Below are 69,499 nucleotides of genomic sequence, written 5' to 3'. Positions count from 1 at the left end.
CTTCAGAGTTTGATCGCTGGATTCCAGAGCGCTTACGAGCCGCCCAATGTCCTCCGCGCTCTGTTCCATCTCGTCTTTGCGTGCCGAAAGGTCCTCCTTGTACGCGCGCTCAAAGGAAGCCACCTCTTTGTGTGTGAGATCGGACAGTGTCCGGACGAGTTCGCTGGTGGCCTGGGAAGTGACCTCCATCAGCTCCTTCAGCGTGTCTCCCCTCCTCTTTCTCTGCCTGCAACGGAGATTCCGCATCCTTTCCGCGGCGGTCAGCGGTCGAGGGCGCAGGTTGGGCGCTGAGCAAACAAATGGGAGAAGGGAGTTTAAAAGAAGAAGAAGAAGAAGAGTTGGTTCTTATATGCCGCTTTTTCCTACCCGAAGGAGGCTCAAAGCGGCTTACAGTCGCCTTCCCATTCCTCTCCCCACAACAGACACCCTGTGGGGTGGGTGAGGCTGAGAGAGCCCTGATATCACTGTCTGGACAGAACAGTTTTATCAGTGCCCTGGCGAGCCCAAGGTCACCCAGCTGGTTGCATGTGGGGGAGCGCAGAATCGAACCTGGCATGCCAAATTAAAAGTCCGCACTCCTAACCACTACACCAAACTGGCTCTCAAGGAACGCTGCTGGTTGCAAAGCATTCTGCACTGTACGGGGCCAATCCGCGGGCAAACTTGAAAAGTTAAGCCCGCTGTCCCAATAGCCTTTTGCAACCTTTCGATCGTGGAGGACCCCTGAAATAATTGCTCAGGCTTTGAGGACCCCGGAAGTGATGTCAGCTGGCCCGGCCTCCCTGCCATTACCCCGGAAATGACATGTCACCGGGAGTGACATCACTACCTGCATTAGCAGAAAAGTTTGAAGAGGATTGAGCCGGTAGAGACAGGACATGGTTTAAATTGGGAGTAAGTGTGCAGGCTCTGCCCCCCCCCCCCCCCAAGCACAGTATCCACAAGAGAACTCACTCGTGCTCGGGAAGGAGAGTCATGGACGTGGCTGGCACCCTGGCTTGTGGTCAAGTCCCTTAAGGCAGGAGGGGAAAGGTCGCAGGCCCCCTCCAGAGCTCCTAAGGACCCTGGCCGGAACACGCACTCAATTCGATGCCATCGTAACCATACTCATAGGAAGAAGCCAACTTGTGCAAACTGAAGGCATCATTTAAATTAGGTAATGTGTGCATTTGCTTACTTTACACAATTTATTCTAGTGGGTAGCCGTGAAGCAGCACAATAAAACAAAACCAGAGTCCAGTAGCACCTTTAAGACCCACAAAGATTTATTGAAGGCATGAGCTTTCGAGTGCAAGCACTCTTTATTCTGAGGAAGAGAGCTTGCACTCAAAAGCTCACGCCTTGAATAAATCTTTGTTGGTCTTAAAGGTACCACTGGACCCTGGTTTTGTTTTATTGTACGATTTATTCTGTTAGCCACAGAAGCAAGGAGGAGCAATACTTGAAGCTGCCCTATAGTAAGTCAGGCCATCGCAGGGGGTCCTCTCTGCTTAGACTAGCAGTGGCTTTCCAGGGTCTTTTGCACAGGTCTTTCGTCTCACCAGCTACTGGAGCTCCTTTAACTGGAGACTGAACCTGGGACCTTCTGCCTGCAAAGCAGGGGCTCTTCCACTGAGTCACAGCCCTTGCCCCACACGGGGAGTTGTCAATACCTGACTGACTCAGATATTCCATCTCCCTTTCGAATCTTAGCTTTGCTGCCAATTGTCCATTTTATTCTTCGATCCGAGCCAAATTTCTTAACTCACTGCTGTGTAAAAGAGAACTGCACTCGGGTGAACGAAAGACTCAGTTTCTTTCGATATCCCAGAACCCTGATATAATTGAACCAGTTGCAAAGTTATATCTTGCCATGAGAAATCGTGAATGTATTATGTCTAAAGCATGATCTTTGCCTCTGTTCTCACTAGCAGTGGATCCTTTTGCACTTTCCCTTCTTATATTGTACTTTTACATGCTATTAAAGGCTTGTTGTTGTTAAGCTTTGCTGCCCAAGGAAATCCACGATTCTCAATTCTGACCATTCGCTTCTCAGCAATCAGAAACGGAAAGGCCTCAATTCAACACCCTCCTTCGACTCCAAAGCACCCAGGGCGTCCCTAAATCAACAAACCGCTCAAAGAAATCTTCTCGGAAGTCCACAGATGCAAAAATGAAGTCAACCCCCTCCCAACCCGAGACACATCCCATGTACCAACCCCAAACTCACCGGAGATGGAGTCGTTGGACGGCAGAGGATCCGTGGGAGTGCCAGGGCCGACGCTTCCGTCCATGGATATATCGGAGTTGGCGGCCGGCGAGGCTGCCTGGTTTTCCAGGTTCGCTTCGCTCTGCTGCGAGCCGGCCGATTCCGGCAACAGTAAACAGTCTCCGTCTGGCTCTTCGAAAGTCCCTTTGTCGCCCTTCCCTACAGACAGGGGTGGCTCGTAGGCATCTTGCGTTTCTCTGTGCTCCCGGCGCCGGCGGTCGACGGGCGGCCTGGCGTTGCTCCCTGAAAGCCGCGGAACGACCAGATTTTGCTTGATGCAAAGAAAGCGATTGAGTTCTTCGTAATACGGCCACACCCGGCGCCCGTGGCCGGCATTGCTGTTCCCGTCCACTATCTCCTTGAAGCCCCGCCGAAGCACCTTGGCGCGTTCGCGACACTGCTCCCAGTCCCTGTTGTACCCGCGGGCCCGCATTTCATCCGCTATCCACTGAAACTGCGCGACCGTGCGGTAATTGGAGGCCAGCGCACTCTGCACGGCGTCATCGCCCCACACCTGGATGAAGGCCCGCGTCTCCTCGTCGGTCCAAACCGGTTGGCGCCTGGATTTGGTGGCAGAGGAGGACCCCTGGGAAGAAGGCGTCAGCGTGCCGTGATTCGGCACTGGCACGGTCTCTGGAAGGGTATCAGACAACAGGGTGTGCTCCGAGGATGACATGGTGAGGTGGGCAGCAGGAAATTTTAACACGGCGGCAGGAAACTTTTCAAGGGCGTGGTGAAAGGAGTGCTAGGGTGGGTGGGGTGGGGAGGGTGGGAACAAAAGAGCTCCTAACGAGAGAGTGCGGAGAGAGAGAGAGGGGGGGGTATGCTCTGAGCACTGCACTCTATGATCACGATGGCAATTCCCCCGCTGAGCCATGCGCATCTCGCACAAACGTTACGAGAGACACGCCGCTCGCGTCTTTGTTCCCCGCAGGTTGGCCTGCAAAGAAAACACGTGTAGCCTCAAGGAAATGACACGGGGCGTCTGCATTCCGACACGCGAAAGAAAAGATCCGTGACAACGGTGCGATACGCGTGTCTGGCGTAACGTGTGAGGCGGCCTTAAGTCCCGCCCCTCCTTAACTTTCACTCTTCTATACTCCTGACCCCAGTTGTTGTTGTTGTTTTTTTAAAGTAGAAACAAGTTTTGCATCATTTGGTCCAATTGCGTAATTGTTTACAGGCACGATTCTAAACACACCTGACTTTCACATGAGCTAATTGACATGCAAATGAGCCACTACTCACCTGTGTAGCTACCGTCTGTTGAAATGTAGGCCGCTCAAGGAGAAAAGGAGAATAAGACAAAGTTAGAGGGGGAGGGGCAAAGGGCGAAATGAACATTCTGGTGGGGAAACATGACTGAACTTTAAGAGGCAAGGACAGCCAGCCCTCCAGGGTACTGAACATCCCCCCCCCCCCCCCGGAATCATGAGGGCTGGATACGTGCTTCAGCAGCAGAAGAAAAAATAATTCTTTGGGATCCTATTCCATGCACTGCTCATCAAAAAGAAAGCCAGCAACCTTGAATAGGGGGATCATTTAGAAGCTGAACTCAGCAGAAAGAGCACTCAAGTATAAGGGCTGGAGCTTGGTACAAGCAGTAGAGAACTTTCGAGTATAATATGAACACAGTAAACAAAAGAATCATAGAAACATAGAGTTGGAAGTGACCTCCTGGGTCATCTAGTCCAACCCCCTGCACTATGCAGGATACTCCCAACCCTATTGCTCAGCCACTGTGACCTGCCACCCCCATGAACCTTCACAGAATCAGCCTCTCCGTCAGATGGCTATGCAGATTCTGTTTAAAACCTCCCAAAGATGGAGAACCCACCACCTCCCGAGGAAGCCTGTTCCACTGAGAAACCGCTCTAACTGTCAGGAACTTCTTCCGGATATTGAGACGGAATTTCCTTTCGATTAATTTCATCCCATTGTTTCTGGTCCGTCCCTCTGGGGCAAGAGAGAACAACTCTGCTCCATCCTCTACATCAGTGGTCCCCAACCTTTTTATCACCGGGGACCAGTCAACGCTTGACAATTTTATTGAGGCCCGGGGGAGGGGGGCTAGTCTTTTGCCGAGGGACGTCGCTGCCGTCACCTGAGTCCCTGCTCCACTTGCTTTCCCACTGGTGCCCCTGACTTCCCGCTGCCCACTGGGGGGCGCTGCCAGCAGCGGAGAGCACCAAAGGTGAGCCGGTGGCAGGGCAGCCCCCGAGGCAGCAACCAGGGAGGAGGACGAGGAGCCGCGGCCCAGTACCAACTGATCCACAGACCGGTCCCGGTCCCTGGACGGGGGGTTGGGGACCACTGCTCTACATGGCAGCCTTTTAAATACTTGAAGATGGCTATCAGATCCCCTCTCAGTCATCTCCTCTCTAGGCTAAACAGACCAAGCTCCCCCAACCTTTCTTCATATTTCTTGGTCTCCAAACCCCTCACCATCTTTGTTGCCCTCCTCTGGATACCCTCCAGTTTGTCTACATCCCTCTTCAACTGGGGTGCCCAAAACTGACCACAGGACTCCAAGTGAGGTCGAACCACAGCAAAGCGGTACCATCACCTCCCATGATCTGGACACGATACTCTGTTTGATACAGTGTTAAGTTTCCTTGGCTAGCAAAGGGTCAGAGAGCACAAAGACTTGTAAAAAGTCTCAAAGGGTCTCCTCCAGGTCATCAGGCAAGGAATTTCTAAGCTAAAGGGCAGCCTACTTCCTTCGTAAGCACCATGGACGTCATGCAACAATGCATGGCCAAGCAGGCTAGTCACCAATTGTCGTGGGTTCCCAGCCTTTGCAGACTTGGCTCCCTTTGTGCACCCAACTCTCTCAAAGCATCTTGTTCTGTCCTGCTCGGGAAAGTAGCCTCTCAGCTGTTACCTCCACTGGTCCACCCCCGTGTCATGCCTCTGCCCTTTTGTTATGTGCTTCGAGATAACTACTTCCCACGCAAGTGGCTTATGAACCGCAGTTGGCTGAGAGAAAATGGACCACCCACAAGAAAGCAGTTGCCATTAGAAACAAAAAAAAAAGAGGACTAAAATGTGGATGCTCCTTTCAAGTGTATTTCCACCATCGCAAAGGTCTAATTCAGGGGTAGTCAAACTGTGGCCCTCCAGATGTCCATGGACTACAATTCCCATGAGCCCCTGCCAGCGTTCGCTGGCAGGGGCTCATGGGAATTGTAGTCCATGGACATCTGGAGGGCCGCAGTTTGACTACCCCTGGTCTAATTCTTAGAAGAACAAGGCTACATGTAGTTAATACTTTCCAGTTCTGCATGGGTGGCATCTCAATGTACTTATCAGTGTTGCCCAGGTTTGGTTCAGGGCTTGTCAAAATGCACTCCCTGTAACCGTGCAAAACTTCAGCCCGCCAAAAATGTTAAGCATTCCCCGCTATGACTGCAGAGTATGGGGTGTTATCAGCTTTTGATTGGTTTGCACATGTCAATTTTGACAATACCTCCCTGAAGCCAAGCTAGCTATTTAGGGGGAAGGAGACGGAATAGATGTGAATTAGAATGTCATCTGTTAAGAGTACAATTTTCTATCAAAGTGGGGAAGGGTAACCCAGGAGACTGCTGTTAAGAAAATCTTTGAGGATGAGAACACCAAGAGGGATTAAGGCCTCTCGTCCATCAGGTTTAGACCTTGGTTTAAATTAGGTACATTCATTCATTCATTCATTCATTCATTCATTCATTCATTCATTCATTCATTCATTCATTCATTCATTCATTCATTCATTCATTCATTCATTCATTCATTCATTCAGGTTATTAGTCAGCCATAGGCCATTTCAAACAAATTAAGAATATACAAAATCAGTTAAAATCAAGACATAAAACTGGTGAGATCATGAGGAGTTTAAAAATTCCTACCTGGTAATAAAAGATTGCACAGATAAAAAGGAACCATAATGATTGGGTTTTAATCCTAATTGCACAATTTGGATCTAATTTTCCTAGCAGCGAGAGCAAACAGTGCAACTCTACTGGTGACATAGGCATCAATATCAGACAGTAGAAAAATCACATATTCAGCTTTTGAGAGGCCTGAAGTGGTAGGGAATATTCTTTCAATAAACTTGCCTCTTGGTAAATTCAAAGACTCAGGAACTGCATGTGGCTCTCTGACCCATGGCCCCCCTCAGAACTGTTTCCCCAATGCAGCACCTGCCTAGTTTCCCGGAAAGCAGGTAAAGCCCCTGTCCTGGTACTGCTTGTGTAGGATGGATGGTTCACACCATGACACAGCTGCTGCTGGATGGGACTGGAGGATGGGTAAGCTGCAGGCCTCATGGCGAAGAAGGGTCCATTCTCTCCAACTAAACTCCACCTTTCTTTGAAGCCTTTCTACTCTTTATTTCAGCTCCCAAGCAACCGCTGGGAAGACAGTAAGTTGGCCACAGCAGCCATCCAAGAAAAGAAAAGATCTCCACAGTGGAGTGTCCTGGTTTGACTCTCCATGACCTGCTTGCTCCTCTCCAGGTGCCTTCGCAATCTCTCCCTCTGCCACCTGACCTGCTATTTCCCACACTGGAGAGAAAATGGAAAGGTTGCGATTCGGCTGCCGAATCGCACAGCTCTAGATTCTGGTACTCAAAAAGGTTATCGTTATATAGTTCATACTGTTATTTTACTGTATGCAGGGGTTTGGTGAGGAAGCATGTAGGGCCCCAAAGCCATATGGCTCTTTTGGCAGATGGTAACTGAACATGGCTCTCTGTGGACCCTGGAGCTGAGTACCACTAGTTTAAATACACTTTGAATCAATATTCCCAGAGAGATGTTTTCTTGGCAAAGGCCACCCTGATTGTTTTTATGATGTTTTCCCTCTTCAGAGCTTTCCCTCCTTCCCAAATAATATGTCACTACCTTTTCTTGGCTGGGATGAGCGGCAGGGAAAGGGAAAGACTGCAATGTGATCTGTCACTGGGTGTCCAGTTATGCAATACGCATTATGAAAACAATCAAAAGAATGCAGGCAAGATGCCAAACTGGCTGCCAATCATAACTTGGGATGAATAAAGGCCAAGGATGTTTGACAGCGAGAAACATGGAAGTTACAAGAAGAGAAATTATTGCAGGCCTAGTTCCTTTAAAAGTCTAGCAGACTTGTCAGTTGATTGTTAGGATCTGCTGTCCCCTTTAAAGTCTGTACCATCTTCCAGGGGGGGGGAGCAAAGACACAAAACAACATATTTACTGCACAGCTTTGTGGATTCCAGCTTGAGCCTCCTTGCCCAAAAGCTATTTCAAAAAGCAGGGCTGATTTCAACTAGTTTAACCATGCTTTTAGCAGCCTGCAGGGCCCCTTTCCTTCCCCGAACTCTCCGACTCTTCTTCCTTAATTATATTCCTTGTTCCCTACGTTCCATGCAAACCGCCCTGAGCCCCAGGATGGGCGGTATATAAATATATAAGAAATAAAATAAAGAAATACATAAGTATGCAGGAATCAGCTTGCAGAATTTGGAAACATTAGGATACGGATGCTGGCCAATCGATCTCACAATACACAGGCTAGCTCAGAGATAGGGGGAAACAACTTTACTTGTGTTCCTTCAACTGAATGACTTGGGTCTGAGCCACAAACGCTACAGACTTGCTTCTATCAGCCGAGGCACTGCTTTGGTCATTCAGTGGTTAAACAGGCACAGCCAAAGTAAACAAGGGTTCGCAGGCTACATTTTCCACTTAAAGACAAAGTCCATATTTATACGATCCAGGGAGAGAGCGGAGGTCAAAACTTTCCACATAGGAGACAGATTTGTGAAAAGCTAAGGAACAGTCAAGACAGGGAACCCAAGGGCCAAATAATTCAGCAAGGAACATTCGGCAGTGGTCAGAGCAGACTTCCTCAACTTTTTTATTGTTGAGAAACCCCTGAAACATTCTTCAAGCTTAGAGAAACCCCAGAAGTGGCACAATCGTGCAGAATAAAATTGGGAAGAATAGCTGTGTATACACCCACCTGGGGCTCCTCCAGGCCCATCACTGGCCATTGGGGTTGACATAACCATATATGACCTGATAAATATTTACACATGTTTATTTTCAAATATATAAAATTAATTAACTCCCATCCATTCTTCCAGAAACCCCAGTTGAGAAAGCCTGTGTCAGAGTGTCAGTCAGTTTGGAGACCCAGGTTCAAATCCCCTCTCATCCATGAAGCTGTACACACACCCTCCACCTGATCTACCTCATAGGGCTGTTCTGAGGACAACAAGGAAGGAGGTAATCATGCATGGTGCTCTTAGCTCCCACTTGAGGGGACTGGACATGCACTGGGTGTGTACTTTGAAAAGATTGCCACCGACTCCCCACAACATAGTGATGCTCTCTAGAAAATCCAAACCATCTCTCCAGGACTGCACTCCAAAATATATATGCCAATGAACTGACTCCTGAAAAGCAGATGGTACACCTACACCCTGAATCAGGGTACATCATGAGCTTCAGAGCACATTCAACAGCATAGCTGCAGAGCATGCTGTCCCTTACTTCACAGTGTTACAAGCTGTATTGGCCTCCTGCCAGTCCACGTGGCTAACTGGGATCATCTAGGAACAATAAAACATTGTGTAGTTCCTGTGGTTAGATTCCTCCTTCCAGAGAAGGGTGGCCCTGGGGGAAAATAAGTCATTTTTCTTCCTCCCTCGGGAACCCTTTCAATGCTCCTAGTTGTTTGCTAGAGCACTGAAGCAGTATTATGAGAGGCTGCCATGTAGAGACTTTTCTTCTGAGTGACCAGCAAATAACAGGAGCCAGTTACAGCAGATACACTATGCTTACTGCAATAGAGGCCAATGCTTATAACTGGTACCAACAGTCCCACATACACTGTAAGGCCTATTATGCACGGAGCGGAAGGTCCGCATTCGGGGTGGAATGGCGGCGGCTAAAATCACCAATTATGCACGCCGCAGGCGGCAACCAGGCGCAGAGTCAACGTATGCCGCCAAAAAAGCTGCATTAGCGAAATGCGGAAGAAAGTGGAGCTTCCCGGGCGACCAGGGCGCAACGAGAAGTGGCTCCGGATTGGCCGCGTGCATAATCGGCTGCTCTGGGTTTTGCCGCCGGTGCGTTCCGTCCCGTGCATTTGCGGTTTGCTTCGCTTCTTCTTCCTCCGCGTTCTCCATACCACCGTTTCAGCGGCCGTGCATAATAGGCCTAAGAGCCTTTTCCTAAAACCACCCAATCATGGGAAAACAGATGTCAGCTCTCTCCAAATTACCTGTTACCTGTATCATTTTCTTGTTTCATGTAAACCTACTCTGAGCCTTCGGGGAGGGCGGTATATAAATACAACACAATACAATAAAGTCCTGAAGATTCGTGTTTACAGAGAAGAGATCCTTACCCAGTGAACTCACATCCTCACCGTTCTCTTCCATGATCTTTCTTGAAGCCCCTTTCCACTTCTTCCCCCCAAACTTGTACCCCCTCTTTCAGAAAAAAGATCAGCCTCTGCAATAAACAACAGAAAACGCCAGTCAAATGCAACATCTCCACTCACCATACAGAAACCATAGCTCACTAAAGCCTGGTAGAAAAATTAATAAGGAAGAACATGTAACTCTGTCCATTGAACATGAATTCTGAACAAGGGCAAAACGCACCTAAGGACCCAACTGGCTTCCTGTGTCGTGAACTTCAATAAGACATTGCCTATTGAAGATCCAAGTGTCAGGGAGTGTTAAACTGATGGGCTAACTTTTCCCTACTTTCAACCCATAAATTCTTTTATGATTAGCAGCACATCCACGAAAAGTGTTAATGTTGATTGTTTACACTTGTTTGTAGGTGGTTGAAGAGACGACTATTAAAAATGGATACCACTACAAAATGGATTACACAGTATACTAAGGGTAAAGAGATTAAAAGGTGATAGATCAAGATGGGGAAAGGGTACAAAAGCACAGGAGGTTGGGAATACAGAAGTTATAAAAGAGGGGAGAAGAAACTGAGGAGGGCAGCAGCATGTTATAAATTTTAATAAGCACTTATCTTCTAACTTCCTGTTTTATAAGTCTGGTTTATACTCTCTGCCCATTGCCATTTACCCCAATCCTCTTGAGAAGTCAGATATTTTATTCGTATCGCCTTCCTTCTTAAAATATAAGGGCTTCACCAGCCAGTTTCAGTTTACTCAGCATCAGCACTGCATGCTTCAACCTGCCAGTTATCAATGTTTTTCTTCTTATTCCCAGTCTTACTCATCTAGTTACAAGACAATCCAGACATGACCCTGTCTTTGCCTGCTTCAGCTGTCTATGTTTACCTAGTGCCTGTACTGTTATTCTAACAAATTCACTGGGGGAGGGGGGAGTGTCTGACGTTAACTTTTAATATTACTGAAATTCTAGTCTCTTCTGTTCCTTTTCAAATGAAGCAAATTCTCTTTTCCAAAACACTGACTCAGTCCCTCCATTTCAAATTAACTTCTCCAGTAAAGCAGAGATTTGAAAATGACAGCGTTACCTTACACTTTTGGCCCCGATCTAGCTGATATTTAAAGTCTGTTATGAATCTAAGGTTTTGTTTTGGACCATTGACTGCCTCTTCGGTCCAAGGCAGGGGTAGTCAAACTGTGGCCCTCCAGATGTCCATGGACTACAATTCCCAGGAGCCCCTGCCAGCATTCGCTTGGACCCCTGGTCCAAGGCTTTAAAACAGCTTCCTTTTATTTTAGGCATGAATAGTTTCACTACTGAAAGGCTTTTTGTTTTTTTAAGCTGCTTTCAGAATGCTCTATGGAGACACTTTATCAAAATAAGTAAAATCAGAGTCCAGTGACACCATTAAGACCAGCAAAGACTTATTCAAGGCGTGAGCTTTCGGGTGCAAGCACCCTTCCTCAGACTATAAACTGACCATCATGGCTACATCATGGAATCTAAATAAGTAAATTAATGAATATGTTTCTCTCGCTATGGACTGCAGGCCCATTGGGTGACTTTCTTCTCTGGCCGGAATTCAGCCAGCAGCCAGCTCTCAACTCCTTCCTCCACATCTACAGTAAACTTTCTCCAGACACGGACGAGAATACGAGCAAGTTCCCATATGAAGGCCGACCATTATTATGCGGGGAACAGCATCGCGACTCTTGCTTTGCAACCAGAGCAAAGGGGGGGGGGAGAGAGAGATCCTTGCGGCGGCTGTTCTGACTCATCCCGCCCCCCTGCAGCCAACTTCCCCCGAGCTATGGGAGGGGGGAAAAAATAACGTGACTCCAAAAGCCGGAAGTTGCTGCTGCAGTACAAAAGCCTGAACCCCCCCCCCTCCCCCCTCCTCTTCCCTCCCCCCTCCCCACTGAACGATTATCTCCCCAGATCCGATTATTAATCTATATAAAACATGCCTCGCGGCTACCTTGCCAGCCCCAGACTCCGGCCAAGGTCGCTTCCCTGCCCTTTAAAAACAACCCCCTCCCTCCTCCTTTCCCTTTCCACATCTCCCCCCTCCCAACAGGGTCAATTTCAAGTCCGAAGAGACAAAGGCGGCTGCCGCTCTCCCCCACCCAGCCCACCCCGCCAGCAGGGCCTCTGGGCGCCCTTCCCGGCGCCCCCTCCCCAGCGATCCCAAGGCGCTCCGCCCTCCGGCCACACCCATCCCTTCCCCTTTCCTACGGATGTACTTGGGGCGTGCTTTGGGCGTCCTTCTCCGGGGTCCCCGCGCTCCCCGGAGCGCCGGGGCTTGCAGGGCCTGGCGCGGGAGCCGACCCCCGAGCACGACCCGCTCCTCGGGCGGCCGCAGGACGAGCTGGAGCCGAGGCCTCCCGCGTCAACAGATCCCCAATATGGTGGCAGAGCAGCCGCCTTCGACCGGATACAGTCGTTGATCCAGGCCGCGGAACAAAGAAAAGGAGCGCACGAGGGATCTGCCGGGCTCGCGGCTCAGAGCCCTCTGGCGGCCACAGCCCGGGAGACGCGGGGCGTGCGGCCAAGGACGGACGCGTCATAATTGGGGCACCGGCCCGGCCGCCCGCCCGCGGGACAGCAGCGCCAAGCGCGCCGCTGGGTCGCCGAAATCGGGCCGGGCGCCAGCTGCTGCGGCCCGGCAGCGTTTCCCTCGAAGCCCGAGCCTGGCCTGGAAGATGGTGCCTGCCTGCCTGGAGTGGGCACAAACAGGAAGACATGTATTGTAGGCAAACTGCCCCGCAAAGTGAGGAAGAGTCTGACCACTAAGCCAGCAAAAATCCGTGTATTGTTCCATGTATTGTTTATATGTTTAATGTAAACCGCCCTGAGCCTCCCGGGAGGGCGGTATAGAAATATAATAAAATAAATAAATAAATAATAAATAAATAAGAGAAGGGCGCGTGTTAATATTGGGCCGGATTCCAGAGTATTCTCCCATCCCGTTGTTATTATTACTCCTATTATTACCAATAGTGCCATGTTAGTAGATTGATGTTTTAATGGGAATTTTAATGGGGTTAGTTGTTGTGACCCGCCTCGAGCCTGTCGGGAGAGGCGGGCAATAAATCTAAAAATAATCATCATCATAATAATATTACTAGTCTACTATTCTGAATAGGAAATATCTCGGCGTATGAAGATTGTAATCCTAGGCAGACTTGCTTGGTGACACGGGAGCGCGGCAGCACCTTGGAGAGGAATACAATTAATTCCCACATTAATGGGGTGCATCTGATGCCAGCACATTAATGCGCTTTCGTGGTGCACCTGATGAAAGTTAGGCTTGATCCGCAGAGGGTTACGCTGGAGTAAATGTCGCTTGTTTCTAAGGTTTCTGGACTCCTGGTTAGTTTTTTTGTGGTGGTTGTTAGGCTTTTAGAACAACTCTCCCCCAAATTTTGGTACTGGCTTGGAGCAGTATGTCAATCAGTCTGAATCTGGTACAATGGAGCTGCACAGCTGTCCTGCCACTGAACAAACTGGAATTTATTCCTGGCTGAACAGGCCTGGGCAGTAAAGACCTTTCGAGATGTAGTGGCTATTCAAATGCTGTGACAAAGGAAACCAGATTCGCCAACTTGGGATCAGGAAATTACTGGAGATTTGGGGGTAGTGTCTGTGAGGGCGGAGTTTGGGGAGGGAGCTCAGTAATGATCTGATGCCATAGGGTCCATGCTCCATAGCTTGTTTGGTGAACTGGTCTGCTTTAGGATGCTTTGGGCTGATCCTACGTTGAGCAGGGTTGGACTAGATGGCCTGTATGGCCCCTTCCAACTCTATGATTCTATGACCTCTGTAGTGTGGGGAGTTTTTAATTCCTGGAGAGTTCCACTCCCCACGTGGAGGGACAGCAACACTACACATGCGGTGGATACCTGCTAAAAGGATTTCCTTGTCCCTCTGGGAAGTTTCTATTTTGTTGTAAATAGTTTTCTCATTGCTTTTTTAGAGGTGACTCATGCCGGGGTACAATAGAAAAACTCCCATAAAACAATAAAACCCCATCCCATAACAAACAACAAAACAAAGATAAGATGATAAAACAAGATTGGTGGTATAATCCATCCTCCCAGCCCTGCAGCCATCCATCCCCCCCCTCAAAGGTGGGGTAAACTGGATATTGCTGTTTTTCCTGGCTCTGACCTCAACCAAAGACCTGGCAGAAGACTTCCATTTTGCAGGCTCTGATAGCTCCGTTAGGGCCCTCAGCTCTCCTGGGAGCTCATTCCACCAGGTCAGGACCAGGACCAAAAAGGCCCAGGCCTGGGTCGAGGCCAGGCGTGTTTCTTTGGGGCCAGGGACCTCCAGTAGATTAACAGTTGCAGAATGAAATGCCCTACAGGGGGCATAAGGAGACAAGCGGACAAGTAGTGTCTGCCAGTTGTAAACATTGGTGGAGAGTGCTCACCTGGGAGTGAATGAGAGCTGGTTGTGGAGCTCATCCACACTGTGTGGTTCTTGACAACACTGGAAGCATGGCAACTGGTGTGGGGGGGGTCTGCTTCCACTGGCCCCATAAGTGCCTATGAGCTGTGCCACAATTTTTGCTGGCATAGTGGTCAGACTCCTCACTTTGAGCGGCAGTTTGCCTACAAACAGTATTCATTAACATTGCTTGTACCCCACCATTGTATAGCTCTGCAATCCATCTCTGTGCTGAAAATGTACAAATCTATGTCTGTGAGGTTCCTTCATTTGCCCAGACTTGGTGCAAAGAGTTAGTTTATTGAGAGCTAGCAAGTTAACTTAACAATACCTTGTTGACACCGAAGCAAAGGTAAACAGGCATGGCATATAATCCCTTGACCCATACAACGTGGGAAGACTTCAGACAGTCACAACAGTCTGACAAGCAGCAGAGCGCAAGGCTACATTCTGGAGGTGGATGGAGATGGATGGGGAGAGACAAAGGAGAGGTGTGGAAGTAAGAGGAATAAACATGGCAATAAAACATGGCCAAATGGCTAATCAGCTAACAGATCACAGAGCTACTATTAATCAGGGCAGATGCACAACACTAACAGAACACAGAGTTATTATTAATAATCACAGAAGCATAGCATTCTGACAATGTCATTGTCTACAAATGTTTGCATTCACACAAAATGGGAAACGTATTCACCAGCCAGGCACCAAGCTTCCCAGGAACTGTCTTGATTCCTCAGATGACATTCAGGGGTACTCAACCAAGGGTCTTTCTCTCCCCACTCTAGGTCTTTGGTGCACCTGAAAATGTTACCAATCTTATCGCCTCTTGAGTGCTTTTTCCTTCCCGCTGCACTTATAGAACTCCATTAGTCATGATTAATGTACCTACTGCACCCAGTCCATTTCCCGTTCTCTAAGATCAGGGTCGTCAAGACTCCAGTTCCATTTTTGTCTTATTCACACCATGTAGCCACATCTTTCTCTTTTTGCCTGGGAAACTAAAGGGTCCACCCAGGGCAATTAAAGGTCAGATAATAACTGTCCTGGGAAACCTCTGAGACCTGGCCCAGTGTTTTACCCACAGCAGACAAGAATGTCACCTGACTTCTAAATTGCTTCATTATTCACAATGATCTCATCAAGCACATTGTTTTAGGAGCTACAACACCCAATATTAGCATAAGGCTACAAACCCAGTTATTTAAGGCACATATCAGAATCCCTCAGGTTGTGTGTTATCTGGGATTCTCTGCACACCTCCACTATGTGTGGGCCTGTCTTTATCTTCCTGGTGTGTGTGTGTTTCCTGGTATCAATACATACATTACATACATAGGCTTCATCACTTTCAAAAACACCGTCTGTTTTCCCATGAACCTTTGTATGTCATGAAGGTAGCTATACTTTTCTATCCTCACTTATACTCCCCTATTGCACCATCTCATGTCTCTTTCATCTTGTGTGAATGCTTAGCTTAATTTGTGTGCAAGTCCACTAGTTTTATTTTTAATTTGTTTTTCAATAAAAATCATTTTCATTTTTTTATTTCAAACTGATCTCTGTGTGAGTCTCTAAGAGAAGAACCGTGATATACACAGATGGAGAATCCTGCTGTTACCCCTCTTGCAAGCTAAATTCTCAAATTTTAATTTGGGTAACATATTGTCTTTTCCAGAGTGTAGACCCAAGATTGGCACAGCTTAGCAAGCCAACTAAACTGCTGCTAACACCTCTGGGCTCACTCACTCCCACACTAGCACAATGGTGGTGCTGATGGCTGGCTGTTGTGGTGTGGTACCAGCATCTGGGACTGGCCTGGTGGTGCTAGGGTCTTATACTGGCCTATTCAGAGGAAACATTGGGGTATCTGCTTCCTCTGCGCTTCCTGCTCAGGTTGTAAATTATCACAAAGCATTTAAAATGCAAAACACCTTCCCATCTTCATGTTTACAGAATTTTTAGAAGGCAAAATTAACCAAGACCAATAATTTGATTAACAGAGCTAGGGAAATTTAAAAGTTATTTGACAGGTATTTTTTCTGTAAAGGAACAAACTGGAGGGCAGAAAATTCAAATGACAACCACCTTTTAAGTAATGTGTGCTCATCCCATTAGAAAATGTCTCTGCCAAGATTTCCTGGAAAGGACTGAGAGCCACCAAGAACAGGCCTAGGGTCATATGCAGTACCATTTCAGTACATTTTTACCCAGTTGTGCTTCAGAGGATAGGGTCTCATGTGTCATCTGTTTGTCTCCCATCGACCGTTTATGCACTGGAGGTTTCATGCTGGGCTGCAGGCTGGAGTTTTAGTCATGGCAGGTTGCTCCACCTCTTCCTGCACTCACACGGGGGAGCATTTGGCCCGGTGTGCCTCATCTGTCCCCGATTTGTGCTCCTGCACAGAAGCTGGGGCAGTGAAGTTCCCAGTGCATAAACGGTGATCCAGCCACCACCTTCTGTGGTTCCCACAATTGGTCTATGAGGGAACTTTCCGACTTTACCTAATGGAAATACTTTATTTGAGGAACAAACCGTTACAGAAAACTGTTAAGGCCATGAGCATTCAAGAACCCGTCACTGTTTCATCATTCCTGCAGTAGTTCAAGATCACAAAGTACTTGCCAATATGTCACATTACTGAATCAGTTTGTCTCCCAAGCAAACATGGCAGCAAAAAAAAAATAATTATTGCCCTATGTTTACCACGATCTGGGCTTTTAAATAAATATCATTCTGTGATGTAAGCTTCTTCTCCATTGGGGCCTGGATGGCATGCAGTCATTCTCACAACTGACGGACTCTTAAATCGAATTTTGTGTTTGCATTTTCCGTGTGAAACCTATGCTGACTATACTGAGAGTTCCCTTCTGATCCCCATTTCATATTAACAGCATTCACACAAGATGCATTTCTAATAAAAAATATAATGCCCTCTATCCTATCTACTTTGATCATCACTAAACAATATTGACGCCAGGTACCTATTACGTGGGCTGACTTTTGAGTGGATTTTTAGCTATGAGTTTTAGTCTTAATAGAGATGGGGAGAACCCAATTTGAATCAGGGCCATATTTCTGTGTAACTTTCTCAATATAAACACCCTTCCTTACTGGGTGTGAATAGTTTTAGGGAGGGGGAACTGGCAGACATGATAGAGGTGTCAGTCCTTTCTCCCCTAACGCCAACTTGGGGCCAGTGCTTCATAATGGCTGGATCTGGGAGACCTGGGCCTAGTCTGCATACAATAGATAATGCACTTTCAATGTGCTTTCGCGGCTGGATTTTCCTGTGCGGAACAGGAAAATCTACTTCTAAAGTGCATTGAAAGTGCATTATCTCTTGTGTGCAGACTAGGCCCTGGATTCAACTATCCACTGTGCCAAGAAAGATTACCGGGTGACCTTGGGCCACTCTCACACCCAGCTTAACCTACATTACAATGTTGTCAGTTTAGAATGAAAGAATAATGCATGTCCCTGAAGTAATAGCAGGATGAAAAAAATACACTACATGGCTGCAGGGATGGGAGATGGAAACCATGTTCCTGATGAAGGGACAGAATTGAAACTCTGATTTGGGCGGGGGTGGTTGCTCTTCGGCACATTACATTATTACCCACAGAGATACACAAACCACTAACACAGTCGGGGACTTCAGGCTACTTGCTATAGGAGAGGCAGCACATCATGGATAGGAATTGTTTGAGGTTCTTGGAGGTGTTCTCCTCACATGTGGTTTTGCTCAACTATTAACCAGCTTTTAGTACTAGAGATTTATCAATGTGTGATGGTCTTTTTAAAAATTTCTGATTACCAATCCACGCGGCACCCTGACACTCCCTGTCTTTCTCCTCTCCTTTCTATGTCTCTCTCATTTTGTTTTTTTTGTCACAATAATAGCTTTAAAACAGAACTACATATTTGCATAACTTGTTTTGAGGGCAAAATGTGTTTTTTCTTTTGTGGATAATTTGAATTTACTATATTTACTTGACAGGAAGGCAATTCTGGATATAAGACTGTCTCTCGCAAAAAGCCATACAATTATATACAGTAATATAAAAAGTCTAACTTGTACATATATTTAAAACTCCCCCTCCATTTCTTGGTGGCTCATATAGAAAGAAGCACCTTTTCTTTCTTTCTTTCTTTCTTTCTTTCTTTCTTTCTTTCTTTCTTTCTTTCTTTCTTTCTTTCTTTCTTTCTTTCTTTTTCTTTCTTTTCTTTCTTTCTTTTCTTTCTTTCTTTCTTTCTTCACATAAGATTACTGCCCTACTCCACCAAGACCATTTATTCATCAGAATTTCCCAGAACCAAATCCTTCTGAATTAGACATTATATAACAGTTTGTTACTCTGGGTTTATATCTATTTCAGTCATTCTTTGTTGCAAATAAATCTGATATTCTACCAAGCCTTCCCAGAAAATGGATCCTATTTCCAGTTAATGAGCCGACAGATATTCACTAAGGATGAAAATCAATGGTTGCTGTTTTCATTCACTTGAAACTTGAAAATTATGCATCTCGTTCATGGAGTTTCCGATGCTTAATAAGGTTTGAACTCACACTGAAACTTCTCCCACACTCATGGCATTCATAAGGTTTCTCCCCTGTGTGGACTCGGTGGTGTATAATAAGATGTGAATTGTTACGGAAGGTTTTCCCACACTCAGCACAGACATAAGGTTTTTCCCCTGTGTGGACTCGCTGGTGGCCGACGAGCACTGAGCTGTAAGAAAAGCTTTTCCCACACTCAGGACACTTGTAAGGTTTTTCTCCTGTGTGGATCCTCTGGTGTGTAACCAAGTGTGAATTTGTATTGAATTTCTTCCCGCAATCGCTGCATTTATATGGTTTTTCTCCTGTATGGATTCTCTGGTGAATAATGAGATCTGCACTCCGACAGAAGTTCTTGCCGCACTCTAGGCACTGATAGGGTTTTTCAGTCATGTGGATTCTCTGATGACTTAGAAGACCCGATTTAACACTGAAGCTTTCAGGACAGTCAGGGCATTTATAAGGCTTCTCCCCTGTATGAATTCTCCGATGCATAATAAGAGTTGAACGCCTGCTGAAGCTTTTCCAGCAATCCTGACATTTATAGGGTTTCTCGCCCGTGTGGATTCTCTGGTGCGTCACAAGAGTCGAACTCCTGCTGAAACTATTTCCGCAGTCCAAGCATTTATAAGGCCGTTCTCCCGTGTGCGCCCTTTGGTGCATTATAAGATTGGAGCTGCGGCTGAAAGTCTTCCCGCAGTCGCTGCATCTGAACGGCGGCTCTGTCGAGTGGGTCCTCTGATGCCTATTGAAATTCAATATCTGGTTGAAGTTTCTCCCACAGTGAGGACAGATGTAGGGCTTCTCTTTTGTATGGCTTTTTTGATGGGCAATGAGGTGGGTGCTCTGAACAAAACTCTTCCCACACTTGGTGCAGCTAAAGGGTCTGTCTCCGGTGTGCAGTTTCTGGTGCCGGACAAGATCAGACCGGCGACAGAATGTCTTCCCGCAATCAGTGCATGCGTTTTTTCTCTTGGATATATGTTCCCCTGACGCTCTAGTTTTGCTTCGTCCCAAACAGCCCTTCAGGCGGGGGGAATACCTCGCCTTGCCTTCCTCCGTGAGGACTTGCGGCTTAATTTCCTGCCCTGTGGTCAACGTTTCATCCATGTCTGGAAGGAGGAGAGAATGCAAACAAAGGACATTATTTTTCCAGCATTATTTTTCCAGCAGGGGAATTATTCTATCAATCAAAACAAATGGTACAATGTTTACTTGATATTGGATTATAATTCAGATAGGTGTATGGGCACTTGGCAGTGAGATTATGTTGGTGTTTTGGGGAGTAAGAGGAAGCGGAGTCGTGGCTCAGTGGTAGAGTATCTGCGTTGCATGCCGAAGGTTCCAGTCTCAATCCCTGCCATTTTCAGTGAAAAGGATTAGCTAGCAAGTGATGTGAAAAACCTCAACTTGAGACCCTGGAGATGATAGGCCAATGGTCTTGATTCAGCCTAAGATAGGGGATCTGTAGACACCACAGCTTTTTCTAACCAAAACTCTGATGCAAATAGTTCACCCACTAGCTTATACAGAAAGGACAGACAAAGAGTCATTGTATGATTGTGCATACAACAGAGTTTAAAAGGAGAAACTAGTGTTAACTGAAAGTCTTTTTTAAAAATACACTGAAACTGTCCTGCTTGATTTCTGTGCTTAGAAAAAGCACATGGTAAAGCTTTTCTTCCTTGAATGAAGAAAGCCAGCATGCCAGCGGAAGAAGCTGGTAGGCTAGAACCCTTCATCTTGCTCTGCTGGCTTTTTCTCCATCTTTGGAAATTTTTAAACAGAGGCTGGATAGCCATCTGACAGAGAGGCTGATTCTGTGAAGGCTTAAGGGGGTGGCAGGTTACAGTGGATGAATGATAGGGTTGTGAGTGTCCTGCATAGTGCAGGGGGTTGGATTAGATGACCCATGAGGTCCCTTCCAACTGAATGATTCTATGATTCTAGGTGCCTGGTCACAAGCCAGCTACCCACACACAGACTGGCTTCTCACCCAGTAAGCCCTCGTCCTGCATGGCTAACCACTGTTTCTAAACAGATTAATTTCAAAGACCCCTGTTCAGACAAGGAATTTTTTAAAAAGCCATTGTAAATATGCCATTCCTTCCATTAGCAACGTATCATTTCGGATCTCAGCAAACATCAGGAAAGGCTGAACCAAATGCCTCTTGCAAATGTGTGAATAAGCTTTTAAATCACTTGGCCACACAATGCTAAAACCTGGCTGCACACACCCTTGGGCTGTTGGCAATGAATGCCATGGTAGCCTATGGAGGTTCGGTATTCAAATGTCAACAGCAGCAGCCCCAGAGCTGCACCAAGGAACCAGAAATTCATTTAGGCAGAATATTATCCATATCTTGGGAGTCCATAGCTAAGCCTTACCTACCTCCCCAGGCTGTTGCAAAGAAAACGGACATCAGCGGGTGCCGCCGTCCTGGGGTACTGGGATGGGTAGAAATGACACAGATTGCCTAAATATTTAGCCACCCACATTCTTACAGGGAGCGTGAATCAGGCAGGTGCATTTATCGATCTAAAGAGCCGACCCCTGCAGCAGACGGCCCATAGCCAAGGAAAACGGAGACCGCAGCTCCTTCCTAACACTCCAAACATCTGGACACACAAAGAGCCACTTCCAGGTCGGTATTGTGGCCTCCGGACAGCTCTGCAAGGTTTCTAGGAGGACGAGGGGGTTTCCCTAATGTTTAAACCAGGGGTAGTCAAACTGCGGCCCTCCAGATGTCCGTGGACTACAATTCCCAGGAGCCCCTGCCAGCGTTCGCTGGCACGGACATCTGGAGGGCCGCAGTTTGACTACCCCTGGTTTAAACCGTCTGAAGAGGCCACCTTTAAAATCCACACTCGTCTACCTGCAAGCCTTGCATGCTCCCCCCCTCATGGGATGCGCCCCCCCCCAACTGCACGGTCGCTTCCTCACCAGTTCTCAGCCCCACACCCAAAGCGCTCCCTCCAGTTAATGGCTGCCGCGGCGGAGGAGAAGGAGGGCGCGAGACCCGCCTGCCTGCCTGCACCGGTTCTCACCTCGGTCGGCCACCGCGCGGCTAGGCAGCCCCGCGCCTCTGCTTCCCGCCCGGCTCTCGGAAGGGCGGCCGGTGGATCCAGCTACCATTTTGCGGCTCTTGCAGACTTTTGAGCGGAGGGCTTCGACAGCTCAGTCGCCGAGCGGCGGGGAAAAGGCCTCGGCCCTCGATCGGTCTCCTCTCCTTGGGGAAAGGACGGAGCCCTCTGCTGGTGGCAGGCGGGCTGTAGAAGCTCCTGCCGCAAAAGTCTGATTTTACAGGAGAAAAAGCGTTGTTCTGACTGACACACTGGCGGACCGGGTCTAAAAATACTGGTTGCCAGGGGACAAAGGGGGAGCAGGAATAAGTAAAATGTTCAAAAAACACCTAAGTGGGGGGAAATCAGAATTCAATTTTTTTTTTTGCAAAATAAATGCATATTTTAGTCATTACAGTGTACGTACATTGTACATATTAATGGCACTATGCAGTAGGGACTAAATGTAAATACAGATTGTTATAATTTAATTTTGTAAACTTTAAGTGAATAGTGGATGTTTTTAAAGAGTGCTTGCACTGAATTTTACACATTAACAGGTAGTTCAAGAGCATATTTCATGCAATCCACTATATTAAGAGCAATTGTTTGAATTCGCTAGAACTAGAGGATCATGTGCGAATCTGTCAGTAATTGCGTCTGCATCCAATTCACCTAACAATTCCACTGCATAGCAATGTTTGATTCTAAGTTCTCCTCAGTGAATTTCTCAGCCTTTATGATCTTTAGCTTTGAAAATGTCCTCTCACATTGGACTTGAGTAACTGGTAGTCTGCAGAGGACTTTATAAAGTCCATAAAGGTTATAAAGTCCATAAAGGCCTGTTGGATGCCAGAAGTTTTAGTACACCTGATGAGCATGTGCTACAAATTTTCACACTTCTTGCAACTGGAATCCATATTCTCACCATCATTAAGCAATAGCTTTAATGCCTCAAAGTTTGACACAAAAGAAAATGAGAGTCCGACTCTCACAGGTATGTGGAACACATACTTGCTCCCCAGCCCCTTGGTCCCTCCCTCCCAGACTGACACACAGAGAGAGACTCCTCCCCCCCCCCCACTTCTGCCTCCCCTCTCTCTCCTCCCCTCTTGCTTCCCTGACCTCCTCCCTGGTTCCTTCCACTGTCTCAGACACACACAAACATGCACACTCAGACTCCTTCCTCTTCCTCCCTCTCCCCTTGTGCAGGAGGGCTCCTGCCTCTTCTGGCTTCATGGGTGCCACCCCGGCCTGCAGAGGCTGCGTGGGGCAGCACCCCGGCCTCTGATGGCGAAGTGGTGGCAGGGCTGATTCAAGCCTCCCTTCTGTCCCCACCCCCCTTTGGATAGGTGCATGGAGGCCTATGAAATGCCTGCTTCTCACTCTGCAAGCCAGCCTAGGCCAAAGCCAGAATCTGCAGCCTACAGATTTAAAGATGCTGCGATGGTTTGAGATAAAGCCACTCAGGGTGAAATGAAAGCCTTTGGTAGATCTATTCTGTAGGCATGCCAACCTCCAGGTAGGACCTGGGGATCTCCTGGAATTATAGTTCATTTCCAGGCTAAAGAGATCAGTGGTAGACTCCATAGCATTATACAGGCATGGGGAACGCTTGCCATACACTGGCCAATCCACCACTGCAGTGCAGCATTGGAAGGCTAGGTCAAACCTCTTGGCAGAGTTTAAATATGCAAAGGGGTTCAGCACCAGGATGCTTAAAAGAAGAAAATAGTTTTACTATAAGGAGGAAAGAGTCCTAACTGTCTAGCTCTCATTCTGTCTGTTCAATGGCTATTCAGGGAGGAAGTGTACTCAAAGGAGCAGGATGTCTCCTGTTGAGCCAATCAGGACACTGGAGATTATTCGAAAATCGCCTGGAAGTCCCTATTCTAACTATGCTAACTACATATCTCCTCTGATGGCCCCTGCAGGATATTCTTTTCATGCCGGTCTTGCATAATCCAACAGGACTTTCAGCAGGTGTAACTTCTCTCCCCTCTTTTGAAAAGCAAAAAAAGAGGACATATTTCCCGACTACTTCAAACAAGTGATCACTATGACAAATCTTATTTTAAATAGATCCCTACTGTGGAACCGTAGAAATAGACTTAGTAAAATTGTTTTATGAGGCCTGGGAAACTGTCAAGGTTGCCTGGATTCCATGTGTGCAATAGTGAACAAACAAAACCTCCTGCAAACCCTGTAGCCTTCAAGCAAAAATGTTGCAATTGAAGGTAAACTAGTGTCCTCAGACTAATCCTAACATGACCTGAACTTGGTTAATTGTGTCTAGAGCAGAGTTTAGAGATTGGTATATAAGATATTTTAGTATATAAGATGTATAGATTTTTAAAATATTTGTAGGAGGCACAATAAAATCTGCTTCATTTGCTTTGGTTTTTAATACTGATTAAGCCGCAGGCATTTTCTAGGAAATTAGTTAGATTTTTAAAAATTGAATTACTTTGCCGCATTCCTTGTGAGCCACAAAGGAAAAGGCTTGTTATAAATATGTCAGTCAATCCATGAATAAATATTTAAATAACAACAACTTTATTTTTGCAGCCTATGTGCTCAGGGCAAAGATAATAGTTATTGTATTTATACCCCACCCTATCCCGATCTGCTTAGGGGAGTTGACAACAGCTTAAAAACAGATACATAAGCATTAAAACACTTAAACATTTTGACATTAAAAGACTGCCTTCTCTTGATACACTGGAGGCATCTAACATTTTAAAAGATGTAACCAAGTCAACACAATGGTTATGCAGACTGGCTGATCCTCCGGCCGATATCTAAATTTTCAATCCACACAGTGGCAGTACAAAGAGCTCCATCACATCTCCCTGGAAAGCACGACGCTCACATTCCTGCGACCGATGAAAAAGTGTAAGGCGGACTGCACCACAGTCGCATTCGGGACCTGGTATTTTGCCTCGTTGAAACAACAGTGCATAAATAACATAGCGTGCTGTGAGACATGAGGCCCGCGGGTGCTCGAACTTGTGACCGGTTCATTCGGCCCCGGCAACCCGGCCTTTTAATCGCAAGAAATGCCGCCGCCGTCGAGCGACCCACGTGCTCGGAAGCCTGCGCTTTCACTCTCGCCCGCTCCTTTCCCATTCGGCGCGGCCGGCGGCAGAGGGCGCTGTGCGGATTTTCATCCGCTTTGCAAGAGGGCGAAAGGGTGCGGGAGGCCGCAGAGCTCTCGGGGGCTTCCGCGCGACGCGTTTCCCTTTCCTTCGGGCGCCGGGCGGAGGGGAGAGGAAGGCTTGCGGGGCGAGGGCCAGATCAGAAGCAAGGCAGAGAGAAAGTGCTGCCGGCGCCCATCAGTTGCTCCCTGCCCTTCGGCCCTTGGATGCAGCGCCTCCAGCGAGGGGAAACTTTAATCCTGGAGAAGATCTCAGCAGAGCTGGAGCATCAGGGGCTGCGCAGGAGCTCCAGAACAGGAAGGGGCGTTGAGAACCAGGGCGCCGCCCCTGAGAAATAAAAGGAACTGCAGACTTCTCCCGGGGCTTCATTGCCGTGCCGCAACAGTGCCATGAGCCTTGGGGGCTGTCAGCGCCGGCCGACAGTGCTTGTTCCGCGGCAGGCCCGTGTGGACAGTCTTAAAGCAGATTACGATTGCCTTCCCTTCCTTTCCCCACAATAGACACCCTGTGAGGTGGGTGGGGTTGAGGGAGCTCTAAGAGAACTGGTGCCTGGCCGAAAGTCACCCAGCTGGCCGCATGTGGAGGAGTTAGGGTTCAAAGCTGGCTCTCCGGATTAGAGAGGCCACTGCTCTTAAACACTACACCAAGCTGGTTGTCTTTGCATTAACACATCACATTGCCTTTGGGGATTATTTAATAGTCACGTTAATTTTATGTTCAAGTTTGATACTTGTAACAAGATAACTGTGCAAATGACACAAAGCAGCCTTATATAGTCGTGTTGGACCTTCCAATCTACATCCCAGGGAACCAAGAAGGGCATCAAGCTCAGAGGAGAGCAATAATAAAACCTCATATTGAATTATTTCTGTATCACTTTTTGGTTGTATGAAGCAGCTCTTGACAGAGTCCATTTAACATTTTCAGCCATTGTCAAGAACCTGGCCTTGATCCGGGTTCCCTCCGGATCAAAGATCACAAGCCTGGAGGCCAAGGTCACAAATGCTGCTTGCCAGGTGCAACAACTTGCACTGTACCTCTTGACAGCCTCTAGATTAGATTTCTGTAACTCTCTCTGTACAGGGCTGCCTTTGAAGCTGCTTCAGAAATTCCGTCTGGTGCAGAATGCCACAGCTTGGGTCCTTACCTGGGACCCCATGGGGAACATGTATTACACTTGTGCTCTCCCAGCTGCACTGGCTCCAGTTTGGAGAAGAAATCAGGTTCAAGGTTTTGATCCTTATATTCAAAGCCCTAGATGATCTGGAGGTCCTCCCTATTAGAAAGCGAAGAACCATCTTGAAGAAATCTGCCCAAGCACTGACCAAGTCCCTCCCTTCAGAAAGATATGAAGAGATGCAAGTTAACCTATTTAATTAATTTTAAGACCTGTTAGATCTATTTAGTGTTGATGTTATAATTTATTGGCTATTGTATTGAGTGTTTTATATTCTGCCTGGCAGAGGTAGCTTTTTTTGCAGCGAAAAAATGGTTCCAATTCAAGACAAGACTTAATTTAAAAAAATTATTGGCTATTCCATTGCATAGATTCAAATCTTAGCAAGGAATCCATATGATGCTGTTTACTAATTTCCTGCTAATTTACTCTGTCCTTATATCTGCACTGTGATGATCTATTTCATTGTTTGAGGAAGTGTGCATGCACACGAAAGTTCACCCCTTGAAAACTTTGTTGGTTTTAAAGGTGCTGCTGGACTCAAATTTTGTTCTGCTACTTCAGACCAACATGGCTAGGTACCTGACTCTATCTTAGCAGGGATTCTTTCAACAGTTTATTTCTCAAATATACTCATCTAGGTGGAAGAGAGTAATTCTATCCACTGCCGGAGCACAAGCTAATCTACATGAAAAGGGAGGTGTTCGAACAAGAAATACTTCCTGTGCTAGCAATTAGCATGGGCATAAAGGCTATACAGCCAATCCTGTTCAGGCGGGTGAGGGAAGTTGCATTTTCCTACAAATCCCAGCATTCCCTCTCTTAAAGAGAAAGGAAAAAATAAGTGCTTTACAGTTAAAAGTAGCATTAATGAGCAACATGGCATTCGGAATTCCCAAAAATGGGCAGTATTATTACAGATCTTAAAGAACAGCAGTAATATCATCTTGGGCTCATCATCTCAGTCACCTTCCATTGTAATATATGACATCCTGTGTTAGCAGTGCCCTTCTGCTCTTTCCATGGGCAAACTGGCCAGTCCCTGGTGACGGTAGAAACAGCCAAGTCACAGCTGGTTTATGGTGATTTTCAAGGTGAGAGACACTCCAAGGCAGTTTGCTGGCTGTCTCAGCATCATGACCCTGATATTCTTTGGAGGTCTCACTTCCAAATACTGACCTGCTTATTTTGGGGGATCTGATGAGATCACACTAGCCTGGGCTATCTGGGACAGTCCCTACAAAAAGAATAAATGGGCACAAATATGACATCACAATATTCACAAAGTAGCAGTGGAACTTGCAGGAGATATGTTCATTTAAGGGTGTGTTTTTACAAAACACCATTCCCAGACTTCAAAGGGAGAATCCAGTATGAACCTCCTGAAATAGGTTTGTGTGGGAGGTTATGTATCTGTAGGAGGAGAAAGTATAATTAAACCATATAAGCTTGAACAAAAGACTTGTTTCCTCTCAATACAGGTATTAATCATTTTCACCCATATTTATTCACCCATTATAGATGCTAATTAGTTCTTATTATTATCACATTCCACTATGTATCTATTTATTAGGTTTTATATCTATCTACTCTATTAACCCTACAACACTTTGGCATAACTGTTTATGAATAACAGCCATTGGTGTACAATAAGGATGATGGCACTTATTAGGGTCACCAACCTCTAGCTGGTGGCAGGAGATCTGGGATTATAATTTATCCACGGGCAAAACACCTGGCAAAAAAGGCAGCTTTGAAAAGTGAACTCAGTGGCAATATATGCCATTTAAGCCCCGCCCCCTCCTAAACCCCATCCTCCTCAGGCTCCACTCCCACTCCACCCACCCCAATTTCCAGGTATTTCTCCACCCAACTACTCTAACCCTCATTCATGAAAATTTATGCTGGAGGAAATTTTTGTTCGTCTTTTTAAGGCGCCTCTTTCACTTTGCTGCAAAGGGCCAACACGGCTACTCCCTTGGGACGATTCCTGAATCTCTATGGGAAATCAATTATGTGGTTTCTACCAAGGACATTCCCCTCCCACCAACCCATTGCTGCAAAAGGCGAGCCCTATGTGCAGACCCTGGAAGCGCAAACAGATAGGCCTGCCTGGAGGAGTCGGAGCATGACACTTCCCTGGAGGTGTCGGAGCTTCCCTGGTGGTCTAGTGGTTAGGATTCGGCGCTCTCACCGCCGCGGCCCGGGTTCGATTCCCGGTCAGGGAATGTGATTTTTAGTTTAGCAGTAGAATAGGCTGCCTAAGGAGGTGGTGAGCTCCCCCTCACTGGCAGTCTTCAAGCAAAGGTTGGATACACACTTTTCTTGGATGCTTTAGGATGCTCTGGGCTGATCCTGCATTGAGCAGGGGGTTGGACTAGATGGCCTGTGTGGCCCCTTCCAACTCTATGATTTTGTGGCACTCGCCACAGCTCCAGAGGGGCCTTCTGTGCGTGGCCCCGGGCAGGCCAGTCAAGCAGCCCACAGGGAGAGGCGCTGTTGAGTTTGCCTGCTGAGGGCCCCGCGCGGTGGATGGGGAGGGCCGGCGAAAGAAAGTGAGCCCGATAGATGCTGGGCGACTGCGGGCACAAGGCCATGCCCGCTTGCAACACGCTCGTAAACCTGGCCACAGGCAGCTGGGAGTTTCTCCGCAGTAAACGTTCCCAGAGAGGCTGAGCCCTCTGCGTGGAACAAATGTCGAGCCCCACTGTGGCGCCTTGCAGACCCCCAAAGTTGTATACCGGGCGGGAGTTTTCTTGTGCTTCCCCGGATACAATGTATCATGTTCCGTGTCATGTTCATAACGTTTCATAATGTGCCATGTAAACCGCCCAGAGCTGTAAAGAATGGACAGTATAAAAATCCAAATAAACAAATAAATAAATCTCCTGGAATGGAAGCAACCCGTTCAAACTTCTAGGCAGATTAAAACCAGAGTCCAGCGGCACCTTTAAGACCAGCAAAGATTTATTCCAAGCGTGAGCTTTCGAGTGCAAGCACTCCCCGTCAGACTATGAACTGACCATCATGACAGTAGGAATATATAAGCAAAAGTTAATCCTGTTGCATCAGTAAACAGTAAATCCTGTTACATGACAGGCGTCCTTGTACCCGAAGAAGCCCTCCAAAGCTCCCCCCCCCATGCAACTTTGGGGGTCTGCAGGGCGCCACGGCGGGACTCGACATCTGAGCGGCTGCTGCCCCACGGGCGACCCACTGGAATCCACCCCCCCCCCCCGGGCGGTAAAGGGAAGCGGCGGCAGCTTGAAGCGCCTTCCCGCCCGTGACTCATTTCCTGGGCTCGAGCGGAGGCCGCGGCGGACCCGGCCCAGGGAGCGCGGAAGGGAAGGGGGCGGCGCTTCTCGGGGCGCCCCCGCCAGCTGATGGGCTGCCGTCCCTCCCACGTGGGCGCGCGCAGGCGACAGCCCTTGAGCCCCGCTTCCGGTGCGCCCGACCCGAGTGGGGACTGGCTCTCTCTCCCCTCGCGCTTGCTGGGCCGGGAGAGGGGCGAGCCGCGCGCCCCCCGAGGCGCCAGGTAAGGAGCTGCGGCTGCCTGGGGCGCGGGGAGGCGTCGCCGGCAAGGGGACCCCTGGTCTTGTCTTTCGCCATTACTGATCGTGGGGACGGCGGCGGGGAGCCGGGGTGGCTCGGGGTCCGGCTGAAACCGCCCCGGGGAAAGGGGGCCCCTCTGGCCCGCGCTCTGCCCCTTCTCGGCACCGAGGGTCGCTGATCAGCGGGCTGAGATCCGGATCGACTGCGGGGCGATTGATGGGAACCTCTGGACTCCTGGCGGGGCTGAGCGGACAACTTTGTCCAAAGCAGGGGGCTTGGGAGATGGGGTGCTTCCCCATGTGCTACTCTTGCAAGGGTGCACCGATTCACTAAGGGAGTGCTGTCAAGTCGCAGCTGACTTGTGGCAACCCCCCCCCCACGGGGGGGGTTCAGGGCAAGAGATGAGCAGAGGCGGTTTGCCTTTGCCTTCCTCTGCAGAGCGACCCTGGACTTCCTTGGCGATCTTCCATTCATGTATAATAAATAAGTAAATAAATAAATAAGTACTAACTGGGGGTAACCCTGCTTAGCTTTCCCAGCTCTGACAAACGCAGGCTAGTTGGGGCGATCCAGGCTGCTGTGAACACACAGAGCTGTTTGAAATAACAAAAATAACTTGGTGAACACCTGAAAAACTGTCAATGCTTTTGATCAAGTGCTTTGAGTTTTGCTTTGCCTCTGGGCTCGGCGTTCCCCCTGCAGCAGAGCTCATCTCACACCTCTCAGGGCTTTTTCTTTTTTTGTATACTTTCGAAAGTCGCTGTGTAGGCGGAGCACAAGTAGTTGACTTCCGGAAGGTCCATGCTTCAATCTTTAGGCCATGGGGGTTGAGAAAGACACCTGCCGCCCTTTGGAATTGGCCTATGAACTAGATGGACCAAAGGACCAGATCGCGTTGCTTCATCTGTCCGTTACATGTAGATGGTATATTGTGTTTAATACAGGTTCCGGGCAAATGCCACCTTACAAACTGTGATCTGTTGGGGGGGGGGGAGCCATTGGCAATACGGCAAGAAAGTAGTCTGAAGCAGCACTCTTATCAGAAGGAGCAGTCCCAGGGGCACCCCCAAAAACATGCATGAAACTGCCTTGCACTACATCAGACTATTGGGCTATCAAGGTCAATGTCACCTTTTCGGTCTGAGAGTGGCATCTCAGGAGCTTAGACTAAGCTCCTTCGTATCACCTTGCGTGTGTGTTAAGTGCTATCAAGTCACTTCCAACTTAATGAATTAATGAATTAAAATGTCCTCCCAAACGGCCACTGGTTAACAGCTTTCCTCAGGTCTCACAAACTGAGGTTCGTGGCTTCCGTGATTGGGTCAGTCCATCTCCTTCTTTTCCTGCTGCCTCTGACTTTTCCTAGAATGATTGTCTTTTCCAGGAAGTCTTGTCTTCTCATGATGTGACTAAAATACGATAGCCAGAGCTTAGTTATTTGATTTTCTAGGGGGACTTCTGGCTTAAAGTCCACTTATTTGTCCTTGTGGCGGTCCATGGTATCCGTAAAACTCTCCTCTATCACCACATTTCAAAGGAATCCTGTCAGCTTTCTTTATTGTCCAACTTTCACACTCAAACATAGTAAGAAGGAATACTTGATCTTGGGTATCAGTGATATATCCTTGCACTCAAAAGATCTTTTAAAAATTTTTAAAAAGATTTTATTAATACTTTTTAAAAATAAAGATAATGACAGTACTGAAGAAGGAAGAAGAAAAAAATATACAGATATATAAAGAAAGACACTTTTTTCCTACAACAAATATAAGTAATGTTACGAACTTATCATTTACTTTGCAATTATTTTTAAAAGCTGTATAGTCTTTAAATCTTTTTTTTAAATCATGAAAACCACAAATTAGTCCATAAGGGGTTTCCAGTGAGTAATAAATGTAGGTATTATCTTTTCTCTAATCAAAGTTCTGTGCATTCCATCAACTTCACCAAACAATCCTCTGTTGTGGGTAACGTTAAACTTTTCCATTCCTGTGTATGTAATAATCTTGCTGCTGTTGTCATGTACAAAAAACAAAGTTCTTTGGGGTTTTTCTAGTTGTTTATCCATTAATCCCAAAAGGAAGACCAGTGGTTTCATTTGTACATTCATCTTTAGATCTTTCTGAATTAATGGATATAGTTGTATCCAAATTTTTTTTAGCTTTCTTGCATGTCCACCATAAATGGTAAAAATGTCCCTTCACGTTGTTCACATTTCAAAACATTTTTATACATTTTAGCTTATTTATCTGATGACATGTACCAATGATACATTGATTTATAAAAATTATCTTTAAGACTGGAGCTTAATGTAAATTTTAGAGCCTTCAACCACATATTTTCCCATTATATCCAAAGAGTTTAGCCCATTTTGTCATAGATTCTTTCACTCATTTTTACTTTGTCTAAAATTTCAGCATGTTTATATCACCCTGTCATTGTTTAAATGGTGCATCAGTTATCAAAGAAGGTATTGTCTACATAAAAAATAATATTATCAGCACATTCATCCTAATCACATATATTCTCCCCAACAAAGACTAAGGACTTTAAAATATAACGTTTCAATTCATTCCACATCTTAACATAATTATTTTGAAATTATGTACAATTCTTATGTTAAAGTAATACCCAAATATTTCACCTTCTTGTCCAACTTAAAATCTGTTTTATTAATCAATTCTGTGTTCTTATGTTTTCATATTTTGCTAATATATCTGTCATCTATTAATTTAAAAATCTACTAATGCACCAAATTATTTCAATTTAGCCTTTAATAACGCAGTTCCCTTTATAAGGTCTTCCAATATTGACACCAGATTGTCTGCAAAGGCTGTTAGTTACTCCTCTAATCCTATCATCACTTTTCTGTTCAAATCTTCAGAACTAAATAAACGAGGGGATAGTGGGCAATCTTGTCTCGTTCCTCCTTGTATTTCACATGGCTTAATTAAATCTCCATTGACAATGACAAAGTGCTGTGAAGTGTATATCCATTTCACCCATTTTATAAAGTTCTCACAAAAATTCATATCTTCTAATAATTTAAAGAGAAACATCCAATTCAAATTATCAAAAGCTTTCTCAACATCTAATAAGATCAGTGCAGCTTGTTTTTCATTCATCTAAGGATCTTTCGTAGTTCCTTCATGGCTGTCCTCCCTTATCTCCATCTCCTGATTTCTTGGATGCAGTTTCCCTTTTAGCTTACGATGGAGCCAAGAAACAAAAATTCTTGAATAATTTTATTTTAATAATTGTTGACCTTAAAGGCCTTTTTTGCCTACTCCTTTTTACTGAAGATGCTGGGGATTAAATCACCTTCAGCGTGCCCAACAGACACTTTACCCGCTTAGCCATGATCAGTTTTTACCATGCTCCGCAAAATTTTTGAGTTTTTCTTCGTGGCCAAGCCAGTAACTTTTCCTTATATTACAGAAGCGGAACAATTTGCTTCAGCATTTCTCCTTGAACAACTGGAATGTTTATGAAAGTTCTGTGCCTTCCCACCACTCAACTCAGCTAATCTGTGTTAGAAGCTCCGACCCCAAAAGCATGACAGTGTAGATTTCAGTATACCGTTGTACAATAGGTAGGACAGCAATGTAACAAAAAAGCAACTAGTGGGAGACAAGGAGACAAAGGATTCCTATTGTAACTCTACAGTGTCAAGAGCTTGTACAGGCATTGCCTTGAAAGATAATCACAAATGTTCAGTGAGGTAGGGGCCGTGAGTCACTGGTAGAACATCTGCAAGGCATGGGGATGGTCCCAGATTCAATCCACACCATCTCCAGTGAAAAGAATCATATAGAGCAGTGGTCCCCAACCTTTCTGAGGCTGGGGACCGGCAGGGCAGCGGGCCGCGCCCGCGTGGACCACGCCCGCGCATCGGGCGCGCCCATGGGCCATGCCCGCGCATCGGGCCGCGGCCGCATGGGCTGCGCCCGCGCAATGCGCGGCCCGGCCCTGATTCCCTCTCCCCGCCCTCCCGCAGTAAGAAGCTTCCCGGGCCGCAAGCTTGCGGCCTGGGAAGTTTTTTACTGCGGGGGGGCGGGGAGAGGGAGCCGCGGCCCGGCGCCATGGCCTTCGCGGCCCGGCACCGGGCCGCGGCCCGCAGGTTGGGGACCACTGATATAGAGGGTGATGTGAAAAAATTTATATTTATTATTTATTATTATTTTTGAATTTATATACTGCTGCTCCCTGAATGATCTCATGGCAGTTTACATAAAAAAACATTAAAAATACAATAAAACCCCAATAAAAACTGAGATCTCGGAAAGCTGCTGTGTAAACTGACCTTAATGGACCACTGATCTGATTCAATAAAAGGCAGCTTCATGCATGCCCCTGTTTTTTTTTGGGGGGGGGTGAACTGAAGAGTTCCGACATGCAAAGGGGGGTTTATGTAGAAGACGACTGATAAAGATTTGTGTTAACTGTTTTGCAGCCCGATGCCTTTTTCACTGGAAAGAATGCCGGATGGTTCCTGAAAAACAGACAAAGATTCCTTCGGGGGAGTAAAGTTTCATGGAAGCGCTGTCACCACCAACAGTCGGGATAAGGAATCTGTATTCCTGCCCTGAGTGTGGGAGGAATTTCAAGCGGAAATCTCACCTCGTTCGGCACAAGCGGCTCCACACGGGAGAGAAGCCCTATCAATGCCCTGACTGCGGGAAAAGGTTCAGACAGAGCACCGACGTGAACACGCACCGGAGAATCCACACAGGAGAAACCCCCTACCAATGCGAGCAGTGTGGGAAAAGCTTCCGGTACCGGCCGAGTCTCCTAAAACATTTGAAATGCCACGAGGAAGAGAAGCTCTCCAGTTGCCTGGAGTGCGGAAAAAGCTTCAGTCCGAGCTTGCTTACTGAGGCTTGCCAGAACAGCTATACGCAGCGGAAACTGTATCGATGTCCCGACTGTCACAAAAATGTGCAAGAGATATCCAATCTTGTCGTGCACCTGACAGGTCCCACGGCAAAGGAAGCCTATATGTGCCCTGACTGCGGAGAAGGCTTCAGCTGCAGCTTCCAACTTATAAAACACAGAAGTCTCCAGAATAGTAAGGAAATCCTATATTTATTTGAGATGTTTTTACGCGGTTTTTCCACCCAGTACATGTCCCCAAGGTGGTGAACATAAAACACATTGAATGATAGAATAATTCCATAAAACACACAGGCAATACTAGACCCAGGGAGGAGGCCCAGCAACCATTATTGGTGTTACACCATCAAAACATGTAAGGGGTGGGGTGGAAATTCTGGTCCGGGTGGCTTTCTCCTACAGGGCTCTGCTGGCCCCATCGATCATTGGGATGGAGTGTGTCAGAGTGGAATGGGGATCAGCGGAGAACTTGGCTATTTGGGATGGTTTACCATCCACCCAGCACTCCCCCAGCGAGCTTGTCGAGACTCCTGGTCACTGAATTATGCTCGGCTTTTAATCGTGGAGGACTTCAATTTCCACACTGATTCACCTGCCTTTGGCTCTTGTTTGGGCCTAGTGTTGACCATGGCAATGCTAGGGTTCTCCCAGTTTGTTGGTGGACCCACCCATCAGGCCAGCCACATACTGGATTTGATCTTTGGTGCCGGAGTAGAGGTGGATCTGATAGTGGTTGATCCCATCCCATGGTCAGACCACTATGCCCTGGAGGCCCAGCTCAGAATACCACCCCCTCCCTGTGTGGGTGGTGGGCGTATTTTAGCTTATGGATCCCACTGGATTCCTGAATGCTCTGCGTTATCTGATGACCCCCAGTGACTCGTGGCTGCAGTCCTGCCTAATGGCCCTCTCCGCCCTCGGAGCCCCCTGGTACAAGGCGGAGCTAAGTGAGAGGAAGAGGGAAGTGAGAGGCCTAGAAGAGCGACTGTGGCAGGAATCTCGCAACGAAGCAGCAAGAACTTCCCGTCACACGCTCAAGAGGGCATATGAGGGTGGCTAAACAAGAGTTTTATGCCTCCTCTATTGGGTCCGCAGAGCCTCTTGTGGCGCAGAGTGGTAAGGCAGCCGTCTGAAAGCTTTGCCCATGAGGCTGGGAGTTTGATCCCAGCAGCCGGCTCAAGGTTGACTCAGCCTTCCATCCTTCCGAGGTCGGTAAAATGAGTACTCAGCTTGCTGGGGGGTAAACGGTCATGACTGGGGAAGGCACTGGCAAACCACCCCGTATTGAGTCTGCCATGAAAACGCTAGAGGGCGTCACCCCAAGGGTCAGACATGACCCAGTCCTTGCACAGGGGATACCTTTACCTTTATTGTGTCCGCGAGCTCTCGCCAGACTGATTACTTAGGGTAGTTCGATCTCTGACCGCCCTCAAGAAAGGGCGCCAAAATAGTAATCAATTGGCTCTTGGCTGCGAGGCATTAGCAAGCTTTTTTGAGGACAAAGTCTTGTCGCTCCTTCAGGACCTTCCCTCCACCTTTAGTACAGAAAGGGAACTTGAGGCCCGTTGGCCATCCCAGGGGAATAAGTTTGATGGCTTCAGGTGGCTCTTGGGAAATGAAGTGGCCTAGTTGCTGGGTCATTAAGAGCGACCACCTGCCCCCTTGACCCCTGTATTGCTTGGCTACTCTAGACGAGTGACAAGTGGATAGGAGGTCCTCTGGGAGAAATTGGTAATCTCACCCTGACTACTGGTGAGTTCCCAGAGGGGATGAAGGAGGCAGTGGTCCATCACGTGCTCAAAAATCTATGGCGGGACCTGCAGGACCCAGCCAGCTACCGCCCAGTTTTGCATCTTGTGTTCCTGGTAATTGAAAGGGCCGCAGTGGATCAGCTCCTGGCGTATCTGGAGGAAGCTTCAGTGCTCGATTAATAACAGTCAGGCTTCCGTCCTGGCCACAGGGTGGAGACCACACGATGGAGACGGTGTTGGTCACCTTAGTGCATGACCTCTGACCCCAGCTGGATCACGGTGGTCGGCCATACTCATGATGCTCAAACTGTCGACCGCATTTGATGTGGCCAACCACGAGTCATTAGCCCACCGCCTCGCTAGGGCCAGGATTCAGGGGACAGCTCTTCAGTGGCTGAGCTCTTTTTCTGGAACCAGGGTGGCTGTGGGGGAGGTTATATTGCACTCCTGTTGATTCCCTTGTGGGGTCCTACAGGAGGGTTCAGCTGCTGACTTCCAGGTGCCAGAGTCGGCGATGGCCGGCCCAGCTGGGGGCTTTCCCTCACCCCTTGGCCCGCGAGGGTCTCTCCCTCCGTCACAGCTACGGCGAGAGCCCTTCACCGGCCAAACACCTGCTCCCGCGATCACCGGCCCGACGGGGGGGGGGTTCCTTTGCCCCTTGGCCTGCGAGGGCCTCTCGCCGCGGCCCGCCAATGGCTCTTGCCGCCTCTGCCACTTCCTTCCCTGCATGCTGTAAAATGACGGCCTCCCCTCCTTGTGTCTTCCTGTTTACGCCCGGCGCCATGGAAACCCTTGGAGCAGTTCCTGAGCCTGAGCGGAGGGCTTTCGTGCAAATTCCCATGCGCGGCAGCAGCAATCCATGACGTCGAGCCACAGCCAAGCCTAGGCAAGGCAACCTGCTGCCCTTCGCACGCTGAGCGTCGGCTCCCACCATGGGCCGCCTGCCGGGGGCTTTCCGTTGCCTCTCGCCCGACCGGGGAGCTGTCACAAGAGCCTGCAGGGGGGGTTCCCTGACCCTCCCAAGGCCCATTTTTTAAATGGGCTTTCCTGCTAGTAAATAGATAAACCCATTTTCACTGGGTGGTGGAGGACACCAGTAGAGGGAGACAGACAAGTCCCTTTGGGGAGGGAGTTCCAAAGTTGCCCCTCCCCTGCTGATCTAAGTATAAGGATTCTCATATATGGGCTGCAAGGAAGAAAGGGCATGTTCTCAAGAAAGATGAAAAATAAACCAAGATAGCGTTGCGTTTAGACTCTGAAGAGGGAGTTCTAGGAATGAGAAATCCGTAACGTTGAAAGGGGATGGGGCACAAAAGGCTTCCAAAGTGGAAGAGTAAGATTAATCAAGGTGACAGCAGATGTTGTAGGATGTTTAGTTTGGGGAATGGGGCTGCCTCTGAGAGCTGGTTAAACTGCGTTGCCTGTTGCTCCTTCCAGGAGGACTTGGATGTAGTGCCAGGAAGGATGGAAGAACTGTGACTGGGGTCACGGTTAGTATGATCACTGTATGGATACCCTCAAAGCACTCTTGTTCTTTGAGAAGCATTTCATCTTGAATTCCCACACTCTCTCAGTTTTTGAAAAAGGATAAAATCCAACTCTAGCAAAGTCTGGGATTTGCTCCTATTAATTTTTATCTTCTTTCCACTTGAACAGGATTTTCGATTCCTGATCCGAATAGTCTTTGCAGTCTGGACCGGAACCAAGAATCTCTACTCTCCGATCCTCACAATGTGGAGGGAAGGAAGAGCCCAGGAAGCATCTGTGAAGGTGAGGCAGTAGCAGGGGCCAGGAAGCCTTGAGGAGACATGGCAGCGGGCAGGGTGTCCCCGGAAGGGCCTCTGTCCTGTATAAATCTTTGCCCTTTCCTCACTTCTCCCCGCTCGATTTTTGTAAGTCTTTTCCGGCCATTTGGAAAAATTCCAACATTGTGGTTGAAGTGTGCGCAACTTCAAGCCCTTTATGTCGTTTCCAAACCATGGTTTGTCTTTTCCTGGGTCAAGGTCTTTGTGCATGAGACCATGTTTGGCTGCATTACAGATATTTATTTTGTCTGTTTTTAAACATGTTTTAAAATAAATCTTTATTTCTCTAATCTACCTTTCCTGTAAGTCTTAGGAGGGGTAACATCAATCCATAATATAGATTAAATTTTTAAATTATCATTTACATTAAAAACAGTTAAAAAAAACTAGCCCGTCCGCCAAGTCCTTAAATATTAGTTACTGAGGAGGGTATCTTTTTTGGGCAGGGGTATGTTCCCTTTACGTTCCAGTGGATTACTTCAGGGGAGGCCAGCTGATTAGATTATGTAACCCGCCATGAGTCGGTGTGCTGAGAGTGGCAGTAATTAATCAAATACAATGATGATGATGTCATAGATGTTATCTTCCTGGCCTCAACTCTAGGCCTGGTGGAATAACACTGCCCCTGTGGGACCGATTTGTCCAATCGACCAAAGTTTTGGGTGAAATTCACTTCTAAGTAACCCTCGCAGTGATCCAGCCGCTCCCACCTTTGAAAACTTGCCTTCCTCTGCCCCTCACGTGTGGCTTGTGCTTGCGTTCCAGCCTGCGATGACCTTGTGGGAAAGGAGTACGGAGAAAAGGATCCCCCTCCAAGGACGGTTTTGCCTGCAAGCACTTATCGGACATTATTGGGAAGATTCCACAGACTTGATAGCCAAAGGCCCAAAGCCTATAAAGGTAGGCCCAAGCGTGGGAAGTGGCAGTGGAGGCATCTTGAGACAGACGACGACGAATCCGCGGATAAGGACGGGGCCAACTTGCCCGCGTGCGAAAGACTGCTCAGCTCGGAGTGGAAACACCTCTGCTGCGTGTGCGGGAAACAGTTCCGCTATGAGTCCCAGCTGATCTCGCATGAACGGATCCACACAGGAGAGAAGCCCTTCGAGTGCAGTGTCTGTAAGAAAAGCTTCCGCGACCGATCAGACCTGTGTAAGCACCAGAAAGTCCACTCCGAAGGCAGGCCCTACAGATGCCTCGAGTGTGGTAGAACCTTCCTTCACCAGTTGGCCTTTGTTAGACATCAGAAGCACCATCCGAGAAAGGCCCGTGAGGACAGCTGCGTGTATGTTGCGGTCCTTCCCTCGTACCACGTGGAGGCAGAAATGAGTATTGGGGGTGAAGTTCAGCCTCCTAAACCTCTTAGCTTTAATTTTAAACAAAAAGTAAGTTTCTAGCCCTTCGGGTTCCATAGGCCATCTGTGGGATCGCCCCATCTCAGCATTTTGAGCTCCTTGGAGGAAGAGTGAGGTTTTAATATGAGGGTTACCTGGGGGAGCTCTTTGAGTGCGTGGCCACGTTGGTCTGAAGCGGCAGGACAGTTAGAGTGCTGGTCGTTCCCATTTCATTGTATCTGAGGAAGTGCACACGAAAGCTCACGCCTTGAATAAAACTTTGTTGGTCTTAAAGGTGCCACTGGACTCAAAGTTTGTTCTGGGGGGGGTGGATCTCTGTCACTCGGGGGTGCCTTTAAAGACTGAGCCAGGGTTTTTGTCGAATGAGATGTGATTCTTCAGTGCCTGACAATGCTTCCTTCTGTATCAAGAGCACAAGCAGAATTAATTAGGCCCACCCCCAGGAGGAGGGCAGGATGCTGTTTGCATTGGCTGCAGAGGAAAGGATGCGCAGTAATGGGTTTAAACTACAAGTACAACGATATAGGCTAGATATCAGGAAAAAGTTTTTCACAGTCAGAGTAGTTCAGCAGTGGAATAGGCTGCCTAAGGAGGTGGTGAGCTCCCCCTCACTGGCAGTCTTCAAGCAAAGGCTGGATACACACTTTTCTTGGATGCTTTAGGATGCTTAGGGCTGATCCTGCGTTGAGCAGGGGGTTGGACTACATGGCCTGTATGGCCCCATCCAACTCTATGATTCTATGATTCAAATGTCTTTATCTGATTTCATTCAGATTGCATGGTTGAACTTGCCTAGTACAATTTTTTATAAACCCACACATTTACAAAGCTCTTCCCATGAGCATTCACCCCCCAGAAAATTTTTATAATGGATAAGACAGGATAAGAGGTCCAGTTGAGAGCAAGTATAATTTAAGTTTTATTTTCACAATTCCTCAGCCTTGGTGAGGCTCAGTAGATTTATGAAACACAGTTTTAAGATGCAAGGATAGCATCCGTAGCCTGTTTCTGCCGTGATGCTAACCACCATTTTACACCTCAGGACCCCCGTTCCCTCTGGACTCTGGAGCTGACTGAAGGAACTCAAGTATACCTGGCTCCCACATAACAGGTGAGATGCTGGGGAGGAGAAGTGACTTGCTGGTCAAGCTCATTAGAGGTGTGGAAGAGGGAGGAAGGGATTCCATTCTGCTCCCTGCCTTTTACACTCTAGCTGTCTGATAGGTGGGGCCCTACATCCATCTTTGAGAGCATGTCTTAATTTGGGGGACTGAACATGAGGCCTGCTACAGCAGCCCGGTCAAATCCAGCATCCAGTTACATGCAGTGCCCAACATACAGTGCCCAATGGAGACCCAGCTTACAGGGCATAGTGGCCAAGGCCTTCCCCGATGCTGACCCCTAGTCCCGGCATTCATAGGTTTACTGCCTCTGCATGTGGAGGTTCCCATTAGTCACCATGGCAAGTAGCCAGTGAAACTGTCTCAATCCCCTTTTAAAGCCATCTATGCTATTGATCTGCCTAATCCCCTTTTAAAGCCGCCTGTTCTAGCAGCCATCACTATATCTTCTGACTGTGAATCCCACAATTTAGCACTGAATCAAGAAATCCTTCATTTGTCCATCCAGAATTTATGGCCTGATTTCTGGTGTTATAGGGAAAGGAGAAAAAGCTCCTTCTATACTCTAATTTTATAAAGCTCTATCAGTCACCTGTTTTCTAAATCAAAAAGTCCCAGATTCTTCAGCCTTTCCTCATAGGAAAGATGTACCGTCCCGTGTACGAACTTGCGTGTCCCCGTTTCTCGTTTTTCCATTTTGCCGTGCCTTTCTTGAGATAACAGCAGCCCCCACATTACACAGTATTTCCAGTGTGTCATACCGTGAATCCATTCAAGGGCACTGCAATATCGGCCAGCTTATTTTCAAACTTTCCTCATAATCTGTAATACGGAGTTTGCCTTTTGCAGCGCTGATGCACCCTGTTGAGGTTTTCATCGCGCTTTCCCTATGATTTTGTGCCGGCTACGCCATTTTATTTCCTGAAGCCACTTTGGTTCTGGTGTATTGCAACAGGGGAATGAAAATTAAAAGCTAAAAGATAGCGCTACCCTCTAACAAGGAGCATTTGGGCAAGACTTTGCTGAGGAGAAGGCTGCCAGGGGGAGGAAAGGAGGAAAAGCTGGATAAAGGCAGGGCGGAATGGTGGATGGAAAGGAGGAAGCAGCAGCAGAAAGGGCGTGACTGGAAGCTTTCAGGGAAGGGAAAGAGAAAATAGTGCGTTGAAGGGAAAACCACAATTCCCTTCCATGAGTCCTTGTAGGTGCCCTGTCTGCAAATGCCTATTTCTAAATAAACAAATCTTCTGTCTGCTTATTTAAAAATATGCTTCCTGATTCTTTGGGAGCATATTTTTATTCAATTTGACCTATTTTAACCCATTGATTAACTAAATGTTGCAACCTTATTGGTTATCATTATGCCCCTTCTTAGCCCCCAATGCTAATTCCTCCCACCCCACCTTGCTATTGTGATTTGAGCTATTTGTGATTCTCTTTGTCCACTGGCAGGTGACCAAGCATTGGGGGCAAAGCGGGATGAAGACCTTCATAAGGAACACACCAGCTTTGCAGAAGAGGCTCGAATTCTATTGGAGAGGCTGCAAGAAATTGTGATTCAAGATCCAAGACCTGGAGTATAAGATGCAAGAGAGATCGCAGAGGCCATAGAAATGTCTCATGGGAGTAAATCTTTGGCGTGTCCCGGAGATTTCCGAGAATTCATCACGTGCCAGCTTTGAAGCCACTCAGTCGCAGAATGACAAACCCATTCCGCATTTTTTAAAGGTCTTAAGCAGTGCTCACGCTTTGTGGTACATCAGACACACCAGCTTTTGAAGAAATCGAGCCAAAGCACAGAATCTGGGGAAATCATTATGGAGTTAAAATATTAACCCCCAAACAGACACCAAAGTGATGAACTTCTTTGTTCCTCTGAAATAGTGCCACAGAAGAAAGCCTATTCTGTTCTTGATAGTGTATTTACTTTTCTCATGTTGTTATCCAGTGTACAAACCTCAATCAGATAATCTACACGAAAGGGCATCCACAGAAGGGAAAGAGCTTACGAATGCTCTGAGTAAAATACAACATTCTCCTTGCCAGTTTCAAATAGATCATCTGGGAGAATATGAAAATGGTATACAAAATTGTGCTCTAGAAATTCTGCTCTCTTAAAGTTGGGGCTCCTGGGTCCCTGCAGTGGGGTAGTGGTTAGGAGCAGTGGACTCTAATCTGGAGAACTGGGTATGGTTCCTCCATATGCAGCCAGCTGAGTGACCTTGAGCTAGTCACAGTTCTCTTAGAGCAGTTCTCACAGAGCTCTCAGCCCCACCTACTTCACAGGGTGTCTTTTGAGGGGAGAGGATGGGAAAAATGTTTGTAAACCACTTTGGGAATCCTTTTGGTAGTGATAAGCAGGGTATAAAAGCCCAGCTCTTCTTCTCTGCCTTTGGGTGACCTTGAGACAATCAAGGATTAAGTTGGAGAAATCACCCCTTTCTTGTCTGTGCGAAGGCTATCATGGGAAATTGCTGTTGGAGAATGGGTTAGGGTGGAATGGGGTGCTGGAAGAGTCATTAAAAACTTAAAATTGGCGAGTTCTTTGATTGGAGTGGGAGTCAAAGGTTTATCTTCACCACGTGCTTGCAATCCAAAGCAGAGCTGCATTCCTTCTAAGTCCATTGCAATGACTGGGCTCTGTTTAGGATTGCATTGTTCCCATGCCAAACAGTGAAGAAGGTCATCTGCCAGTTTGGTGTAGTGGTTAGGAGTGTGGACTTCTAATCTGGCATGCTGGGTTCGATTCTGCACTCCCCCACATGCAGCCAGCTGAGTGACCTTGGGCTCACCCCAGCACTGATAAAGCTATTCTGACCAAGCAGTGATATCAGGGCTCTCTCAGCCTCACCTCCCTCACAGGGTGTCTGTTGTGGGGAGAGGAAAGGGAAGGAGACTGTAAACCGCTTTGAGCCTCCTTTGTGTAGAGAAAAGCGGTATATAAGAACCGACTCCTTCTTCTTCTCCTCCTCCTCCTCTGTCTCCGTCTCCTTTTTCTCCTTCTTCCTTCTCCTTCTCCTTCTTAGCAGAAAGAGCAGGATTTCAAGTTCTTAAGAACATAACATGAAAAAATCCAATGAGTATTGATATAGTCCAGCATTCTTTCCCCACGGGCTATTTGGATAGTTTGGGCGAAGTTAACCAGGCAGGGTTCAGTGGTAACTGGCTTTCTCTACTGCTTGTCCCCCTGCAGTTGGTTTTTAAAGGTCTCACTATCTTGGGATATGAATGTGACTCTATTTGGTCCTTATGGCCAGTGTCCATTGATAGACACATCAGTCATGAATTTTGTCTCATTCCTGTTAGAGCATTCTAGGTAATCACTGCTTAAAGAACGTAAAAAGGAGGTTCCTGCTGCAATAAACAGAAAGGGTCAAACACGTTCTTTGAGTTGGCGTGGGCAAATTTTAAGAAGCAGATCTCTGAAATTACAGTTTTGGAATAACGGTCTCCTGTTGAGGTGCTGTCGGATTGTTGGGGTGAAGCACAAACCAATTAATTTAGCAAATTAATGCTTTGTTTTACCTTTAAGCAAAAAGGGGAGGGGGCCTCAGAGTTCCTTGTCAAATTAGGGCGGCCTTTGGCTGCACTGCTGAATTTCAGTGAACCAGAGTATGTGGGAGTGAAAAGCTGAATGGCCTGACTGCTGTGGAGTGACCGGAGAAGGATTGTTGTTTCTTTCACAGAGCACATGAGCTTCCAAAGAATGTCACAGGCTTAAACCTTGGCAAGAAAGAAAGGATCAAAAGCCTTTGACTGAGATGCCAGAGAAGGAAAAGATGGGCACGGAACAATAATATTCATGATTGGTTACCTGCTTTTGTTTTTTGAAATGTTATAATGAGTCATCCCTTTATATTTTTACCCCTTTCTGTGTTTTTCCTGTTAACAAGATTTTTTATATGTCTCTTAAAAGCAGATTTTTCTATTCAACCAGGCTTTTCCATGATATTTAGTAGCTATCCTTACCTTCATAGATAAGTTCATTTGGCTGTGAAGCACAGGACTTGAATTTTGATTACTTTGGGGCAGGGGTTATTTTTTATTGATAAACAGGATACAATTTTTAAAGGAAGCTTCCTTGAGTCTCCCAACATCTGAGTTGGGTTTAAATTTAATATTTCACTTAAAAAAAACAACTGGTAATTATTATTTTTTGTGTTGTGATTGCCCGTCAAATTCTGAACATTCCCAATATCTAATGTTGTGCAAAATGGCAGTTCAGGTATAATCTTTCCACTGCTCCACTGGGCCCGCTGCTCAATCATTCTTAGATTTAAGAAGCATTTCCAAAGCTGATCACAATACGCATCTAGAAGCCACACTTGGTTTTGTTGTTTGGGAAGAGTAGCTTTCAACAATACAACTCGCTCAATGCTTGGTGTCACTTTTCTCTGCCTTCAGCTAACTGGACCAGTATGATTCCAAGTTATTTCTACCTGCTCTATTTTTACGCATTGGGGAAAGGGCCCTTCTAGGCCACGGTTCCCCAGCCTTTTTAAGCCTTGGGCACCTTTGGAATTCTGAAAAGGGTGGTGGGCGCAACTCTAAAATGTCTGCCACAAGAGATGGAGCCAGTGACAAAATGGCTGTTGCAGGAGGCGGAGCCACACAGAGAGAAGTAGCTCAAGTGCAAGGGAGAAGAGGACTGATTTTAAAATATACTAGAAGGAAAATTAGAGAAAATAACAACCAACACTGAAACAGCATTATTTTATTCTCTACAACCAACAGCTAGTTATAAGCTCTGCTGATCGAGGAGTCCATATGGCTCCTCCCAATTTCTAAAAATCACTTGGTGGGCACCAAAAAAACTGTTGGTGGGTGCCACACTGGGGTCTTGGCCATTTAGTAAACCCCCCTGCTCAATGCAGGGAACCCAAGGATGGAGCATTCCGGACAGTCTCTCCTAGATCTTCAGTAAAGTAGAACCCCAACCCCCTTGCTGGTCATTGGGTCCATTGCCAGGGACATCATGCACTGATTGACCCCCTGGGACAATTCTAGAAACCTGCCCTCTCAAGTTACCTCAGTGTGTATCTGCAGCTGCTGGACTGAATGCATGGCTGTTGGAGCTGGTATTAGGAGGAGTAGGGGCACTCCTCTTATGTTGATGCAGCTGCCCCCTCTTCTAGAGGCTTCCAGCATCCTCATGTGTTTCATGTTCTAGATGGATCCTTGGTCTTCAGGGCTCTTGTTACCCTCTGGTGAGGTGATGTGGTGCCTCAGGTACTTTTAAAGATGTGAGTCATTTTCTAAAATATAAAAGGGTCAGCAGGAAGAGGATGAGGGGGGAAGAGAATATGAAAAGTGACAAAGGAGGAGGGCCAGGATGCCATGTGAGGCATTCTTTGCTGAACAGAGCAGCAGTCTCAACATTGTCAAATGCTGTCCATAATCATGAAGGCTAGCAATAGTTTTAAGGGAAATGTAGAGTCTCAAATGTAGAGTCCCAATCCTATGCCAGATTAACAAGGTCAAGTTAGGTTTTACTTTGATACAAAATCGGCTTCAGAGAGTCAGCAATAATTTAAAAAGGAACACATGCAATGCGACGAGCAAAAACAATGAGGGCAGATTAACCGGGGGAGGGGGGCAGAGAGGATAATACCCTCCTCTGACAAAAGTTATTAGGACTCCGTGAGCAGCCTTGCATATCCTGCGCTCCTGTAAGCAGAATTTGGTGATTTTGTTATCTCCTGGGAAGAGCGCAGAGAGGAGAGAGACAAAGTTGTTCAGCTCTTCCCAGTAAAGTTGATAGAATTGTAGTAAGATACTGACGACGGATGTCATAGAATGGGCAGTGCAGCTGAACATATTCATTCGACTCTACTTTCCCTGTATGACATGGACTAAGCCAATGGTCCCCAACCCCCGGTCCGTGAACCGGTACCAGTCCATTGATCAGTCGGTACCGGGCCGCGTCTCCTCCTTGTCCTCCACCCCGGCTCCTGCCTCGGGCTGCCCTGCCACTCTGCCGCCAGCTCACCTTTGGTGCTCTCCAGCGGCCGCCATGGCTGGGTCTCCCCCTCGGCATGGCACTGCGCAGCACCCCCCAGTGGGCAGTGGGAAGTCAGGGGCGCCGGCGGGAAAGCAAGTGGAGCAGGGGCTCAGGCAGCGGCAGCGATGTCCCTCGGCAAAAGACCTCAGTAAAATTGTCAAGCATTGACCGGTCCCTGGTGATAAAAAGGTTGGGGACAACTGGACTAAGCCATTAAGGGAATGGGACATGATGCTATATGCCTTCCAGGAGGGCTCAAAGTAGAGTATTAAAACATGCCAGGGTAAAGATTCTCTGATATTTGGGATTGCTTTGGCAGCATGTGTTAAAATTGGAATGATGCAGAGAAGATTAGCATGGCCCCTGGGCTAGATTAACAATAAATGAAACCAGAGTTCTGACTCGGAAAGTTCTTTGAAATTCAGCCTCTGGAAAATGAATGTCAGGTGACAAGGAAGTGGGGATTAAGGTAAAACAATTAAATAACCTTTTAATATCCTTTACTCATCCTTTTAGTCCAGAAGAATATGGTGACTGTTCAAACTCCCCAAAATATTAATAAAATTTAGATCATTATACTGATTCACAAACCAATAGATAACATGACACATTTATGTCTGATTTTCTCACTGGGACTCAAAGGAGATTACAGCATATAAAACAGTGCAATCAGACAGCACAAGATAACCAACGGACAATGTGATTGGACTAGTACAACAGAATTCAGGCAGAATGAGAACAGCAAACTATCCAAGGCGAGGTAAACTAAACGTGGAAAGTTGGTTACAGACACCGGACCTGCAATAATCTCTGCGGTGGATTATAATTGTATTCCATTCTAAAGTGCTTTCCTCGACTGTCCCCTTCTATTACACTCTACTCTCTTTTATAAAATGAACAAGATACTAATGTTGCAATAATCTCCAAAATCATTTCTCTATTGAAGCGTGTTTTCAGCATGCGCGCCGTTTTCTGCTATTTTACTTGGCCTCGATGAAAGGTCGCCCCGCCCACCCCCTTTTTAATTTGCTTTTGGCTACTCGCCGGCACACAAGAAGACTCCTTTTGTAACAAACGCATCCCCCCCCCCCCCCTGCAGATCCTGGCAAGGGAGTCCGTTCCCCTTTTAGGAATCCCGCCTGGACGCTCCGCGGCCGGCTTGCAGCGAGTGAATGGACGAGCTCAGCAGCCGCCAGCAGAGGCCCCTCGATCTCGCTCGGAAAGGCGCAGAGGAAGTGGCCGCCGCTCGCCCTCTCTGGTGAGGAACATCCTGGACCGGAGTCAGGCGACGTCCTGCGCCGCTCTCAATTTGCCGAGCGAGCCGACGCGGCGAGGCTGCGCTGCGCTCTTGCTGAGCCGGACCCAAGTGAGAACGGAGCCCCGGGGAGGGCGGCCTTCCGTCGCGCTCCTGCCAGGTCCCTTGTCGCGGGAACGCCTCCAGCCCTAGGTGAGGCTCTGCGGTTCAAAGAAGCCGGCAGCGGCAGCCTTGAAGGAAGATAACGGAGATGATGGGGAGAGATTCTGGTGAGTCGCCGTGCTGGTCTGAAGCGGCAGAGCAAAGTTTGAGCCCCGGGCACCTTGAAGACCAGCAAAGTTTGATGCTGGGTAAAAGCTTTCGTGTGCCTGCCCACCTGCACAGCTAGGTTCAGCGGGGTAGCCGTGTGGGTCTGAAGGTGCAGAACAAAATTGGGAGTCCAATGGCACCTTTAAGACCAAGACAGATTTATTCAAGGTGTGAGCTTTCTTGTGCATGCACACAAAAAAGGCATGTCTAAGGAGGTGCGCATGCATATGTAAGCTCACGCCTTGAATAAATCTTTGTTGGTCTTTAAGGTGCCACTGGACTCAAACGTCTTCCCATAGAATGAAATGGAAGTCACCAGTCTGTACATGTAGGTGGTGATCAGTAAATTCACATACGACGTACTGAAGACGTTTAACAGATCCAGTGGCCAAACAGGAATAACAAGCTTCGTTTATATGGTTACTGTTTGTTTGGGTTTAATTCTGGGGGAAACATAGGGAAGGAAACAAAGATGTCAAAATTGTAGATTGAGGGGCAGGTGTATCCTTTCTCAATTGTGGAAGGCCGAGAGTAATCAGCTAAGACTCTGCCTTTACCTCCATCAGTCTCCTCCAGGACTTGTGAAAGAGAACTGTCATTTTCGGGTAGTGGTTGTAAGTCGCTGACTATTTGTTCATCTGTTTTGAGTTGAGAGCTGCCTGGGACCACAAGTGGCATTCCGTCGGTGTCTCTTTGGGGCCTGTCTTCCAACAGGTTTTCTCTGCGTGCCCTTCTGGCTTTGTTAATCTGTTTCTTGACTTCATCAGAAGGAGACTTCAGTTCCAAAACGGTTTGTTGCAGTCCCCTCAGGTGAGAATCTCTGTCTGAAGGATCACAGCAGAGGTGGAAAGGGGTTTTCAAGGCGAAAGATGCCCGTTGCCTACCCCTGCATAAAATCTTTCTTGGTGGTCTCCCATCCATGTTTTAACCAGATGCAACTTGCTCAGCTTCTGAGCTCTAAACAGTTTTGGCTAATCTGGACTGTAAGTATCAGGCTGTTTGTGGGGTTTTGCTTCTAAACCAGTCTGGAACCTGATGTGGGTTCTCGTGCCTTTTTTTTTTTGAGAATAAGCTCTATGCTCATAGCCTCAACCCCTTCTGTCCAGTTTTTCCCATTGAAAAGGGCATCCAAATGTGTACTATCCCTTGGTAGAAGATCACTTTTTATTTTAATTTTTTTGTTTGCACGCCAACCATTCCAGGAACAATCCCCGGCATTTCCAGTTCTTTCAGAGTAGGGCTGGGAGAAGAATGCTGTCTAAAACCTTGATGAGTTGTTGCCAAGGTAGATATTATTGGGCTAGATAAATAAAGCTGTTTCATATGCACCATCTTGCTAATATTGATACCATGTGAGTGAGTAGCACAGGCATCCTGTGTCCTGTCACCAATTGTGCTAGTTAAGGAACGCTTTGGGGTTTTTCTTGTTGAGACTCTGTGTTTTCATTTCAGCCAGTGAAAAGATGATGGAGGTCTTTCCTCAGCGGCAAAATCCTGAGCGGGTGGAACGACATAGGACAACAGTGGGGTTACCCCAAAGGAATAATTCCCAAGGTTCACAGGTAGATGAAGCTTCTGAACATCAGCAGAAAGCAGACACATTAATGGATAAACACCTGGAGTCCAGAAAACAGATGTCTGCTCCTTCGGAAGGAGGCTCTGCACTCACCAGACTCTCCATTCGGCGAAGAAAATGTATGTCCAATAAACAGCACCCCTGTCCTGAATGTGGGAAAATCTTCAGCCGGACTTCATCCCTCAATGCCCATCGGAGAGTCCACTCGGGAGAGAAGCCCTATAAGTGCGCCGAGTGTGGGAAGTGCTTCAGTAAGAGTTCACACCTCATTGCTCATCAGAGAATCCACACAGGTGAAAGACCCTACACTTGTGTGACTTGTGGGAAAAGCTTCAATCATTCCTCGCATCTTATTATCCACCAGAGAACTCACACGGGGGAAAAGCTCTATAAATGCCTGGAGTGTGGGAAAAACTTCCGGTACAGCTCCGATCTCATCAGACACCAGATTGAGCATGAGGGAGAAAAACCCTACAAATGCCCTGACTGTGGGAAATGCTTCAATCGGAGCTCAAACCTCCTTATACATCAGAGAATCCACACGGGAGAGAGACCCTACAAATGTCCTGAGTGCGGGAGAAGCTTCAGCTACAGCTCAGTTTTGATCAGACACCAAAGAGTACACACCACTGAGAAGCCTTATAAATGCCCAGAGTGTGGGGAAGGTTTCCACGTGAATGCTAGCCTCATGACACATCACAGGGTTCACACAGGAGAGAAACACTATTCTTGCCCGGAGTGTGGGAAAAGCTTCAGATGGGTCTCCCATCTTTCTAGACATCAGAAGATTCACGCAGCGGAGAAACCTACGTAAAAACTGCAAATATCGCAACTCAGATCGGCAGTGGCTCTCCAGGATCTCAGGCACTCCACCTGTGATCTGATATTTTTGATTGGAGGTGCTCAGATTGAGCCGGGGTCAGCTTGGTGTAGTGTTATAGAGTGGCGGCTTTTAATCTGGCGAGCTGGGTTTAATTCCTTGCTCCTCCACATGCAGCCAGCTGGGTGACCTTGGGCTTGTCTGTTCTCACAGAGCAGCAATATCAGGGCTTTCTCAGCCTCACCTCCCTCACAGGGTGTCTGTTGTGGGGAGAGGAAAGGGAAGGCGACTGTAAGCCGCTCTAAGACTCCTTTGGGTAAAGAAAAGCGGCATATAAGAACCAACTCTTCTTCTTCTGCATGGCAAGCTGGTCCTCTGCCACTGAGACACGCCCTCATTTTTGTGTATATTCAGAGATTATGCTCAAGTATACTAGTCCTTATGTTTGTATTTCTTTCTTCATTTCCCATTTTAAAAAATCTTATATCTGTTTTTTAAATGGTAAACCACGTTGGACCTGTTTATTTTATTTTTTGTAAAATGAAATATTTTAGGCACTAAACCAATAGTAAAACTATTACATACATCCAGCAGCTGGTTTCTGCTCACTTAATAGGTGTGCTCCCTTGTATTTTGTATTTGGGACCTGCTTGAACCTAAGATCTGGAGGGTGATTTCCATATTTCTGAAGTTACCACCCCCCTCCGTGACTCATTATAACAAACAATGCAACCCTAAATATAGTTATGCCCTTTTATGTCCATGGAAGTCAATGGGGCTTAATTATACTTAGAATTCCAATGCCAGGACACTTGTCCTAGTGTCTTCTGCTTTACTAAGGGTTGAAGGTGGAAGGAGGAGTTAGCTGCAGATCATAAATTCTCTTTGCCTTCACCTTTTTCGTGTCCCAGTTTCTAAGTGACTGTTATCCACCTGTATCAGGGGCAGCCACACAGTGGCTTTCCAGATGTCCATGGACTAAATAGCCCAAGGCCACTCAGGGCATTATACTGGGAGAGGCGGTTATATAAATCTAACTATAAATAAATAAAACAACAAATAAAACATTGGGTGGGAAGGATAGCTCACTGAAGGAACACCAAACAAAACAAACCAGTCTGGCAGAAGATAACAGCAGAAGGGAAGAGACAAATCTTCCTGGGAAGAGAGGACCACAGTTTTGACACCAAGACTGAGAAGGCCCTTTCTTGAGTTGCCCTTGGGATGCCAGTCCCCAGGTGGAACCTGGGGATTCCCCAGTTTTACAGCTCATCTCCAGGTGACAGAGATCAGTTCCCCTGGAGAAAATGGCTGCCTGGGAGGGGGGACTTCATCACATTCTACACCACTGAGTTCTCTCCCCACCCCAAACTCCATCCAAGCCTGGCTCCATCTCCCAAATCTCCAGGTATTTCCCAACCTAAAGCTGGCAACCCTAGTTACCACCTGCCCACCTAATCTCAGAAGGTGGGATGACTGAAGTAAGGCTTCCAAGAAGACTATAATTAGAGCTGCCACCCTCCAGGTGGCACGTGTGAAAAGGATCTGGGGGTCTTAGTAGACCATACACTGAACATGAGTCAGCAGTGTGACTTAGTAGCTAAAAAGGCAAATGGGATTTGGGGCTGTATTAAAAGAAGTATAGTGTCCAGATCACACAAGGCGATGTTACCACTTTGCTCCGCTCTGGTTAGACCTCACTTGGAGTACTGTGTTCAGTTTTGGGCACCACAACTGAAGAAAGATATAGAGAAACTGGAGTGTGTCCAAAGGAGGGCTACAAAGATGGTGAGTGGTTTGGAGACCAAGTCGTATGAGGAAAGGTTGAAGGAGCTTGGTCTATTTAGCCTGGAGAGATGACCAAGAGGTGATATGACAACCATCAAGTACTCGAAGGGCTGTCATATAGAAGATGGAGCAGAGTTGTTTTCTGTTGCCCCAGAAGGTCGTACCAGAACGAATGGGTTGAAATTAATTCAAAAGAATTTTTGGCTAAACATCAGGAAGAAGTTCCTTACAGTTAGAGCTGTGGAACAGCTTCCTCAGGAGATTGTGAGTTTTCCTTCTTTGGAAGTTTTTAAGCAGAGGCGCTAGATCATCATCTGACTGACAGAAATGCTGATATTATGAACTTAGACAGATGGTGAGTGTGGGGGGGGGGGCAGTCAGGGATGTGCCAGTGTGTCTGTTGTGGCCCTTCCTTGCATACCCAGGGAATTACTGATCACCACTGTGGGGTGGTAGGCAAATTTCCTCCAGGCCAGCCTGGGTTCTGGATTTTTTGGGGGGGGGGATCATTTGGCCATGAAATTGGGGTCACTGTGGGTAGGAAGGCAGCCGTGAGTTCCTGCATTGTGCAGGGAGTAAGCCCTGGAGATTCCTTCCAACTGTATGATTCTAGGTGGCACCTGGAGGCCTCCCGGCTCCCGCTGTTACAACTGATCTCCAAGCGAGCAAGATCAGTGCCTCTGGAGAAACTGGCCGCTTTGTAAGGTGGCTTCTAGCGCCTCATACCCCGTTGAAGCCCTCCCCCCGCCCAATATCTCCAGGTATTCCCCAACCTGGCCCTCTGCCCTGCAGTAGCCCTTTAAAAGGGCAGGCCGGGCGAAAGAGGGGGCAGCCCCATCCGGTCTAGTTGGGCGGGGCTGTGCTCGAGGCGCGCCGGCAGGGGGCTCTGCTCGCTCTGGCTCGCCTCGCTGACGAGAGCCCGGACAGGTCGCGCCTCCTGCAGTAACGCGGCCGGCCGCCTTCGCCAGGGGTCGCTGTCGGCAGCTCCGTCCGCGACGCTCGGTGGGCGGGGCGGCCCGAGGAGGAGGCCGGCGGCCCTGGGAACCCGACGTGGGGGAGACCGCCGGGGCCGTGCAGGAGGCGGTGCGCCGCGAGGACTTCCCCATGCCCAGCCTTTGCAGGAAGGGAGCCGGGAAGACGCTTCTGGCAGCCGTGCGGCAGGTGCTTGCAGGTGGGGGGATGCCCGTGGCCTGGGGCGGCCTGAGCCGGTGTGGATGGACAATCCGCCCTCGGATCCGATTGATCCCCCCCCACCCCGGAGGAAGGAGAGAGGGTTCGCTTTGCTTTTTAATGGCAAACGAGCCGGGGAGGTCGTGGGGGGGCTTATTTTTCCCACCCAGCGAGAATGGGTCAGGCTGGGATGGCCATCCTCGGCATTGTCTTCTGAAGGTCCCCATCCGGTGGGAGGCCGGCTTGGAGAGCAGAAGGTCCAGCAGCGCCTTGAGAGCCGCCTTCCAGCATGAGCAGGGCCGGCGCAGAAGGATGGAGCGGAGTTATGTTTTCTGTTGCCCCGGAAGGTCAGGCCAGAACCCAAAGGTTGAGCTGAAATCGAAAGAGCGAAACATTAAGATGGTCGTCTCTCTGCAACAGAAGGCACCTTAAAGACTAACATTTGTGGTAGGGAAGGAGCTGTAGGGAGTCGTTGCTTGCTTACTTTAGAACAGGGGTAGTCAACCTGTGGTCCTCCAGATGTCCATGGATTACAATTCCCATGAGCCCCTGCCAGCAGGCAGGGGCTCATGGGAATTGTAGTCCATGGACATCTGGAGGACCGCAGGTTGACTACCCCTGCTTTAGAAATCTGTGTATCTTAGCAAATGCTGTCCAAAATACGTTGGAACTGCCCCAGCGCTCAAGCCAGGTGTTGCAAGGCAAAGTTTGTGGCAGAGTCAGAAGCCTGGTCCGTTGCTGGCCCTGCACACCGCCTCATTATCTCCTTTTCACAGGGCAAGGATCGGAGACAGGGGCCTTCAACCAATCCTGCATTTGGTCTTCTGTGAAGTAGGTTAGTTCCCCTCCCCCTCAAACCAAGAGAGGGGGTAGAGCCAGCAAGAGAAACAATGTGATACAATTAGGGCAACCTGAATTTGCGAATGGGTATCCGTACCCGTGTTCCCCAAGAGGCTGTACCCTGCCGGTTACGTTTATAACAGAGAAGTATAGGAAATCATAGTAAGTCTGTTGCTTTCTTTTCTGGGCCAGGCCTTTGAAGGTAGAAAATTGAATCGGTCCATTATTCTTTCTCTGTCTCCTGCCAGGACTGGTCTAGTTCACGGAATACCTAGCCACAATGGAAGGTGGTGGCAAGGGGCCCTTGAACAGAGACATCCAGATGTCTGGACTCAAAGGTAACAGAACATCCCTGTAAGGAAATCCTCACGCTTGCTTCCGTCTGCTGCTCGCTGGGTTAACCACTGAGATTCAGGGCCCTTTGGGACTTAAAACAATTCTGCAGGAGCTGTAAGATAGAGTTTGTTCCACTGGTGCTATAGTTGAGGTGTACAGAACATCAGCTGCTGGCCACCCTATACAGACAACAACATCTGCACACCACCTAGTTACAATACCGTAGCACTTAGTTTGCCCCTCTCTTCTTTCGGAGAGAAGGCGGTGAACTTCTAGGTTTGAATATATAGTATTTTTTAATGTTTTAACTTTTGTTTATTGTATTAATGTGCTGTCCTTGGGGAGGAGTGGCATACAAATTTGAAAATAAACACTTTTTTTCCCCATTTATTTTTGAGAGCTATACCCGGCCTTTCTGCCCTCATCAGGGCCACCAGGGTGGCTATACTACATAAATCTAGCTGCGAGACAAGCTTCAGTGACCATCCAGGATTTAGACTGCATGCACACATTCAAGCTGATTGTTATTTATCCCCCCCACCCCACATAAACCTGATTTTCTGGATCTGTAGGGGCAGCCTGAGGAAGGGGAATGAATATGCAGAATGTTTCCGGGCCTGAGTTCTGTTTGTCTCGACAGGGGACGAGACGGCAACCGAGAAACAGACGCCTCTGACAGGAGATCGGGAGCAAGCAGGAACCGATGTGTCGCCAGCAGGGAGATCTGCAGAGAGAGTTTCTCTCGGCGGCAAACGAGAAAGAGGTGGTGAGAGGGGTTTGTCAGAGAGGCAAGGACTGGCCATCTCAGCCAGGACTCAAGGCAGCGGTGCTCACCGCAAAGACAAGCGTTTCAGAAACCTGGACCAGATTGTTATCCAGCAGCTGATCCACATTGGAGAAAGCGAGATTGCCCGCAGGAAGCAGGAGGAAGGTTTTCAACAGGGCCCCGGCCTCGTGAAACCTCAGATTGTCCATCTGGGGAAGAAACCTTACCTGTGCATCGTCTGTAAGAAAACCTTCAGCAACCATTCAGGCCTGATGGTGCATCAGAGGATCCATACGGGTGAGAAGCCCTACAAGTGCCCCGATTGCGAGAAGAGCTTCAACCAGCGCTCACACCTGACCTCCCACTGGGGGACTCATACGGGAGAGAAGCCCTTCAAATGCTTCGACTGCGGGAAAAGCTTTAGCTACAACTCCGGGCTCGTCATACACCAGCGGATCCACACAGGGGAGAAGCCCTACAACTGCTCCAATTGCGAGAAGAGCTTCAGTCAGAAGTCCCACCTGCTCTCCCATCAGCGGACCCATGTGGGAGAGAAATCCTTCAAGTGCCCCGACTGCGGGAAAAGCTTCAGCTATAACTCGGGCCTGGTGATCCACCAGCGAATCCACACTGGGGAGAAGCCCTACAGGTGCTCAGACTGCGGGAAGAGCTTCAATCAGAGGTCACACCTCATTTCCCACCAAGGCATCCACACAGGACAGAAGCCGTATACGTGCAAGGACTGCGGGAAGAGCTTCAGCTTCAACTCTGGGCTAGTTATACACCAGCGGCTTCACACGGGGGAGAAACCTTATAAGTGCCCCAACTGTGGGAAAAGTTTCAATCAGAAATCACACCTCCTTTCCCACCAGAGAGTCCATGTTGGAAAGAAGCCTTGACTTGGAAAGGAACTGATTTCTGTTCTGTTACATCAGTGGTTCTCAACCTGGGGGTCTGTATCCCTTTGGGGGTCGAATGACCCTTTCACAGGGTTCGCGGCAGGGCAAGCAGCTTGGCCCGGGTGGGCGCCTTCTACACAACAGCCTTGTGGGGTAGATCGAGATAGAGCGTTCGTCTGTCTGGAGCAGGGGAAAAGAGCAAGATCGGCGTTGTAGGACAAGAGGCAGAACTGAACTGAGAAACCCCAGGAAAAACTGAATTTATATACGATCATGACCAATGGATCTTCACTGCATTAAACAGTTTCGGTTTAATTTCTTTGAAAGAACCCTTGCATAATTTTATGGTTGGGGGTCACGACAACATGAGGAACTGCATTAAAGGATCGTGGCATTAGGAAGGTTGAGAACCACTGGGTTACATCTTCTTCCAGAGATGCAAAACCAGTTAGCTTGGAAGGAACAGTACTTTGTCAGTGTTCCCAAACCAGTGGTGCCTCTAGGCAGTGGGTTTGTATTGGAACTTGAAGTTTGCGTATACTTTCTTGCCAAAAGTAGGGCAATGTGCAACCACATCCCTCTTCCTTCCCAAAACACACACACACACACAAACTTGCTGATAATCCAAGAGAGAAACAAGAAGGGGGATAAAAAATTCAGCATTAAAGTATTTTAATGTACATTTTCTGTTTCGTAACAAAACGAGAACAAATATAAAGCCAAAATACCGAATGATCACCGGGTATAGAAATTATAACATCTGTTAAAATATATTAATCTTTTAGGGTATACATCTTGGTGCAAAATGTATTTAATTCAAGATTAAAGTGAGTTGGATATAGTGCAAGTTAATAGTGCATATCCCTCTGCTTTTACTGTTTCGTTAGTTCTGGACTTTTACAATGCATTTGGAAACAATTCACACGCAAACACATACATGAAGCTGCCTTACACTGAAATAGACTGCCAGTCCCTTAAGGCAGGGGTAGTCAACCTGTGGTCCTCCAGATGTTCATGGACTACAATTGTAGTCCATGAATTGTAGTCCATGAACAGCTGGAGGACCACAGGTTGACTACCCCTGCCTTAAGGGACTGGCAGTCTATTTGACTGGCAGCGTCCCTCCAAGGTCTCAGGCAGAGGTCATTCCCATCCCCTGCCAACTGATCGTTTCACCTGGGGACGCTGAGGATTGAACCTGGGACCTTTTGCATACCAAGCACATACTCTGCTACTGAGTCACAGCCCCTCCCCAATATATATGTATATCAAAGCATTAGATATATTAAAGTACTATCATATTAAAGTTAGTTCCTCAGCAAATACATTTTAATCGGATAGATCTTGTTAGTGATTCAGTCAAGGGCCCTGAATATCTTGGTCAATCAACACAACAGAAAATAAGCTTTTTTATTCCACCCGTTTTGTATGTTCAGCTTTGCCTTTGTAAAGTCATGTATTAATAGTGCTAAATAGTTGTTTTCCTGTGCCTCTTGCAGGCTATAAGCTTGCAGTGTTACATGTTACAGGGATCCATATTCCCATATTTGCTATGTTGTCTCATGTTCACCTTTTTACCTTTCTCCTGGTGCAAAATGGGGCGGCTGCTACACCGTCTGCCAGTCTGAATGGACAAATGAACCACTGGGGACCCAGCAGTGCAAGCAGAACTTTTGCATTACTTCTGATACAATCCCTTTCTGATCGGGACCTCTCATGTTACCAGCGTCTTGCCTTTGATTTAGAGTCACTGTGTGATACGACGCATGTGTAAACCAGCCGGACACTGGAAACTGTATGACTGATAAAGCCCACTATTGCTTGTTGGGTGTTACCACTCTGCGCCACAAGAGGCTCATGCGCCACAAGAGGCTCATTAAACGTGGAAGGGATGTTCAAATTAAACACATTCCATGCGTAGTCTTGTGAGCATCTGCATGTCACTTTAGAAACAAAGTCTGTGGAAGTATGGGAAGAAAATGACAAGACAATTGGGTGAAAGCTTTGGTGTCTTTGGCCAAGCACATGGCCAATTTAACCCATGATTATAGCTAATTAAAGGATTTTGGCAAAATCCTGTTCAGGCATATTCAAAAATTCACTTTAGGAGATGTGACTGTCTCAGTGATTGCCCTTAAGTTCTCAACACTGACAGAGTAGCCTTGATTTAAATGGCACACGGGCGCCTCGCTTAATAAATACAAAATAAATTATTTTTATTCCATCTCTTGTGTATGGTGGGCTGTTGTTTTTGTGAAGTGTGTTGTGCTCTAAGTAAGGACTCTGGATCCAGATGAAATCCTCTGAGCAATTTTAAACAGATAAGATTAATTTCTTTGTGAATTGACAGCACGGAGTACTTGTAGGCAATTGTCTTTTTTGTACGCACTCTAGCTCTGCGTGATGGACCACTCCTGTGCGTTGAGTGAAAGTTGAAACCGATTGAGTGCCTTCCCCAAGACCATTTATGGACTCTCGCTGGACTAAGTACCGTATTTGCCGGCGTATAAGACGACCCCCAACATTTCCACTCAAAATATAGAGTTTGTTACATTACATTACAGTACTATGGGCCACTATGGGCAGCTATGTCTATCCCAACTGAAGGGCACCCGGCGTATAGGATGACCCCCCCACTTGGGGGCATGTTTTTCAGGGGGGGAAAGTCTTATACGCCAGCAAATACTGTAAATCACATCCTAGAGACCCTTAATCTACAGCAGATTTACAGCACCAGGTTCATGGGCTGCCTCCCTGTGTCACAATCAGGTATTCCCTGGAGGTCGCCCATTCAAATACTAACCAGAGCAGACTGGGCTATCCAGGTCAGGCCTGTATGGATTACGGTATGGATTATTTCTGGCTCACAGCCTGACACCCACCCCAAAAGTCCATGGCTTTCAATTAAGGTGCGAGACACACTTTCTGCCTTTCCTCCCCAGACCCTGACATCCGCCTCTAGAATTTCTTTCCTTCTCAGGACAAAGTGATTCCTCTTCTGCTGAAGTGGCAAAGTGACCCCTTGACATTGATCCCTGTACTAGGAAGGCCTCTGGTGGCCTTTGGATCAGCAGGCAGTTTTGTTTGGGCAGAGAGGAAATGCGGAAGTCTCGTGGCGTCACTGGAACCCACAGCCTTTGGATTATTAGTGAAGCAATTGGGTTGCACTATTAGCAGCCCACTCTCAGCAGTGGCGCTAGGGTAAATGTTGTTTGTGTGGGTAGTTTCACAGCAGACAATTCTTCTGTCAAGGGACAGGGTGAAGCGGAATGAGGAAGCCACTCAGGACGGCTTTGGAAAAACAATTCTCAAGGTTCAGCCATTCTGCATGTGCTTGCCTGAAAATTCAAGCCCAGACTTTTCACTCCCCAGTCAGAGCCTGTCTACCTGTCTACCCTCCTAGCAACCCTATGTGGTAACTTAGGCGGAGAGATCCTGGCACTATTCTTCCCTCTTCCTTCCTCTCAGCAACGCGGACACAGGCGTTCAGAACTATATCTTTGCTAGGCTGCCAGCTGAGCAGGGAAGAATTAATTGCCCCTGCCTGGCTCTTGAAGGTCTTGTGGCAGTCAAAAAGCAGGCCCTAAAAAATTAGGAGTCCATTTCTCCACCCCATGGAGATAAGTATTATTGCCACAAATGTCCAGACATCAGGAGTACCCAACCTTTCTGAGCCTGCAAGCACACTTGGAATTCTGACGGGGCATTAGAGTTAAGGTGACCATATTTTAACATTGGTAAAGCGGGACACCATTGACCCGGTTGGGGGGGGGGTTCTTGATTAAAAATTTGGTCTATATGGAGCAACAAAAAGTTTCATAGAACGCAAAATTAGCGTTGTACTATATATATATTTTTTATTTCAACAGAAGTACAATTTGCCAGGTGCCCCCAGATGTCCCTCCAAAAGTGGGACAATCTGGTCACCTTACATTAGAGGTGCTGCCAAAAAGAATAATTTAAAAAATCTGTCACAAAATGGCTGCCGCAGGAGGCGGAGCAAGCCACAAAATGATTGCCACAGCTCAACTTCGGCAACAAAATGCAGACCCGCGCGCTGCCATGGTGGTTGCTGCCCATGCAACATTTCAATAAAAAAAAAAAGATCTCTAATAGTCAATGCGTCAATAGTCAAAAGCTCCACCCATTTCCTAAAAACATTTCGTGGGCACCACAGAAGGCACCCAAGGGCACCCCGCTGGGGACCCTTGAAACGCCGGCTTGCCCCAATTATCCGAGCATGCGCCAAGGGCTCTTCCCGGCGCACTGAGCAGGCGCAGGCGCAGTCGCACGGCCGGGCGGGCGGAGCTGAGCGCGGTAATAAAAGTCGGCGCTGGGTTGGCCGCGGCCGCTAGAGGGCGAGGCTGGCGGGCGGAGCCTGTTGCGCTTCCTGGGTCGGATGTTGCATAAGGCTGTCATGCGCGCCTCGCCCGGTGCCTGCCCGCCGGGGCGAGGAAGTGCCCTGGATCTTCCCTGCGCCTGCAGGCGCCGCCTCGGCATCGTGCGGCAGCCTCCGGAAGCGCTGAGCCCTCCGGGAAGCTGCAGGGAGTGGCGCCCCCGGGAGCGGAGCGCCCCCAGGAGTGGGGCAGAGGCTGCGGTGGGGGGTGGCGGGCTGACACTCCGAAAAACACCAATCAAAAGCCCGGCGGGGCTCCTGTGCCGACCCTTGTCAGCAAGGAAGGCGCACGTCCAAGCAGCCAGACATCTAGGGTTGCCACTCCTAAGGTAGGACCTGGAGATCTCCCGGGATAACTGCTGAGCGCCCTACTAAAGAGATCGTTTCCCCCGGGGGGAATGGGAGCTTCAAGAAGCCGATGGCTTGGTATTGCAGCCCGGCTGAGCATTCAGAAGTGGCCCAAATCCTCCCTCCCCAGGCACCGCATACAAAGCACCAAGGAGCTCCCAACCCTACAAGGATCCCTTGTGGGCTCGCCACAACCTCTCATGTTAAGGCTTCACCCCAGTGAGGAATAGGTAATTTGTGATCTTGCCTCAAGATCACGAGACCTTGGTTTGGTGGCAGGGGTCGGCAAGCCAGGATTGCACATTTTTGTGAACGTAAGAAGACCACTGATTGATTATATCATTGATCATCTGTCTAGTCCAGCATCCTGTTTCAAATATGGCCCAAACACAACAAAAAGGTCTGGGTCATCTCCTGATGTTTCCAGATATGGAGGTATTCTAGATTCTAGATATGGAGGCATTCTTCAGTCAGTAGGTCTCATAGCCATAAATAGACCTATTCTCCATGGTTCTTATCTTCAAGGCTCTTAACCGTCTGAGAACCTTGTATCTTTAGGACCGCCTCTTCCATTATACTCCGCCTCAGGGGCAGTAAGGTCCAACGATCAACACCAACTTAAGGTCCCTGACTCTAAAGAGATCAAATTGGCCTGAACCAGAGCCAGGGCCTTTTCCTGGTGCAATACCCTGCTGAAGGAGACCAAAGCCCTGTGGGACTTAACAATTCTGCAGTGCTTTTAAGTTCTGCCAGGCCCATGGCTGAGGCCCAAGAAGAGCTAATATTTAATCTCTGGCAATCTTCAAGCAAAGGTTGGATACACACTTTTCTTGGATGCTTTGGGCTGATCCTGTGTTGAGCAGGGGGTTGGACTAGATGGCCTGTATGGCCCCTTCCAACTCTATGATTCTATGATCTCTAGACCTCCCTACCTGCACTCACATCTGTATCAGTCAGCTGAGTTATCTGCTAATCTATATAATGCCTCCCTGAACTAATATTTTTAGGGCAATATTAGTATAAATTGCACTTTGATTTAAAATGTAAAATAGGTTTTGAACTTAATTTATATTGTATGGGATTGTATATATGTTGCGGCCCACCCTGAGTCCCTTGAGAAAGGGCAGAATAGAAATGTAAGAAATAAAACGGAAGCAGTGGCAAACTCCTTTTCTGGTAGGTGGTGGAGTTAGGGTCCCCACTGTTACCATGCAATGAAATTTCGGGAGGTGTTGTATGCTTTTTGCAGTTTGCTTTAATTTTTCTATGCTGTTGTTTTTACGTTTCACCACTTAGAGCTGCTTGAAGAGTGGTCTGTGAGCGTTCAAAATAAATAACTGGAATAATTGTTTTCTTCTCTTCAGCCCGTAGCAGTTGCATGGATGATGAGTGCAAACAGGAAGGAGAATGCTCAGAAACCTGGCCCCCAAAAGGCAACATCCCAGAGTTGTAAGAGGGAAGAGCCCATCGAGATCTGCTGTCTGCGTCGATCAGCAAGGCAAAGCAGGGCACAGACGAGGCCTGCTCAATGCCGCGAGAGCTCTAAGGCTTGGAAAGTTGGAAATGTTTGTGAGAAGAGCAAAGGACGGCACCTGGGACCCCGAACACATGACAGAATCCACCTGGATGGGACCCTGTTGAAGTGCCTGGATTGTGGGAAGGGGCTTTTGAATCCGTCAGCTTTCAGGCGGCACAAGAAATTCCACACAGGGGAGAAACCCTTCAAATGCTCTGAATGTGGGAAAAGCTTCATGGAAAGCAACCACCTCATTCAGCATCAGAGAATCCATACCGGAGAGAAACCCTACGCGTGCACGGACTGCGGGAAAGAGTTCACCCAGATCTCGCACTTAATCCACCACCGCAGGAGCCACACGGGAGAGAAGCCCTACGGCTGCCCCGAGTGCGAGAAGAGCTTCAGCTTTAAGTCGGCTCTGGTGCGGCATCATAGGATCCACACGGGAGAGAAGCCATACGAATGCCCTGAGTGCGGGAAGTGCTTCAATGTCAGCTCCCACCTGGCGCGCCACCAGAGGATGCACCTCAAGGAGGCCACGCTGGCAGCAGTGGAAAGTTTGGGGGGCAATGCGGCCCGTGTTAGACCCTGCAGGACTCTGAGGCTGCACCATTGCACAGACTGTGAGAAAGGGTTTTTCTGCAACAGAGATCTTGTGAGGCATCGGAGAAAAATCCACAAAGGAGGAGGGAGATCTGGGAAAGCCTTGACCACATATCCAACTGTATGAGGCATCAATGCACATACCTTGTAGTGTTAAATACCCAGAGCTAATAAATATTCTTCTCCTGCTTGGAAATAAATGGACTTTCAAGAATGCTGCATGCAGAGATAAAGAGATCCTTTAACACCCACCAAAGCCTGCAGCTGGAAATGCCTGTGTCCTGCCGTTGGAATAAATGATATAATCTACCATTATTTTCAGAAGTGGACTTAATTGCCGTACCCTTGTTCTTTCTGTTTTGGGAGGTAGGCGGGTTTGTGCAGAATGTCATTTTTATTTTAAGTGGAAAGGAGGTTCTACTTAAATATTTAAGTAGATTTTCTGATGGTGAGTGCTGTTTTGTAGACGGAATATGCTGCCTCCGAAGGTGGTAGAGTCCCCTTTGTTGTAAGTTTTTAGGAGATTGGATGAGCATCTGTCAGGAAGGTATGGTTTTTAAGACCCCGAGAAGGTGGGGAGCTGGACTGAAGGGCCTTTTTTGGTCTCTTCACGTTCTGCTTGATTCTGATTTCCTGTGGTTTTCTAATTCAGAGTTGGATTAGAGGCCCAGAAAACGGTTATGATTAAGACTGAAGAGCCTCAGGTCTGAAGACAGCAAAAGGCTTCAAATTTCTAAAAGAGTGTCTAAGTCTGCCACCTGTAGAGATTTTCTGCAGTTGTAGCTTCCTCAACCCAAGGACCTGATTGCCCTTCTATCTCTTCCGGCCAGCGCAAAACTTTGCATTAGGCCAGGGGTAGTCAAACTGTGGTCCTCCAGATGTCCATGGACTACAATTCCCATGAGAACAGGGGTAGTCAACCTGTGGTCCTCCAGATGTTCATGGACTACAATTCCCATGAGCCCCTGCCAGCAATTGCTAGCAGGGGGTTCATGGGAATTGTAGTCCATGAACATCTGGAGGACCACAGGTTGACTACCCCTGCATTAGGCAGTAGTGTGGGCACAGATAGTTCAGCTGAAACCAAGTGCTGATCTTGATTGGGGAGTCTTAGACCTTCCTTCCAGTGAAAAAGGAATTGCTGTTATCTTGCACAACATTGAAGGCAATGGGCAACACAGCTGAGCAGTTAACTTGTCTTTGCTCGCTAGTCATAAAAGAGGAAGGGGAGACTTATATAGGATAAGAACTCAGTCTTTTTAGTTTTAATTCTGTAATGTGATCAGCAGCAGTCTTAGTGCCTGAAGAAGATTGGAGGTGTGCATTTGGGGAGGCAGGCAGGATTCTCACCTGCCTTAGTGGTTAGTTCATAGCTCGGGAGCCTACTAGAGGCAGCTTGGTGTAGTGGTTAGGAGTCTGGACTTCTAATCTGGTGAGCTAGGTTTGATTCTGTGCTCCCCGACATGCAACCAGCTGGGTGACCTTGGGCTCCTCAAGGCACTGATAAAGCTGTTCTGACAGAGCAGTAATATCTGGGCTCTGGTTTGAGACTCCTTCTGGTAGAGAAAATCAGCATATAAGAACCAACTCTTCTTCTTAATGACCCTTGAGTTAACTCCTGACAGTCACCTGGGGGCTTATAGAAGCATCTGTGTGCCTCAACACAGGTGTGTTGTGATGACAGATATCTCTCTCTTGCTCAAATTTCTTTAAACTTGGATCTGTGTCCTCAAGGTGGGTATTGGGAATGTACACTGAACAACCCTGTCAGGTCAGTACAGCCTCTTAAGCAAACAGGGCAGCCAGCTTAGTGTAGTGGTTAGAAGTACAGACTTCTGGTGAGCTGGGTTCGTTTCCCTGCTCCTCCCCCACATGGAGCCAGCTGGATGACCTTGGGCTCGCCACAGCACTACTGATAGAACTGTTCTGACCCAGCAGTAATCTCAGGGCTCCCTCAGCCTCACCTCCCTCACAGGGTGTCTGTTGTGGGGAGAGGAAAGGGAAGGCGACTGTAAGCCACTTTGAGACTCCTTCGGGTAGAGAAAAGCAGCATATAAAAACCAACTCTTCTTCAATAATCTCAGGGCTCTCTCAGCCTCACCTCCCTCACAGGGTGTCTGTTGTGGGGAGAGGAAAGGGAAGGCGACTGTAAGCCGCTTTGAGACTCCTTCGGGTAGAGAAAAGCAGCATATAAGAACCAACTCTTCTTCTTCTTCAGTAATATCAGGGCTTTCTCAGCCTCACCCACCTCACAGGGTGTCTGTTGTGGGGAGAGGAAAGGGAAGGGGATTGTTAATCTGCTTTGAGACTCCTTTGGGTAGAGAAACGCAGTCTATAAGAACCAACTCTTCTTCAGTAATCTCAGGGCTCTCTCAGCCTCACCTCTCTCACAGGGTGCCTGTTGTGGGGAGAGGAAAGGGAAGGTGACTGTAAGCCACTTTGAGACTCCTTTGGGTAGAGAAAAATGGCATATAAGAACCAACTCTTCTTCTTTGGCAGTGTGGCCGGGGTCTTTGAACCTTTCCTGTGTCAGGCGGATGCCATCCAGATCTACTTGGGGCATGCCTTTTTGTGGCAGTGGGTGAGGATCCTGCTTTTGTTATATGCTCATCGGGACCATCAAGGCCTAGCCTTGTGTTGGCGTAGCATAATAGTTTTGTGTTATTTTCCTGGCAAGGTTGATTCTTTGCCGGCGGTAGGATGCCAGAATTACGGTGGCTGCTGCAGCTGGACAGCTGTCACGTTGCCACCAAATCTAGTGAACCCAAGTTTTCAAGGCAAAAGAGGAGCCAAAGTAGTTGACCATGGCTTTCTTATGCAAAACGACTCTTCTCTTCCATGGTGACCCCCATCCAAACACCAATCTTGGCTGACCTTACTTAGCTTCATCAGCTCTAACAAGATCAGGCTATTTAGAACACAGTAATCATTTTGACCTCTTCTTCCTCCCTCATTTGTACCCCACCTTTTGGCGAGTGGCTTGGAAGACTGTCCCCTGCCCCAGGTGAAATACTTTTTACTTTAACAGAATGAGTCCAGATTCAGAAACCCAGAGTTCGACAATGCAAACCCAACAGAGGCACACCCTTCTGAACCCATGGAAGTCCATGGGCTTTCAAGGGTACAACAACTATGCCTAAGGTTGCAGTGTTAAGAGAGCAATCCTTAAGCAGGTTTGCTCAGAGTCTTACCCAGGGCTATTCAATGGGACTGTCTCCCAGGAAAATGTTCCTAGGGCTGTAATCTCCCATCTGGCTAGTGCACAAGAGGAAGGAGAAGGAAATACTGCAGCACGGGGATGGTGAAATATTGCAGTCTCTCTGACCCATAAATGTCAATGCAACAAGTGCATTGTTGGGGCCTCTCACGTGGACAAGTATTGATGCTTAAGGAATTTACCAAAGGCTACAGAACAGACATGGGTATTGCAGTGACATCACAAATGCACTGTAAGAAGATATCCCTACACACATTATGTCAACTTTCTCCTGCTATTAGCAATGTAGGGATGCTAGCCTCCAGGCGGTGCCGGAATCAAAGCTCACCTCCAGACTAGAATGATCAGTTCACCCGGAGAAAATGGATGCTTTGTAGGGTTGACTCTAACGCATTGTACACTACTGTGGTCTTCAGGACAAAATCTCTCTCAAATCTCCCAAGAGCTGGCAATCCCTCACGAAGTAGGAGCTGGCATCCTTATAGCAGTTTGTAATGCGTAATAATTTATTTAATTTATATGCTGAGGGTGGCTCACAACATTTAAAACACACATAAATAAATATAAAATTTGAATAAAATTACAATTACAATAGCTGGTGCTGTTCCATCTAAAACATTTATTTCCGGGAGATGGCGAATGGCGATGCAGGGGTAAATCGGGGTGTTTGGGCGGGGAGGTCAGCAGATGTTAGGGGTAATCCCCATGCTCAGCCATCATCCCGGTGGGACAGCTCTGTCTTGCAAGACCCCCAGGGCTCTGATCTCATGTAGGAGTTGTAATCCCGTGACCTAACAATTTGTCACTGTACTTGTACAAATTACTATGTTCTCTGTTTTCTGACTCATTTTTACCAGCCCACATAAAAACCACAGAGACGAGTTCTGCCTAAGTCTTAAAATTCCTTTTTCCCAAATTAAACTTGTGAACTTTGCTTTCTGCCTCTGGCTAGGTTACCGAAACGTTCGTAAGTCAACATCAGGAAAATTCATCTGCCTCATCTTTTTGATACAAGCCCCAACATTGATTTTTAATGTTCCTTCTGGTGGTGTAGACACATCATGGAAGAGTCCCACTTTCATGACCTGGATTTCAGTCCTGGCTGGTTGAAGTGCTGCTCCTTCTTTGGCTGCCTTCACCAATCCAGGAGCCTCTGCGCACCTTTCACGACACCAGCTCCTAGGGCATGTAAACTGCCCAGAGCTGTAAAGAATGGGCGGTATAAAAACCCAAATTAATAAAATAAATAAAAATAAATAAATAAGAAAGAGGGCAGGATGAGGTCCCATGTGTGCCTAACACGTTAAATTACTGGTCCATAGTCTGTACCGCTCAGCTATCTCAAAGGTGGGGCATGGCCAGGAGCATCCCTTTACGCCCTCGAACCACCATCTGTCTGAGTAACCATCGGATATGCTGGCCGACTGCACCACAGGGACCTGGCATGTCTTGCTCTCCAACTGGTTTGAATGGACCTCCAGGAGGCAGAGCTGAGCAACTCTGGCTGGCTGCTAAGCAAACTCATAAGTTTTGACAGAGTAAGGCAGCAGAAACATGCCGAGCCCATAATCCAGATGTGGATGGATCAAAACCATCCATTTGGAACTCTTTTGTTTTGTTTTTTGAAGATTTCCTTGCTACTGTGAACACAGGTGATGTGTTTCACAGCAAACATTTCACTGACAATGGAACAACACCCCCTCCCCCCCAATCAGGAACTAGATCTGTAATGAAATCCCAGGAGTCCAGAAACTCTCTGCAAGGGAGTAATGCAGGAAAACCTCTGTCTGTTCCCTTTTCCCTTTGTACAGGCAAGCCTTTCATTCCCATCAACCTACCCCCCCCCCCCAAATGACAAAGCTCTCTTCCTCAAAAAGACAGTCGAGCCCAAGAGAATTTCCAGTTTGACTCCAGTCCAGTATTTTGGCTCTTTTGCCTTCGTAGAGCAAAGGAATTATCTCCTGCACCAAGGGCCATTTCCTTCGTCTAAAGCAGGGGTAGTCAACCTGTGGTCCTCCAGATGTCCATGGACTACAATTCCCATGAGCCCCTGCCAGCATTTGCTGGCAGGGGCTCATGGGAATTGTAGTCCATGGACATCTGGAGGACCACAGGTTGACTACCCCTGGTCTAAAGGTACAGCTCTCCAGGCTCCTCTGGCAACAGGGTCAGACCCCTCAGCTGTCTTCTCTGCCAGAAAAGGCAGACTACTGAGAGCCATTCACCCAAGGATGGGCCTATTGCAGGGTAGGCTTCACTATCTCAGTTCCCTGGGCAGGCATCTGTGAGGAGGATGTGGGGCAGCCTCCTTTTCTCTCTTGCCTCTGCAAAGCAACTGTCAAAGATTTAGGGTTGCCATCTTCTAGCTGGGGAATTCCTGGAGCCTGTGGAAGGACAAGGTTTGGGCAAGGGAAGGGCTCCAGTGTGGTCATGGAGTCCCACACCCCAAAGCTATGTGCTTCAGAGGAACTGATCTATTTCACCTGGGTATCTGTTGTAATTCCAGGATGTCTCCAGGTGCCACCTGGAGGTTGGTAACTTTAATTTTGAATGATTTAATCTAATGCAGAGGTGGCCACAAGTGTGGTTTTCACGAGGTTTTCTAAAGTAGTAATTAAGTGGAGTGTTTTGCTGAAATGTCAAACTTCCCAAATACAGTCTGGCACCTTTGCCAGATTACAAATACTGCCAGGCATGGAAGGGAATAACCCACGACTTTAGCACTGCAGGTGGGGAAAAAATCCACTTGCTCAACAGGAAGAAATCAGTGAGGAAATGGAGCAAAAACACATCAAATTTTGAGCAGATCTTTCCAGGGTTTTGATTAAAAAATAACGGAGAAATCCAGTGGCACCTTTAAAAATCAACATTCATTCCATTGTGAGCTTTCCTGAGTCATTGTTCACTTCTTCAGAGAAATCCATAGAGTGAAAAAGATTCATACCCATTTATTGTCCCTATTTTTGAATCTGTAGCATGTTTACTATACAGGAAGAATTGTTTACTTAATTGTGTTTTGGTATCTCCCAAGCACGTTTAAAGTTCCATCCCATTCCTCCTTGATCCAATGTGAATATCACATTCCTAGCAAGCTACTTTTTGGAAGTGTTTGTTGCT

The 69,499-nt window shown here is 47.6% G+C and overlaps 4 protein-coding genes and 2 non-coding genes across 11 annotated transcripts in view; 4 read left to right on the top strand and 2 right to left on the bottom strand.

Moving 5' to 3' along the window:
* Positions 1-12,253, bottom strand: part of LOC143831627 (uncharacterized) — a 16,982-nt gene extending 4,729 nt beyond the window's left edge. For 2 of the 5 annotated variants that reach the window (XM_077324776.1, XM_077324777.1), the window contains exons 1-5: positions 11,900-12,252; positions 9,623-9,729; positions 3,497-3,529; positions 2,210-2,881; positions 1-287 (exon numbers count right to left, since the gene is read on the bottom strand). The exon at positions 1-287 is cut by the window's left edge. In XM_077324776.1, coding sequence (XP_077180891.1) covers positions 1-287; positions 2,210-2,881; positions 3,497-3,529; positions 9,623-9,656 — 1,026 coding nt within the window. In that variant the 5' untranslated portion in view covers positions 9,657-9,729; positions 11,900-12,252. Of the gene's footprint in view, positions 288-2,209; positions 2,882-3,496; positions 3,530-9,622; positions 9,730-10,743; positions 11,418-11,634; positions 11,654-11,891 lie in introns of those variants that run through there. The other 3 variants (XM_077324778.1, XM_077324779.1, XM_077324780.1) reach the window with 3 other exon arrangements.
* A 2,120-nt stretch (positions 12,254-14,373) lies between these two features.
* On the bottom strand, positions 14,374-21,925 carry LOC143831628 (uncharacterized). Its single transcript, XM_077324781.1, has 2 exons — positions 21,719-21,925; positions 14,374-19,782 (listed from the first exon to the last, which is right to left on the bottom strand). Exons 1-2 carry the CDS (start codon positions 21,804-21,806, stop codon positions 18,629-18,631), a joined length of 1,242 nt encoding a protein of 413 aa, XP_077180896.1. The 5' UTR covers positions 21,807-21,925; the 3' UTR covers positions 14,374-18,628.
* Positions 21,926-28,224: 6,299 nt separating this feature from the next.
* Positions 28,225-28,296, top strand: TRNAE-CUC (transfer RNA glutamic acid (anticodon CUC)). Its single transcript has one exon. It is a non-coding gene; the product is annotated as a tRNA-Glu (tRNA).
* A 1,135-nt stretch (positions 28,297-29,431) lies between these two features.
* LOC143831626 (uncharacterized) lies at positions 29,432-44,929 on the top strand. Of its 2 annotated transcripts, none has more exons than XR_013228930.1 (6): positions 29,432-29,603; positions 34,074-34,688; positions 37,921-38,034; positions 38,835-39,221; positions 40,467-40,535; positions 41,995-44,929. XR_013228930.1 is itself a non-coding variant. In XM_077324775.1 (6 exons), exons 2-5 carry the CDS (start codon positions 34,154-34,156, stop codon positions 40,530-40,532), a joined length of 1,335 nt encoding a protein of 444 aa, XP_077180890.1. In that variant the 5' UTR covers positions 29,433-29,603; positions 34,074-34,153; the 3' UTR covers positions 40,533-40,535; positions 41,995-44,929. The 2 variants fall into 2 exon arrangements, 1 of the variants encoding a protein (XP_077180890.1); XM_077324775.1 differs by having other exon boundaries at positions 29,433-29,603; positions 38,835-39,454.
* Positions 44,930-46,849: 1,920 nt separating this feature from the next.
* LOC143834601 (U6 spliceosomal RNA) lies at positions 46,850-46,958 on the top strand. Its single transcript, XR_013229851.1, has one exon. It is a non-coding gene; the product is annotated as a U6 spliceosomal RNA (small nuclear RNA).
* Positions 46,959-47,688: 730 nt separating this feature from the next.
* On the top strand, positions 47,689-63,480 carry LOC143831638 (uncharacterized). The gene is made up of 5 exons (XM_077324790.1): positions 47,689-48,067; positions 49,310-49,392; positions 49,560-50,443; positions 55,580-56,284; positions 62,744-63,480. The coding sequence occupies exons 2-5, from the start codon at positions 49,359-49,361 to the stop codon at positions 63,290-63,292; spliced, it is 2,172 nt and encodes a 723-aa protein (XP_077180905.1). The 5' UTR covers positions 47,689-48,067; positions 49,310-49,358; the 3' UTR covers positions 63,293-63,480.
* Positions 63,481-69,499: the final 6,019 nt, after the last annotated feature.

Source organism: Paroedura picta, chromosome 3 (genome assembly GCF_049243985.1).
Source record: "Paroedura picta isolate Pp20150507F chromosome 3, Ppicta_v3.0, whole genome shotgun sequence".
In the NCBI taxonomy this organism is placed as follows: domain Eukaryota; kingdom Metazoa; phylum Chordata; class Lepidosauria; order Squamata; family Gekkonidae; genus Paroedura; species Paroedura picta.
The sequence above is the reverse complement of the archived record's forward strand: the minus strand, read 5'-3'. Positions and strand labels throughout refer to the sequence as shown.

Bases quoted from the DNA above. Each gene is read 5' to 3' on its own strand.
- LOC143831628 (XM_077324781.1), bottom strand. From the start codon at position 21,806: ATGGTAGCTGGATCCACCGGCCGCCCTTCCGAGAGCCGGGCGGGAAGC. The intron at 19,783-21,718 runs GTGAGAACCGGT...TCCTCCTTCCAG, and splicing joins CCGCGCGGTGGCCGACCGAG to ACATGGATGAAACGTTGACC.
- LOC143831626 (XM_077324775.1), top strand. From the start codon at position 34,154: ATGGAAGCGCTGTCACCACCAACAGTCGGGATAAGGAATCTGTATTCC. The intron at 34,689-37,920 runs GTAAGGAAATCC...CCACTTGAACAG, and splicing joins ACACAGAAGTCTCCAGAATA to GATTTTCGATTCCTGATCCG. The intron at 39,455-40,466 runs GTAAGTTTCTAG...TTTACACCTCAG, and splicing joins GCTTTAATTTTAAACAAAAA to GACCCCCGTTCCCTCTGGAC.
- LOC143831638 (XM_077324790.1), top strand. From the start codon at position 49,359: ATGCTGTCTAAAACCTTGATGAGTTGTTGCCAAG. The intron at 49,393-49,559 runs GTAGATATTATT...TTTTCATTTCAG, and splicing joins CTTGATGAGTTGTTGCCAAG to CCAGTGAAAAGATGATGGAG. The intron at 56,285-62,743 runs GTTGGAAAGAAG...AGGCGGCACAAG, and splicing joins TTTCCCACCAGAGAGTCCAT to AAATTCCACACAGGGGAGAA.